This window comes from Bactrocera latifrons, unplaced genomic scaffold, assembly GCF_001853355.1.
Source record: "Bactrocera latifrons isolate USDA-ARS-PBARC rearing strain unplaced genomic scaffold, ASM185335v1 scaffold_188, whole genome shotgun sequence".
In the NCBI taxonomy this organism is placed as follows: Eukaryota; Metazoa; Arthropoda; class Insecta; order Diptera; family Tephritidae; genus Bactrocera; species Bactrocera latifrons.
Genome location: NW_017535385.1, coordinates 238,190 through 290,542, shown reverse-complemented (window position 1 = coordinate 290,542; position 52,353 = coordinate 238,190). Strand labels below are relative to the sequence as shown.

The 52,353-nt window shown below is 38.0% G+C and overlaps 1 protein-coding gene across 4 annotated transcripts; it reads left to right on the top strand.

Moving 5' to 3' along the window:
- The first annotated feature begins 25,578 nt into the window (after positions 1–25,578).
- Positions 25,579–51,846, top strand: LOC108967440 (protein sprouty). Of its 4 annotated transcripts, none has more exons than XM_018930845.1 (3): positions 25,579–25,794; positions 29,692–30,367; positions 47,996–51,846. In XM_018930845.1, exon 3 carries the CDS (start codon positions 48,188–48,190, stop codon positions 50,306–50,308), a length of 2,121 nt encoding a protein of 706 aa, XP_018786390.1. In that variant the 5' UTR covers positions 25,579–25,794; positions 29,692–30,367; positions 47,996–48,187; the 3' UTR covers positions 50,309–51,846. The 4 variants fall into 4 exon arrangements, with proteins under 4 accessions (XP_018786390.1, XP_018786389.1, XP_018786393.1 ...); XM_018930844.1 differs by having other exon boundaries at positions 25,579–26,030; XM_018930848.1 differs by having other exon boundaries at positions 25,602–25,654.
- Positions 51,847–52,353: the final 507 nt, after the last annotated feature.

The window sequence follows — 52,353 nt, the reverse complement described above, 5'->3', positions numbered from 1 at the left end:
ATCGAACGGCTCGGAGAGGTCCTTCCCGATTCTGACGGAGCTTTTGGTGTTGTTCAACGTCAGCTTACACAGCCGTATAAGTTTTGCAGGGATAAACTTATTTACATTGTATTAAATTTACTTGAACAATTTGTGTATTACAATTTGAAGCCGTCATAGTTTAAGTTGCCAAATAATAAGCGGGAAAATTGTGACGATTCGACTTCTAGAATAAGACGACAGACCGATTTACACAATATGCTAAGTGATTTGAAAACGGAAAATTTGAAAATATTGTCCGAAAACGATTTGCAGGACATGGCTGACAGGAGCGTTTCTTATCTTTCTCCAAGTCAAGATATAAGCCTTTGTACCACCTTTACTACTAAAAATATATATGTTTGTAAGATACATACTTTATATTTGTCCTTTCTATTAAACAATTAAAATAAGAATGTTCTGTAAAATGCCAATTGAAGCCAAAAAATTGGCATTTCAGTGTAACCTGCCGAGCATCTTCATATTCAGCAATCAAAATTTTTTCATAGAAGTGTTGAAATGCGTATTATTGACATTCATTTATTTAATCCTTTAAAGCACGTCATTTCATTAAGCATTTATCATCCGTGGAGTGCTTATGAAACGCGTTGACGTCATAAGTGTCCTAGTTATTTGTAGCGACTTGTGGCGCAATGTTTAACATAACAGTTTCATTGTGTTCTAAATATTGCGTATATCACATAATAGCTGGTTCATACATATGTATACTCCCAAACATTTACATACATCCATGCGTGTATAGGTGTATCAAAGTGTGGAGATAAACGTGAAAGTCGCTGCTTTATTTCTGCATTCATTTCGCGTCGGCATTGCGTCAATTCGGAAGGAGTTTTTGAAATTAAACTTAAAATGTTTCTACACTTCCATTTAATTACATTTTTCCAGCGATTTTCTGGGAGTACCCAAATTTTGAGTTTGGTTTAGGTTTGAATAGAAAATAGTATCCCACATTTGATGTGATTTTTTTTTTGAAAAGATTTTAAAGCAAATAAGGCTGACATATTTGTATCGTAGTCTATCAGCCTTCTATTGCAGTGTCTTCAGGACGAGGTTGCAGTCATTTAGATAGCAGTAGATTTACTGTTTCGGAGTGCAGCCTCCTTCAGAGAAGTGTACATCGACTCAGATAGCAGAGCGGCGATACCAGACTTGACTACTAAAACTGTGGACTTCGCGGAAGCTTGGTCGCTCTGTCGCAAAAGCCTTGTGGTCCAAGATCGTTGGCCAGAGATCTAGTGATCTCTTTGCCCTCAGTAAGGCTAGTCTCTCTCTAGTTGTGGGGCTTTTAACGGGCCATTGTTCTATTAGCGTCCACGCAGTCAGGCTGGGGAACCTACCAGACACCATCTACAGAAACTGTATGGAAAAAGACGAGGTGAAAACGAGTGAACACTTCCTTCTTGACTGTCCCGCATTTGGGAGATCATGACTTAAACACTTGGAAGCGCATACTTTCAGATGTCCCTCCGAACTGGCGGGATATGAAATTAAACGCCTATGCAATTTGTATTGGCTACTAAGCGTTTTGCTAATTTATAGTTCGAACAGAGGAGTTCTTATTTTCTATGCCTACAGACATATAATAATATACACAATAGCGATCTTTGATCAGCCATCGAACCTAACGTATCTTAACCAGCGTTCTAGATAACTGGGTCTTCCTACCTCATTGCAACTACAGTGGGGTTTAAATAAAAGGAAATTAACGATATTTACATATGTATACAGGCCCGGGAGAGACCTGTGGGCTGATACCATCAACACTGACCAAAACATAGAGCGACTAGCAAGAATTTCAATAAACTAGTAAATAATAATATTTATATTTATGTTTGTGGTGGCGAACAGTTAATTGATTTATCTAAAATATATCCCTATCGATATTTCTTCTGAAGACAGCATTAAAGATATGATATTTCTTTTATTTTTTGTTTTTTGTTTTGAGGCGTTATATGTACACCTTCTGGTACATTTCTGAATGACTTAAATTATTTCCAAATGTAAGTGAAATACACAACCACATTCCTCTTAAGTATGTATGTACATTTAATTTATTTCAAAGCCAGTCATATTATTCCTTTGGAGAGGCTTATCGTCACAAAGCTTTCGCAACTGACCGTTTGCAGTGAATTCTAAACAAGAGGTTTTATGTGTAGTGATTTTATATATATTTAAAGGGTGATAAATTTCGAGGTTCCCTACTTTTTTAAAGAAAAACCACGGACATTTCAAATTTAGTGGGGAGTACTTATTATCATTCCTTTGTCATTTCTTCTTTGAAGATTATCTCTTTCAAATAATGGGCGCGGTTACGTCTCAGATGTTTCATCCGTTGAGTTAAATTCTCAACCAAATCTCACCGAGATCACGAGCTTCAATTTCAAAAATATGGTCCGATGATTAAACCGGCATCCAAACCGTTGGTTTTTCTGGATGAAATGACAGCTCTTGAATGTCTTCAGGCTGCTCTTCGTCCCAAATGTGGCAAGAAATGAGCCTCATCTGGCTCGAAAACGTTGGATCTTATTGAAACTTTTCAAGAGTTCATAGAGCGAAGCAATGTCGCTATGGAAGGTCGAGCGGCTTCGGTTCTTGCGCAAGCTGTATTTTATACGCTTTAATTTAAGATCTTGACGTAAAATGCGCCAAGTCGTTCCGTACGTCAGTCCGCGTTGCTGCGAAAGGCGCCGAATCGACTCTTGATGGTCTACGTGCACACTCTCAGTTACGGCTGCAATATTTTCTTTACTGCGTGCTTTACGTGGTCCAATCGGTCGAATATTATCCGTTTGAAGTCTGATCTCCATACATTTGTTGCCTTTTTTACAAAAAAAAAAAAAAAAAAAAAAAAAAATTGAACAACGCGTTTGCTTGTTTGTGTTTCGAATGAATTCACGGCTATGGAATGGTTGAAAATGTTGGATAAGTATTTCGGGGGATCTGCTTTATCGCGACGGTATTTGAGAGTAAAAAGTATTCAGTGAAGGTCATGAAGTCATCAAGATTTTAACTCATGGGAGTCGTCTTTCTATCTCTGTTAATAACAATTGCAACAAAATAGTTAAGGAATCGCCTTGTTGGCATCAGAGAGCTAGCGGTTAATGTTTTGGGTATGAACGGTGTCAAAGTTTTTATAAAAATGAAGTTGAAACCGTTGTATATTCTAATGAGTGGCGCTTCAAAAATGAGCCGCAACGGAAAGTCGCTACAACCCATCCCAGCCGAGGCTCAAGTGTTTTGTTACCTCTGTATGCATTTCACTTTGCACTATAATTTGGCTAGTAAAGGACCCCTGCGTCTTGCAATTAGTTTATATAGCAGTAATTTCAATCGGTTTCGAGAGGACTCTTCATGACAGAAATATCGTTCACATAACAGTCGGGTCCACGTAACCGGAACGGATTCGGATTTTTATCCGACCTCATTCGACTATCAGCTTGGTACAATTCTGCTGCTTATGTGTGCTTATTGCGTTTTATCTTTTAGGGGTTGCCATTTAGAACAAAGATAAAATAAAACATTGTTTTTCGAATATTTCTGCAAATTGGTTTTCCTTTTATCTGGCATCTTTATATAGCAATCAAGAATCATTGCCATTGGCTAAGAACTTGACATTGCCATTGCATTTTAGTTGCAACAATACTTCCAAAGCTCAACCCCTCAACATGGGCGTGCATGCAACAAAAACTACAACAATTGATCCCAGCGAGCAAAGTAGTGACTTTAACTTGGGCTTTTGTATAGTCCAAACCTTGCTCCAACTAATACTCAAAACGTGTACTTGAATGTTTTATGACAATTACTTAGACTCCCAAAAGTGGCATTTTTAGGCAATCTCCAGTCGGAGGTTCTCAATTAGCACTACCAACACAATGGCTTATAAATCATAACATTACTGTTATCAAAATTTTAAATGAAGTTGTATGAATATTTGTCAGACTGTCTGAAGTTACGATGAAAATGTGCCAAAATTAAAGAACTAAAAAAATTTGTGGACTTTTTATTGTTTGCTGCTGGGTTTAATTGTGAAGGTTACGCCCACTGGGGGGCAACATGACATCACTGTAGTACCTCGATTATTATGCTTCTTAATTAGTTCTTTTATTATTTTACTTTAGTAAAAACAATTTATTGATAGTTGATCGGTTATTCTGGAAAAGCTACTGACTGCTTTCAGGATAGTCAATTAAAAGAGATAAGGTTTTGTAGGTGGCCTGCTGGACACCACAACTCCTCACCTCAGCCATTGAGAACAACATTGTGCGAAATGTCTAGAATTTGTGCGTTCCACGATTCCCGGTTGAATTGATTATATCTAGGTAGCACCGTATTTTGGAGCATTTTTCACAAATGAAGAACCAATGCATTTCGGGTCAATATTTGTGATGCTAGTAGGCTGATAAAAATGGCTGCTCAACCTATACGCTATTGGATGTTGGTCGGCAAGGATGAGGGTGTGCATTTAACGGGCTTTGCCGTTGTCATTGCCATTGCCAATGCCTGACCGTGACCTTGAGGAGCTCTATGCGATTGGTGCATACTCATGTCCATGACTTTGGCAGTCGGCTAAACTATATGTATGTGCACATATACATACTTATGCTGCCCACATACATTGCCAAGGCAAGCAACAGCCGTTGCAATTTTGTTTTTCTCCCTTACCGTTTGAATGGGGGCCTATTTACATACATACATACTAAAGCTCGATTGCAGATTTCTCGTTGCAGTTGAGGGCTCAAAATGGTTTTTGAATCGGTGAGGGATTGGATACTTATAATATATTTCCGAATGTATGCAGCGGTGTCCAAGGACTAGTGTTGGTCAGCGTCGGCGGCAACGGCAGAAGACCTCGTATGCACCACTTCTGCATCTTCCTTGCTCCTGAATGCATGCAAAATATCAGTGTGTGCGTACGAACCATATACACTACTCATACATACATATTGTACGTACCGAAATGCATCAACGAGCTTTCACGATTTGTTCCACTTCCGCATCGTTCGAAGTCATCGGCTGCGCAACGCGCACTTCACAGATATAGTCGCTACGCGGTTGGTCGAAGCTCGGAGCCAACACATTCGTGCTAAATTGCGCCAAAAAGGATACATCATCGCAACACCAACGTGTTTCGGCGAGCACACACGACTGAAGCTTCGCGAATGCACGACGCGCAGCGAACTGCAAGGACCGACCAAATCCAGCACGGGCACAAGCAGCCACCCGCCCTCGCAACCCATTCGATAGTAACACGAACAAACTGCGACATTTTTTGGACTACGAACAAGGAGCTGCTACAAAATTGAGTTGCAGTTTGCATTCAAACGTGAAGCGAAATTCTGTGTCAGTGGAAATTGCACGGAGCATCCGTTGGAGACAAATACATAAACACAAATAAGACAAATAAGACAAAGCTAAAAGCCAACAGTGCTTGCAATTCATTTCAGTCGATAAATGTCATAAATAATTGGACAAATGTGTAATCATTATTGTAAAAAGTGATAATTAATCAAAACAAGTGCTGAAACAGAGTTTTCCTCTGGCATTTCGGACTCCAAATTAGTTAATTAGTGGTCATCGAGCTATACATACATATATGTATATATATATATACAAGTTTATATAGTTAAACTATCACTAAGTGCAAAAGGGATTCTAAATAAAATTGCAATATCGAGATTATATCAGTGGAACTGCGCAACTGAAATTATAATACCGACTAACACCACCTAAATGTATGTGTATGTATGTAAGTCTCTAATATAAATAACATCCAAAAAATATTCCATTCAAATAGCGTATAGGGTGCATGTTTCCAGACAATCCATAATTAGTAGTGCTACTATATATATATTCCGTTGGCCGCAGCCGACAAGAAAACTTACTTGATATATTTGCTTAATATATCTTATATCTACATATGCACATATAAGTAAGATAAGGCAAACAAATTTTTTCCAAGATTTACAGTTCCAAAGTCACTATTGAAGTTGGGATGAATTCCTATACATGTCCTGATATCTCCTTTTATGGGGAAGAGATCTGCGGGAATAAATGTGAGCATCCTTATGTGGTGCAAGGAGGAATGATTGCTAAATTGGCAGTTGCACTTTCGCTAGATTTATTTGTGGAGTCCTTCTTATCTTTACCCTATAAATAAATAGTTATACAAATTTTAAATTACCTTCAAACGGCTAATGGGTTATGAGAAAAATTGAAAAGATCGTTAAACGATCATTTATAATGAGCAAGAAAAACAGATACGCCTTTAGACAGAACCCCCGAGAGAAAAACCGGCCGAGGGGTAAAAAGTTGGGGTCCCCTCCTTACTGGAATATTTCTAATACTTTTTAAACTTTATTGACCGCTTTCCACTTACTACTTCAGTGTTTTTGTGGTATAAGTCAAATACGATGAAGTGTTTTATGCTCTCATCACATATGTGTTAAAATTGTTTCATTGTTGTTGTTAGGTAGAAACAAATGCGTTTTGTACGATTTCGAAAGTCTATAATGTAAAAATGAGTTCACACTTAGACTTTGATGCAAAAATATTTTACCGGAATGTGTGAATATAACGAGGGGAAGGCTTGAGTTAATAAGATACAGAAACATTTCATTGAAACATTTATTTTATTTAATGAAAAAAAAAACGGTTCTTTTGCAATCTTTTCATAAATTCCCCAACTCTCAATTATTTGTAACATAGAGCATAAGTGATGGAAATTGTTGATCCTTGCTAAAGTGTCTGAGGTGAATAGCTTCATTGGATAACTCATAAGATACATCAACGCAATACTTTTTACTCTTTTACCGCTGTGTTGTTGTCATCTTCTTTCATATCATGAAACTGCTCTAGAGATGAGAACGATTCCTTTTTAATTAAATTTCTTTTTTACTGCAATTTACACACACTTTGACTGATGGTAAAATCATCGTCATATCAAGCTCTAAATTCTCTGCAGCATTTTCAATCATTATAAATTACCTTCCACTGCTCGCGCAGAAATTCCAAATCCACAAGAAACTTTCTATAACTCTAACTTCTGGGTCGTTCATGTCATTGATCTCTTGAAGAACCACGTTTTTTCCAATGACGCACTCAAATAAAGTTGAGTTTTTTAAATTCTTCCAAAGCGTTTATCATTACGGGGAGATTTTCTCAAATGGTTTGACAATATCGATTCTGACAGACTATCATGTATTAGAAGACAGTGCTTTTGTATTGGATGTTTTGAATTTCAGAATTTCTCAACGTTGGATGCTGCTACTGAAAAAATTTTATTGTTCCAGGACAACATTTCTTTGATTCGACTCCAACCACTTTGAGCGTGTGGCCACCACAGAGCGAAAGAACTGCACACTTATTTTTACGTTAGATGTAATTTATATTTATCGTATTGCTATTATTATCGCATGGCTACGAAAATCTTCTAAAGCAATTTAAAGCGGCAATAGCTTTGCAGGTTATTTCGTAACAATCAACAAATGCAAGAAAACGTTCTATCGGCAAACACAAGGTTTAAATAAATGTTCGAATTAATCACCATCAAAACCACTCTAATTTTTGAATATTCATTTAATTTTTTGGAGAATACGGGCTTCTGCAGGAACACCGGTCTCGGGGCATAGAAAATGATCAGTTTGAAAGCATCTTCGAATGAGATGGCTCATGCATCTTAAAAACCATCACGACGCACCGCACAAAGTACAAACGATCTTTCAGTAAGAGCCTTGAAACTTCATTAAATGTTAAAATGATTACGATGCTTTATATGCCCTTTAATGTTGCTACCAACGACTAAGTTGCGTAGTTCCAAATATATTTGCTTTCTGTACAAAATTCTATAAAATATGTGACGAAGGCATTCTAAATAAGATAATAATATTTTTCAAGCTTTCGTCTAATTTGAACTATTTTAGAAACAAGGATACAATGCTTTAAGTAAAACACGTTCATTTTCATTGAGAATGGTATGAAGTCACCCGGAAGTTCGAAAATCTTTACATAATGTATATGCTGGCCCGATTCAGCCCATTTATGGAAAAGATTCGCTCTGAAATTCAATTGTACTTATATTCCAAACATTGACCGATATTTTCGGTCAAAAGTCAACTGTGCTGTGGGTACACAGATCATATTAACCGAGTTACTTACTGAGACTATTGTTACGGCTTGCTTGAAGAACTATAGTAATAAGCGGTAACTCGGTTAATGTGATCTGTGTACCCAGTTATAGAAGGAAAGGAGAAGCCCCCTCAAACCATTCAACTCCTTTAAAAGTTGTTTGACGCAATAGACAAACAACAACCAAGTGAACAAACGAAAAAGATACTATTTCTAGGAAAAAGAGAACATTGTAATATTTTAGGGCCACACTTTCACAAAATTTAAAAAGTTGGTTCATCGGATTGCCGAGCATGTGCGAAGATAATGAGACGCTGCAACATTATCTATGCGAATGCCCAGTCTTCTGCTGTATATGTTCCACTGTTTCCAATGCTCCAACTTAGAAGATCTTGGACAGCAGGTTTGGAAAAAAGTAGGGATTTTACCAAATCCACTGAGTTGCCGGATAAGAATTAATACGGTTACCACGCGGGAGCACAGTGGGCCTAATGATGGCCTAAATGCGATCGCAAGCGGTCTGCTCGAACCAATATACTATATTGATCAGTTTCTTAGGGAGAAAAGTATGCGTCAAGTTTTTCAAATCGATATTTCAAAAACTGAGACGGACATGGCTAATCGGCTCATTTCGTCACTTTTATCATTCATTTAAGTAATATGTACATAAGTTCTTTACAGAGTCTCAGATAGTTTCTTCTGAGTATTGCAAATTACGCGGTAAAGTTAATCTACTAAGTACCTATTGTTATTATTTATGTCCATAATATAATATATTATGACAAAAAAACGACCCACAAATTGTAAATAAAATGCAAAATATTTGATTATTCATCAATATTTATTTTGTCGCTTTCAAAGTAATCCCCACTGGAGGCCCATTTATGCCAAGTCTAGTGCCAGTCCTCGAAATACTTTTCATAAGCGAGGTTTGGGATGACCTTCAGCTCCTTTGGCGAATTTCGTTTTATCTCTTCGAGCGGCTAGAAACGGGTTTCACGGAGCGACATTTTCAGATTGGGGAACAGGACAAAATCACACGGAGCCAAATCTGGTGAATACGGTAGTTGATCGATAGTATTCATTGCATTTGTGGCTTTAAATACGGTTCCAATCGTGACTCGATACGATGGTGCCTTATCATCTTGTAAAATTCATGAATTGTTCTTCCACAATTTCCGCCGTTTCCGACGGATATTCTCCCGTATACGCCTCAATACGGTCAAATAGAACTTCTTATTGACTATCTGTCTCTCCGGAATAAATTCATAATGCACCAAACCATGAATAACGAAAAGAAGATGAGCATGGCTTTTCGGAATTTTTTGTTTTTTGGTCTCGACTTGGTATTTTGCCCTCCGTTCCGATGACTGTTGACTTGCTCATACGTCCATGTCTCATCGGCAGTTATAATGCTAATGCATGTCCAAAGGGACTGTACTTTTTTTGGAAAAAATCAACTTTATCGGGACGAGTCGAGCAAGAACACGCTTCATACCCAAAATATCCACCAAAATCGTTCGAACGCTCTCGCGAGAGATATCGAGCTCTCTTGCTACGATTTTCAGTTGAAGAGGTCGAAGGTCGTCTATAACGAGGCATGTCTTCAACGATCTCTCGACCGTCTTTGAAGACTTTGTATCAAATGTAAAATTTGAGACAAATTCTTTGTTCCATATTTTTATCTATTGTAAAAATCGCAAGGGACTACTGAGGTACACCGACTTAAGCAGCTGCTGAAAATGAACTGGTTAACAGATCGCGCTCATATTAGACATAGTAATGAAGGACAGCCCTACCAACTTAGCAAAATATTTTTTTTAATTTTTAAATGTCATTTACCGGAGAATTTAATTTTAATTTCCGTGTGCGCTATTGTCACAATGTATATACATACATATACATATATGTATATATATTAGGGACTAGACAGTTTGGATTAATATTTAAAAGTTTGGTTCAGATAAATATGCTGTCATCGAGTTTACACTCACGCTTAAATACACATGCACGTGCATGTTTTCTTGTAAATATGTCACATATTAATTACGAAAATAGGAAACGAGTTAACCCCACTGAATTCACTAAGTCAACAATTTGCGCTGATTATTTTCAAAAATATACGCGCATACATACATATGCGCATGTGTGTATACCAACGTATCGTATGTCGTAGAATTTACACTTAATATATATGTACTTCTATACGTATATATATGTATTATATACACATACATATATATATATGTGTATTTACATAGATAATGCACTCACCGATAGTAGTGGGCTAACGTAAACAGAGGAAGTAGACAGTCGAACGGCATTCATGACAGCAGTCAGAATTCTACCGTTACAACAACAACAACAACAGCAGCGGTGAAAAGTGGACCGCGAAACGGAAACGGCGACAACAAAAACACAACAATTACAGTACAGCGCGAGAAAAGTGCAAAACAATCACTTCCATTGCATTACTTCATATTTTATTATTGTTTCGCAGTTCGCATAAAATGTGATAAGCTTTTGAAGTGAGTAATTCAACACCAAGTATACGGCTCTTACAACTCAATATTTTTCGATAATATTTGGCTCTGTGGAAGTACGCACTAAAAAATCCGTAAATTTTTTATTTACGTTTGCTCGTCGGCAGCCAATGCAAACCTCCGAACTCATATGTGCAGTGAAAATTCCAGCAGTACTGCCGGAAAGCTGTTATACAAACGCCTATACTTGTATATGTTTTTCAAAGACCCGTCTATACATTTTTATCAATATTTTATCAACAAAAGTTTCTAGCATCGTGAGATAAGCCAAAAATAGGTTTTTAATGATGGTGAGGATGGTATATTATGTTATTATGTTAATTCTTGAAAAGGCACGTTTATAAGTTTATCTATCAAGGTGATACTCTTCCGAAATTTTTACTTAACTTAGAGCGAATCAATATTTCGATTAGAAAAAAGTCAAACGTCTAAATTAGTCCAAATTCGTATGCTGAAAATTCAAGAAAGGTGAACAATATATGTTGGAGTAGTGAGGAAATTAATATACAATAGTCGACACTTTTTCGTACTTCCTTATTCGAGTTTCCAAAATTTGCAAACCACACCTTAAATATTGTAGTTTTGAGAAACATCTTTCTAAAGTGTAGCCACTCAGTATCTTTTTCTTTTTTGGCGTAGACACTGCTGACGCGATTATAGCCAAGCAACAGAGCGCTCCGATCGACTCCAGTCGAGTTATTCTGCGTTCGATTTCGATGCTGACGTTGTTGTTGATGTTTTTAGTGGGAGGAAAGTTCTGAGGAAAGTTCTCTGAACGCCATTCACTTGGTAATAGCTAAAACGATTTTTTTACATATGGCTTAAGCAGCTCACGACTGCCGGTCCTAGACCAAGTATCCTCTGGGTAGCCAAAAAAGACATCCCCATTGAAAGAGAATAAATATGGACGGCTATAAACGACCAAACTTTTGATTTAAATTGAACGTTTTTAAACTCTGTCGATTTGTCAACTTTTGTTATTTTTTTAACCGTAGGTCATTGTATAGGCTATATCTTCTAGAAGAGAATTGTTTTAGGTTTTACTCACGGAAAAGTGTTATATCATATAATGTTGCAAAGGTGAGAATTTAAGCTTTATTTAACCAGACAAAAAAATTAATTCTGGGAGTTGAAAAAAATTTACAGCTTTCGATTTACACTGATTACATACATGAATTACAAAAAGTGGTCGTCCAAAATGGTACATATTTGTTTATTTATTTATTATTATAAAAAAAACAAAAGTTGAAGTGTGATTAGAAATACAAAAAGACTTATTCGACTACCCAATACATATAAAATTAAGAAATATATACTATTAAATATTATAATTAATAATTAATTCATTCGCGAAAAGCTAATATGCAAAATGTAAAACCTTAGTACATACCTAAATGAAATACGTATTTTGAATGTCTGCTGTGTCATATTTAAAGTAAAATAAGAAAAAACTTTAACTTCGGCTGCACCGAAGCTAAATACCCTTCACAGGTGCATTTGCGTTAATAACTATGTGGAAGCTATATGCTATAGGAATTCGATCTGAACAATTTTTTCGGAGATTACATTGTTACCTTAAGCAGTAATCCATGCCAAAATTCGTGAAGATAACAAGTCAAATGAGGAAGTTTCCCATCCAAACCTTTGATTCCGATTATTTAGTTTGTATGGCAGCTATATGTTATAGTGGTCCGATATCGGCAGTTCCGACAATGAGCAGCTTCTTAAAGAGAAAGTGACGTTTGCATAATTTCAAAACGATATCTTAAAAACTGAGGGACTAGTTCGTATATATACAGACAGACGGACGGACCGACGGACATAGCTAAATCAACTCGACATACTGATCATTTATACAAATCCTTTTACTTCTGAGTGTTACAAACTTCGTGACGTATTTAATTACACTGTTCAGGGTATAAAGAGCTCCTTCACTTTGATATAAAGCATATTTCTGGACAAAGTTGATATCACATTCGTCACAGTCGTTGGAGGTTAAATTAGACGAGTATTTACACATACTATATGTAAACATGTATGTACATATAAAGACTCTGTGCCCAAAAAATAAGGTGACATATGAATTTAAACTGCGCGCGTCGAAGGATTTGGAGAATTCTTTTTTTTTTTAGGTTGGTAGTACTGTCAGTCACATTTATGTGAAATTTCACATGTCAAAGTATTCATTAGTGTTTGAGATACGTGTCGTTTTGTGAGCTGCTAAAAGTGARTTYTTCGTTTTTTGCGATGTCGAAATTTGTTGAGCAAAGAATTTGCATTATATGATCATGTCGCCAAAAACTCAACCCATATCGTCTGGCGCCGTGCGACTTCTAGCTGTTCACCAAGCTCAAAAGACCGCTCCGAGGACACCGTTTTTATACGATATTCAAGCCGCAGCCAAGACGTAACTAAAATCCCATTCCGGAAAGTGACTACAACCAGTGTTTCGAAGATTGGAAAATCCGTTGGTATAATGTACTACATCTATTGGGGATTACTTTGAAGAGGATGAAATTGATTTGGAAGAATAAATAAAAAATAAATAAAAACAATGCCCCCTTATTTTTTGGGCACATATATCATCTGATCAAAACATGAAAAGTTCAACCATCCAATTCGCCAGATCTTGTTCGATGAGCGCTTTTATTATTGTTTCCTCAATTTTTTATTATATGATATATACATATGAATGTATGTATGTGTACGTAAGTACGTTGGTATACGCAGTTATAGACTCCAATAAGAACAGCAACGAGATGTTAAATTGAAATAAAAAACTTGGTGAAAATTAATTCTTTTTTTTTTTTTTTTGTCGGCCAAATGGTCACCACGACCCTAATTTCAAAAGAAATTATCCACGATGATGCCGCTATGCCACAATTCGCACTAAACGGTCTATTTTTGGTGATGTAATTGCATTTCATTTATTTGAGAAGATTTTCGGATTTTCCGGAGAAAGTGAAAATGCAAAATTTTTGACCCTACGGGCATATAAATCAGCAATAAGGGCCCACTGCTATTCCAAAATTCGGGTCGCTAATGTATCATTTTGCAGCTTCTTCGTACTAGACTGCAAATTGTCAATGTGAAACTAGTCTTTTTAAGCGACCAACCCATTTTGCACCGTCGGCTTTCTACTTCCAAACTCTGTTCATAATGTCACATGCGATATAAGTAAGTTTTTTTTATTTATACACATAGATTTTCGTTGGTATGCATGTATGTATGTATGTATGTATGTATGTATGTATGTATGTGTTTTCTCTATTCGCCTCGATTCCCCTTGCACATTATTAAGCAGCGACGTCAGAGTCAGCGGCCTCCATTCATTACAATGGCAGGGACTATGGCTGTCATTATTGCCGTTGTATTTATCATCTCTGCTCGCAGATCGCTGTTTGTTGTTCTTCGTTGTTTCCGCCTTTCACAGCCCCCCTACGTGTGTGTTCGCTGGCGGCCAACACTTCAATTCGCTTCACCGCACCACCACGCACGTATCACAACTTGCCTACAACAACTAACCCCTTGCAATTCGGGTTTTCGATATTCGAAGTCGTCATCGTTGTATCTTTGTGTATTTGCTTGCTGCTGTTGCCGTCCGTTGTTGGTTTCATTCATAAAAAGCAACCATTGCCATCCATTGCCGTGCTGCTACCTCAATTCGTTTATTCATTCGCTCCATCGTTCGTTAGCACCACCGTTCGTATTCGACTTAGCAGTTCGGCGACGTTTCACCTTCTTCACTGTTATTGCCACCCCACGATGCCGTCTCATCCCAACAAATACGGCACAGCGAATATAATGCATATTTTTCTACAGACACCCATACAGCGGCAATTGCGAGAGTCGTGCGGCAATTGCGGCGAGAATGTGCTCTAACGAACACACATATCCACAGGCATGGAAACCTCATTGGCACATTGAGGTTTTTGTGCCTTGCTGTTGCTGAAATCGTTAAATGTATATTCGCCTCACTCATCACTCATCACACGGCTATAGCGGCACACTGCGAGTCTCTGAGACCATGTTTGGATCTCTTGGGCATTTCGACATCTCAACACATTTGAGCAAACACCAATTAACCAGTGTGTGTAAGTTTTAGAGAGAGTGGTTTTGAGCGGAATCTGCGCCGAATTGTCGAAAGTGCTCAGCTGCTGGGAAATGTGCTCATTGCGGCGAAAAAGTAGTCTCAATATTTCATTAAGTGGCATTTCGATATTCTCATCTAATACTCACAAGTTTCGCAGCGCACTCGGAAATATTTGACAGCACATCTATGCAAGGCGTCTCTACTCGCCAAGTGTGCACCGTTGCAGCGTTATGCTGCAGCAACGGCTGCTAGAAACGCATATGCAGCACTGCATTTTCCACGCCACCTCCTCGCTCCCCATTCATATTTCGTTTACCTTCATTTTTACATGTCTTCGCTATATTAGTTTTTCGCTGCTTTTTCATCTAATGGCTTTTTGTTTTTGGATTTCACAAGGCATTCGCTTTTAAAGGCGGTTGCACCCACGCACAGCCGCAAGTACTCGCATGCACATTCAAGTGGATGAATGAGAAAAGTAGACTATTCCGTTGGTGGGTGTATGCTTATACGAGCTCACGTGTGTGTATGGATGTGTGCAAGTACGATTAAGCATTTCAGTAGTCAAATTTTCTACATAAGCTTAGCGTTTCAAATTTACTATGCAAAGCAGCTACAACTATGACATCGAATGGAATATAGAGGTGGTTGCCATGGATTAACTAAATATGGAACACCGACTGTGGCTTTCCAAATTATACTGAACTTGTGTGAAACAATTATAATATGCGGATCCTGTCATGGGATCTTGATAAGTCGATGAGATAACCTATTATTGAGTAGTCGAAAAAGACTTTTTGTATTTTGTCCATAGATGTCGTTGGAGTCGTATGTCTGCATTGCTACAAATTACATTGTGTCATACCATATAGTGTTGGAGAAGTGAGATTATAAGCTTCATCTATCAAAAAAAGAATTAAATCGGAGAAGCTGAAAAAAGTTACAGCTGTTCAAAAATGAGTGATAATAATGAAGACATTCGCCATATTTTGAAAATTTTGTATAAAAAGGAAAGAATACCACGCAAGCCACCAATGAAATTTGTCAAGTTTACGGAGACGATGCTGTTTCAGTGCGTGTAGCCCAGCAATGGTCCCCTAGCTTCCGTTCTGGAAATTTCGGTTTACACTGATGTAATAACGTATCTAGCGGAAAAATGGCGAAAAGTGGTTGATCAAAATGGTACATATGTATATATTTATTTTTTTGTATAAATATAAAAAATTAGTTGAAGTTTGATTAGAAATACGAAAAGACTTTCTCGAATACCCAATATTTTAAATAGGCATTGTAATAACTTGAATATTGATATATATTTGTGAGACATTTAGAGAGGTTAGAAGTTTGATTTCTAAATTTATAAGAATGAGAATTGAAAATACCCACCGACAACCTTCATATGCCCAACTTTTCAGCTTCTTAATTCAAAGTCTATGTTATATTGTATACCTTACTGCTAAATCTTTGAAACGGATCCGCTCTTTCTTAGCAAGAACCAGTGAACCAACGTTGGCTCGCACAGAAGTGAGGCACCGGATCCAAGTGCCCACAACTCCATGCGAATATCGCTTGACCGCCCCACAACTGCCCATGTTTGTGAGTATTTCGATTATTTTATGGCATTTCCTCTTTGATAACAATAACAACATGATTATTTCCATAAAAGATAAAATAACTCAAATAAATAATACATACACGTATGTATGTATGTACATACGCAAGTCGCAAGCATATCATTCAGAACAGCGTCACGTAGATCCGTTCGAATCGGGCAGCCGCTAAACCAAATGCGAAATGAAATGGAATTAAATGAAGAAAAAACGTTTGTGCGCGTAAAATGAGTGCAGCGAATGTGGTGCTAGGTGTACAAGCACTCGTCCGATCAGCCGCCAGAGTACGAGCGGAGTGCGGACGCGCGCATATTACAAATTCAACGCTCGTGCCCACCGCCGCTTCAGCACCGGCAGTGGATAGCGGTGGCAGCCGCCTTTTCAACGATGCCCCTCTTCCGGCGCGGCCGCAGTCGCGTCAGAAATTTTTGTACGCAGGCGATCACCAGCACGCCTCTCACACTTCCCACTCACATCCGCATACGTGCTTTAATAAATAGACACACACATATTCCAATCTGAATGCGGCTCGGTGTAGTGTGTGCTGTGTAGAGCTGAAACGAATATGTGTGTTTGGACGTGTGTGTGCGTGAGTGTTTATATTACGCTGTTTCCCCACGAATTTACGATTTTTTACTATTGGATAGTTATAACAACAAAATGCGCGCGCGCCCCACTAAAGCACACAACAACGCCCCAACGGCGACACAGCATAGGCAATGGCAAACGGCAACGGCAACGGCAACGATCGCGACCATATGGCCACCACGCTAAGTAACAGCCAGACAGACAGACAGACAAACAGACAGTGGCACATACCAAAGTACGCGACGGAACATACGGTAAAGGCGTATATTATACATGTCTGTATGTATACACACACAAACACATGTCCATATAGTATATGTTCAAGTATGGTTGTAGTGCGAAGACAAATGAACGGATGGACTGACAAACAAGCACACAAAGCTTTGGAAATATACATATGTACATGCATATCCACGTACATACTGCAAAACAAATAAACATCAAATTGTGGGCTTAAAGACCCTGCCGGAATGCATTCACCTTGCCTTTCCAGTAAAACGATAATTTTTGAGGTCTTATGTTTACTTGAAGACTTGGCTCCAAAGCTTGTAGTAGTTCAGCACAGCTTTCGTTGGTTCCTTTGCTGTTCATGTCTTCATCACTTCGACGCACCAGCTAGAAATCGATCTACTTTGCCTGCTCTTCCATCTTTACTATTACAATCTAAATAGGAGGATGGAGTCATGTATAGAAGTTCACGCCAGTGAGGAAAGTCTCTGATTGCCATTCACTTGGGAGTGGCCAGAAACGATTCTTTTACATATGGCTCAAGAAGCTCACGACTTCCGGTCTTTTACCAAGTATCCTCTGGGTAGCCAGAAAACATCCGTATCACGGCGAGCTAAAGTGAGAAGGCGAAACATTCTCTCCAAAAGGTTGAGAACGGGGTTTGAGACTCGCTACGCTTCGGATGAGAGTTTTTTGATGACGACCATGGCAAACGAAATAAGGATTACGATTTGAGGGCATGCACGTGGAATTTCCGCCGCTGCCCAGCTGGTTGATGTCCTCGTGAAAATAAAGGCTGACATCACCGCTGTCGAAGAAATGCGATGGACCGGACATGGGCTGAGGCGGTGGGACTCGTGGTGGGAGAGAGACTCCGTCGCCGAGTACTGTCACAATCCGCATCAAAGCGAGGTTCTTCAACATATCGCTGATTTGCGTGTGTGCTTGGAGCGCACCTATGAGAGCTGCCCCCGTCATGGCGTCAAAATCGTGCTTCCTACTCCCTGCAGGGAATGCATAGATCGGCACATGTTCACCGCTACACATACAGTTAAGCGCTTTTAGGACAGGTTTATAGGTAGGCAAATAGATTTATAAGTGTGTATGCATAAAACAACTTCCTCTCAGGGATATAATAATGTTTTTTGTTTTCTTCTTTTGTTTTCCCATTTTTTTTTTTTTGTGTGTTATTTTGCATAGGCAAAATTTTATTTTATTTTTGCTGTTCGTTTTTGGTTTGTAATTTTATTTGGTTAATCCAAACTGGAAATGCACACAAAAAATCATTCATTAGTGGGCACCGCTTGGTTTAAACTGCTGACAGTCGTCAGCGCTGACGACCACCCGCCGCCGTTCTCTGCGCCTTCGTCTTCACTATTCGCTGCTCACTGTTCACTGTTTTATTATGCCGCACAATGCCCACCGTTTGCTGCGCTCAGTGTGCTGTGCGCTGTTTTTGTCGATCGCGCGCTGATCGCCGTCGACAACGCTGCCGGTGGAGAACCTTAGCTTTCGTTTACCTTACTTATTCCAACATACAATTCTTTAAAATAAATATTATTCTTCTTCTTTCGTAGTTGTGGTCTTTTTTCTTCTTTTTTTGTGTTTCCTTTTTAGTTTTTATAATATTGTTTGTTTTCGTTAGTGTATGTGCGTGTGTGTGTGCGTAGTTGCTTGTTTGGCTTATTAGGTGTCGGTTGGCTCGTTTTGGTTGCTGTCTTTTCCATTTGTTGGTGTGTTTGTAGCTTTTATAACCACCTCCCTATGGCCTGGTTCACCCAACTTAGGTATAAGCCACTTTCCTGCCTCGCTACTGTGATCTTGGCGATACGAGCGCTCGCGCAGATGTCTCTATGACTATTATACGCTCGACGTACGCTCGTACGAATCTACTCGAGTGCGATTGCATTTGACTACCGTTCAGCGTTGTTAGCATCAATGATGATCATCGTCGTCATTGCCCTCGGTCGACGCGGCTGATGTTGTAGCGCGCTTTTGGTGTTGAGCGAGCCAGAGAAATTGCTACTGGTTTTGAATTTTTCTTTCATACTTAGGTTGGTGTGGATAAGCAGATATATATAGTATATCTACATACATACATATGTATATACAGATAAACGTGTAGGGCTGCCTTGTTGAAAGTTACTGTTAAGTGATGTGATAATTTTAAATGAAACTATGTATTTGGAAATCACACTGTTGCTCAAATAAAATGTTCCAATTATTCAGCTTACTTGTTTAACCTTCGAGAAACAAGAGGAGTATTCTTTTCAAACAATTAGTATGAGCAAATATTCACTATATAATTCCTCGATTGCCAACTATGTAACTGTGATATGCTTATGTTAATCTCTCTTTACTTTGAATACTTTGTTTCTTCTCTCTTGGAGGCATATCTCCAAGATATTGGTTATTGGTCAGATCAACCGAAATCGACAGTAACAGCTTAACGCTTGGTTTTAAAACGCAATTTCTCAAAATAACCTTGAAAGCTTTGTGCTTTTATTTTTATGGCCTTACATGGGTTTACGGGTTTCAGCAATGGAGTTTTTTATTGTCTAATTAAATTCTACAACACCTCTAGAATATTGTCCTACATTTTTAAGTTTATCTGAGTAATAGTTTCGGAGATACAGCCTTGAGAGCTTAAAAAAAGTTCTCGAAACTGGTTTTTGAAGGCGGTTGGCAAGATTTTCCGAGAACTACGCAACCGATCTTCAAGAAATTTTACACAGGTCTTTGAGATAAGATTTGAAACGAAGAAGTTTTTGTCGATTGCAACTATTTGGAAAAAGGATGTGAATTTTTTACTAAAATTTTAATTTTTTTATAAAAACGTATACCACAAATCCAATTTTCCTTCGTCCAACTTTTATGTTAAGCATTTAACAAAAACACGTATAATTATCACTTTAGATCTTGTAAGGAGTTATCCTGCCTACGAGGGCGCATCTTTTTCCGAGGTGAAACCGCAAATGGCGTTGCAATGGCCGAGTTTAAAATATTTTTTCCAAAAATTTCGGAATTTTTTTGTTAATGATGTATGTTCGTAATAATCAAAAATTGTAATAAAATATTAAACTTTCTTAAATCTTTTTAATTTTTTAAAAATTAATTAATTWAAAAAAAAATTTTTTTTAAGCTGCTTTTCACCCGAGGGTACCCATGTAGCCCCTTAAGATGTTAATTTAGATACTTCTTTTATTCGTTCGATGTTTTCCGAAATATCGTACTTGCTACTAGTTTACTATTTTAAGAAGAAGCGTCCTTATGTAGGTGCTCATATAAACATTCATACATATGTATATGTATGTATGAACTTGCCTATTTGATTGTAGAAAGTCAAGTGTTAAGGCAAAAAATAAGTTAACACGAATCAGCTAAGGTGTATTGCTTATACTGCAAAAGTCCATAAAGAACAGCTGCGCTAGTGAAAATAATTACAACAACTCAAATAAAATCAACATTTATTCATTACATTCAATAACTAAGTCAATGGGTGCTACAAACGCTTACAACTGCAAGTTCGCGTCAACAGCCGACTGTGATACGGCAATCTGCTCCGCTCAGCACTCCACCGAAAGCAACCTAATTCAGTCGGCAGTTGAAAGCGGGCAGAGATCGTCTTCATTTGAGCGGCTAGTACGGCGTGACAGCATCAAAACCACATTGATAACTGCTGCCGCATCGACAACGATGACTGAGACAACAACAAGAACAAATTATCGGAAAAGTAATGTGCATAAAAACAACAAAAGCTGAAAGACAGCAGAATTCATACACACAACCTCGGCCACTACAATTCATGAATATATGATATATGTATCTACCACATGCTTACATACATACACATCTAGGTAATAGCTTGTACAAGCTTGCATAGATGTCAATGTATAGGTAAATGCATTTATATGTAAAAAGTTGTCTGACTAGTGTATGCTAGTATTTAAGTTCTGTAAATACCCAACAAGCAATAGTTCAGTCTGCTTTCATGTGGGTACAATGATCAATGATCAGCGTTGCCACCCCAAATCAAATGTTTACAAATAATTTTTCTACACGCACTTTAAGCGCCGATGTCTGTTTAGAGCCGCAAAACCACGGTTCGGAAAGACAACAATGGAGCAAAATAGGTAAAATTTCGTGGCAGTTGAAGTCACAAATCCATTGCGATAAACTTATGTTGGTTTGTTAAACAGTTTGGATTTTTTTTAAAGGATCGTCTCAGTGAAAAATCCAAAAAACCACTGATTATCGCGGTTTTTTTAATTTTTTTATAATCGGTCCGATTTTTTGACAAAATGGCGGCGGTTTGAACAAAAATTATCGCTTTTTACACTTTTTTCGACAGTTTTTCGTCGAAAAAATTTTCAAAAATTTCACATTGAGACGATCCCTTAAGTTAAGAGTACTATAGTCAGAATTCAAAATCGTTATCAGAAAAGTCCTAATACTCGCCGCACTTATCGTGGTACACCCGAATTTAGTGTTTCTAATGGCAAGCAAGCATTCTATGGCGCGATTCCGTTTACTTTTGATAAGTGGGTACAAATGAGAGTATCTATATCTGTGCGCGTGTGGTTATGTAGGTGCTTGTGGCAACATATTAATGTGGCTGCTTCTCCTCAGCAAACACACACATATCTACACATGTACAATAAATATATCCGTTCGTGGAAAACTCGTTCGACATCCGCTGCAGTGACAACACTAACAACAATAACGGCAATAGTATTCCGATCAGCAGTCAACAGCAGCAACAAAGAAGAAAGTTGCAACACCACTTCTAGCCACGCGAATACTCAACATACATATATACATACGCACACACATAGACGCATTCATATAAAAATATGAATTGTCTAAAAGACTGCAATTGTCACTGGTGCATTGACGAGCCACTGTGGCCGCACTGAATTCGCTGCCCGTAAAATCTCGTTGGAAAAAAATACAACTTCTTGTTTGGCCGACAACTCGCCTTGGCTATTGTCTAGTAGTGGCTATGGTCTAGGCCGCTATAAGACACGACTCTGCGAATCATTCATGGCAGCGAGTTGTCGCGCAAACATACATACATGCATACAGATGAAGTGAAATATAAGCGCTGATTACACGAGTAAACGCTCGTGGAGCACGTAGTGGGCGGCGCACAGCGAGACCTGAACGCACAAACCGCGTACTATGAACATGTGTCTATGTGTTGGGCTGTTATGTGGTTTTTCTCCAAACTTTTCCGACTTGTAATTCCACTTACGCTCCGCGCATAATACCGCAACTTATTACAAATTACACACAAGTGTATCTTATGCATGCGCAGCCAAATGGATGCATGTACATATATATGTATGTTTGTATGTATGAAGGTATGCCATGTAAGCGATATGCATTTGTAGCGTGCGTGTGTGTGTGAATGTTGGTGTGTGCTTCATTTACCGCCTCGCTGTGCTTATTTGTCAACGTCGTTGGCGTCTTACGTACTAAATACTCCTATAACTGAAAATACATACAAACACACGCATGCACATGCGAGTTCATACGAAAATATTTAGGTGCATGCCACTGCACGCTCCACACTACTCCACAATTTCCAAGTCTGCTCAATACGACTCGATTTCAATCGCTGTGCATCGTGCCCGCTGACTTGTGCCGCGACAGCTTTGCCGACTGCCGACTGGTGATGCCGTCGCCGTTGCCGTCGGCGCGTAGTTGCTACTGCTGCGCCGCCACTCGAGACTGTTTGATTTAAATTTAAATGAATGGACGGCATAAATAAATTTTCGCCGCTGCGCACCATAAATGTTGCTATTGGATATTTGTATGCATGTTTGTGTTTGTGTGTGCATGTAGGTGCATGCAAGGAGGCACATTAGTACAAACACGCGTCGCAAGCTGCAAACGACCATATTTTCGTATGCGATTGCTGTTCTTGCGGGCCGCGCTCCACCGCCGACCGTCGAATGCTCCACACGCTCGAGTGTACGCGAGTGAGCGCCCACAAGTTGGCATATTTTCAATTTCCGTTTTCAACACATAAACGCACACACTCGCATATGTGTGTAGATATGTATATGTAGATAAAACGTATATGGTCATGTGTTCAAATATTGTTGCAATTGTCTACACATGTACGCTTGTATGTATGTACATATGTATGTAAATGTGTGCAAACAAACGTAAGGCAAACGCGCGCACGAAACCGAATTACTGCTTGGCGGCGTGACGTGGGCAGTGCGGTTGGGGGCTGCACGGCACGGTGTTGCCAGGTGTGTCAGCGGGGAAGCTTAATCAAACTGCCTCTATCCTTCGCTTCCTGTAAAATTGCCACTAATTGTGTACTCCTTCGTAGTGTTTTGAGTGCAAACGTTTGCTTTTATTTGAGGAAACCGTTGATCTCATCTGTTTATCGTGCTTCTTTCGTTTCTGATCAGAATTGGCATAATATATGTACGCAGGTGTGTGTATTTTACTGCCTTGACTATTCTAATAGTAATAATAGTAAGTACCTAAATATTTGAAGAAAGTTTTCATAAAGCATTTCAAAACATTAGTCGTTCGATTTACCTCCAGCACGAACCCGCTTGGTCGGCGTTTGTATATAGATATGTCTACGCATTTGGCTTACCGGAAATGGAAGCTACCCTAAATATACAATAAACACTTTTTTTTTGCTTTTTCTCAAACGCATATGGTAACTGTAGTCGCTGTTGGGCATATGTATGTAGCTCGGCCCCTTGTTGCTACATTCGCACCGCACTACTGCTTAGAACCGTTTGGGGCTATTATGGCAATCTGTATTTATTAACTCATTCGGTTGCTATAGGGGTAATCACACATATCCGGTGTGTTATAGTCATTGAAACGTCACTGTAACATATGTGTATCTACAAAAGCGTCAACATATAAGCTAACCTAGTGTGTATGTTGGGGTGTGTATTATGATTTTTTACCGTTTCATTAATTATTGCTTTTGGGGGCCTTGTTATTAGAAACTGAAATCTCTTTCATGTATATTCTTTATTTTTTCAGCACTTGTTTTACAAAATGCAGTGAAGTTTTTTCATCAACCAGTTTCGAATCTTACTCATGCACATAGGAAGCCAGCTAAATTTGGTTTAAGATTTATAATATGCGATAACTTTCATTCTGGTGACACAAATGCTGCGTGCGCTTGAGTGTTTGAGCCGGGTTAAACTAATTAAGATGAATTTCAATAAAATATAATTTTTTCTATTCGGTTATGTACAATCATTTTTTATTATCTTTAAAATTTAGTATTTTCCATTTACATACCAAGAAATTGGATGCGTTTTTCCCAATTTTATGATCTCTACAAAAGGAAAGATCGATTTGCTGAGTAATACTTTTTCTAAGCTTTACTCATTACATTTCAAAATTATTTTAAACTTTCTTCGAAATTTGATGATAACTGAGGCCAGGCCCTTGCTGCGTCGGAAACTGTCAGGGCTGGAGTATTTTTATGCATCCGGAGGACATGATATAGCCAGTTTGTCTCCTACTAGAGAGTTCACCTATTTTGTTGCTTATTGTTATTCGAACTCTTTTTTTTAATTTTTTTTAGATACTGCAGTTTGTGACACACTGAATTTTGAAGGTAAACTGTTCGAGAGAGCACTCTGAGATGTGCTGCAAAAGTGTAAAATGTGTGAATAAACTTCCTTAAATAACAGTAAACGAAACAACAAGTAAATAAAAAAGTAAATCAATTCGAATTATGCAAAACTGTGTTAAAACTCTCGACCGGTCTATGTTTAGCATTTACCAAGTATGTAGCTTGTGTTGCTTGGAGCCGAATGTATTTGTTAGTAACAAATAATAAAACATTGTAGGTAGGTGGAAATAAATTAAATTGAGCTCGATTGATTTGGTAGCCGTTAGTGCTGAATTCGCTGCAAAAAAAAAAATGCAATGAAAATTATTATAAATGAAATGAAGGAAAACACGCCTAAAGTTGAATGAATGAATGAATAATATCCGATGCACAACATGAGGGCCCACTCTCGACAACACATCGGCAAAAACGAACCCGCCGCGTAGCAGAGAGCGCACCATTCGCGGTGGCTGAATTCACCGCTCCAACCAACACATGCTCAAGGCAGCGCGAGACACTCTTCCGTTTAGTAATTTATATGTATTTATTTAAGTCAGTAGCATGAATTTCGGTTTGTACGCGCATCAGTGTGAGGGTGTCTGAGCAAGAGTGCATGTCAGTCTCACTGCACATGTGTTGGTGTGCTCTCTCCACGTTAGACTCACTCAAATTGAGTGCAGCGCATGTGTTGGCGTTTCGGTTGGGCAGCTGGCGAACACATTAGTTGCTTGAGATATTTTCGGCGAAGTGGACGGTTTGGTTAACGTCGTTCCGAGCGTGTGTGTGTGTGGATATGGAGATTCTTACGCGACACTAACAAAAAGTGAAGTCAAAAGCAATAATGTACAATATATTCATTTGTTTTGTGTTAAATAAAATTAATTTTCGTTGAAAATATCGAATTTTGCTGAAACGATACACTCTAGTGCTTGTGTTTGCTATTGTAGTGGTTTCCGCTGAAAAGTGAGTTATAAAAAATGTGCTTATTGAAGAATTCATCTTGTGTAAAATTTTGAAATTCAAAGTGAAATTAACTGGAAGAAGAACAACTACACGGCGAAGACTGCCAGTCTTTTATAATACTACCAAAAGATTCATAAACACCCCATGAACCCAATAGAAATCAAACATCGGCAAGCGTGAACGAAAATTCGAACGCTCGACGTTTTGGCAGCGGCAAGGCGCAAAGTTTGTTAGAGGTGCCTAAACGATCCGTTTTTCCTAGAAACATAAAATTCCATCTAAAATTTTTGTATCCATATATAACTCCCTCACTGTGTTACCTTCTATATCGACACCTACATACGTTTACAACTAGTTGTTAATGAAACATCTTCCCCCACAAAAACTTACCAGCTCACTCTCCGACGCTTCAGTGTCGTCCGCTCACTTGCTTTCCTTCTTCACCGCCCACCGAAACTTCGCTCGTTTTCGCCATCGCCATCACCATGGCACAAGTGCAAATTCATTCATTTCATTGACAAATGAAAGCAGCACAAACAACAACACTCACGTAAAAGAGCTAAATTATATTCAGCAACATTTTAAGCAAATATGCGGTGTACATGAGTGGAGCAACAACAATGCAAAAACAAAAAAGTTCAAAGCAATAAAACGATTAAATAAGAAACATGGGAATAAAAATAAAATAAAACTAAAGAGACAACAAAATGTATAATAATAACGCGACGATCGAGAAAGCGTAACAAAAATAGCTGAGAAAAAATCAAAATTGCGAAAGCAAAAACACTACAAAGGCATGCGAGAAAGCGAACATGCATGTGTATATATTATACTCATATTTATATAGGAATTAGTTAATGATACACACACATACATACAAGTATACATATTATTTCTCTACATAATACTCTATATAATAAAGAAAACTAATTGAAAATTGCGCGGGAGCAATGAAAACGGTTTTACCGACAAGGGTGCCACATAGTGGTAATGAAAAACGGAAATAGTCGATCTAGAGGCTGCAGCAAAGCGCACATAAGATAGCGACAAAAATTTTACATGTAGTTGCCCACTTGCGCCACAAACCTCACATTTACAGCCAACAGGGGGACTATGACAGTAAGGCTAGGAGGCTAGGACCGCTAGAGTTCCCCAACAACGACCCCCAACACTAACACACTCACATGTGAATTTATGCTTTAATAGTTAGAACATTTTTACAACAATAGTCGTCATTAATTTGTACGTCCGCCATGTGCCCTGTTTGAGTGTGGACCACGCTTGGTTAACAAGTCACCACAGCTGTCACTGCGGACGCGATCCGGTTCGCAATCCCTCAGCACACTGATTACGATGCGCCGCGCTGATCAACATAGAGATGGCGGTTCAGTCAGCCTCAACCCGACTTAACCACATAAACTAGAGTGCATGCGGTCACATAAGTCTACATATTTATATGCTTTTCTGCATACGTACATATGTAGAAACAATACTCGTATATAAAATATTCAGAGTTGTGCGATTTAAGCGATTTAGCGATTCACTGTTGATCCTATGCTGAATAGTTAACTGATCGTGTAGATCGTAAAAGCAAACATGAAATTATACACGTCCAAATCTATGTATGCATGTATGTATGCGTATATTAGAGTGTGTGTATATTCATAGCGAAATTGAAAGCGCAAAAATTGCCCATTCAGTTCATTCAGCATTCAACTGCCGCGAATACAGAGAGCGCGACAGCGGATGAGGACGATCAACACAATTAACAACACGATCATCAGTTTGCAAACCCAACTACGCGCTCATACATACACACACACACATAGCCAAAATGTACGAGTGTGTGTGCGTAGTCAGCATGCGGCATACACATGCTCACATTAAGATCACTCAAGCACATACACACTCACGCATAAAAATCCAAATATATAATCTTTTTTCAACATATGCATACATACATATAAACATACAGACATACAAACGTACATAAATTCATGGATAGATAGAACTGATGGTGTGCTGGTCCAACTATCGACCCGATATGTCGACTTTTATTGCTGTCAGTTGGTAAGTTCGACTACACATACGCCCCATACACACACGCCATACTTACATACATATGTACGGCTGTTTAGACGCTCATCCGGCCCCATCCGTTCGCCTAATTACATATGTACATGTGCACCATGAATGTAGGCTTGTGTGTGCATATGCCATATACAACACACATGTATGTACATACATATACTCGAATCCGAGCACCAGCCGATCGACCGTATAATGGCTTGTCGGTTGATCATTCGGTTCTTGCTGCCACAGCAAAAATTTGAGAATGAAAAATTTGTTCAACTAACAAAAACGAAAAAATAAAAACTAAAATGAAAATCAAAAAAGATACTCGAAAAATGAAGAAAAACGTAGAACTGAAGAAGAGGCAGAAACAAAAGGTATTGAGCAGCAGCAGCGGAAAAATGAATAGAAGCAAAACTTCTCAGATATTTGCATTTATTTATGATTGTATGATTGTATGTATGGACGGAGGCGAATTGGATATGTACTTCCAGCGAATTGGTCATGGTTGTTTACATATAACCACGCATTGAAATCTACATCCTATGGATTTCAATGTAAACAGGTATAGCGTACAGAGGTACCTCGTCTCGGCCCGATCAACACTACACGAAGTACTTTCATTTCATTTTCATAAAATGGTAAAGTTTTTGCTGCTGACTATCGGCGTGATCGTTCGATGGCACCGGCATTCATTAAATTTCATTCATTTTGAAATGAATTCGCCGCAAGTGGGCGAACGCCAACATACCGACGTAAGCAGCAGTCACACTAACAAAAAAGACCGGTAGTAGGCAAAGAGCGACAATCACAATTGGATTTAACGCTGAACGAGTCAGTAACTGAAAGTGAGAAGTCGCTCACTCATATGCACTATATATGGTCAATGGAGGCTATTACTCAAGATTTTTACTCATGATCCGCGAGCTGACTCAGATTTGCTCGAACTAAAAGTCTTGCCAATTCGCTGAAAAAAACATCAAAGAGAATCGGTTTTTGAGTTCATTCACTCAAACTACGCAATTGACTCAAAGCAATACTCACCGCTCTCAGTCTTGTTATGCTCCAGCTCCTATATGTATGCATTATCGCTCTTCGCCCACTGTGTCCGTATACGCGGTTTAATATGTGGTGTTCGTACGTGTCGGACTGCTTTGTTGGTGATGGATAGATGGCATGTGAGCATTAGCAGCGAGAAGGCAAAAATTTTGTCGGTTGGCGGCTCGTCGCGCACATTAGCGTAGTTCATTTCGCTTAAAAAAGTTTGTGAGTTAAAAACTCGTCAAACGTAGCGCTCGTCGTGCGATCAGACTATAAGCGTGTGGAACGGATCAAACGGTGCGGATATTTTCAATACCAATTCTTTCCTATATATTTTTCGAGTACGTTCCGAACGTTAATAAGGCATTACTCATTTAAAACAAAATCGAAACAGATTTCCAAAAAAAAAAAATAAAAATTAACAAGTTGCGTTACGAAAATATTTAAAATATTCAAACGGACTGTGTGATGTGTTGACGAAGGTGCAGTGCAAATATACGAAAATCACAAAATCTGCGAGCGGTTACTTAAGTAACAGTAAAGTGCGTTCAAAAATCGCAGAAAATTTGTTTTTATATTCTATATACATATATATTATGCAGTCAAGTGTGCGCTTTTTAACAAAATAAAAGTTTCCTGAAAAATACGCTCGAATTCGTTGGGCAGTGGGTTGGAAAGCATGTGAGAGTTCTAATATTGCGGAATACCAAATATTCTCTTGATTCACCAATAATCATGTGAAAAACGAAAAATCCACGATTTTTCTAATCTGTGTTTCTGTAGGTATATTTTTAGATACTTCCTCAGCTGGCAAAAGCCAAAGTTGAAGTAATTATCGAAGCTTAATGGCTGCGGAGTGGATGAAAAGTGAAAACAAAACACACAAATTCACGCAAAAGAGAAACATAAAGAATTAAAAAAAAATTTTGCCGATTTAAACGAAATTTTCATAATGTTACATACGTACATACATGCACATCCGAAAAACGTACGTCGCGAGTTTTTATGTGAAATTGCAAATATAAATAAAATTGAGCACGTACATATTTCAAAAATCCGTTATCAGCAATAAGTTTTTGCACAACAAATAATTTATGAAAACAGTGTCAAAGCATTATTGACACCAGAAATCAAAAAATAAAAAATGCGTATGTGCCTGAAAGAATATTAAGTACATGCATAAATACATCGTTTTCCAATTTTACTTTTTGATACAATTTTCATCGGCTGCGAAGAAAAAGTGCAAAATATTTTCATAGAAAAGTCCCACTGATTCGAAAAAGTTCATAAAATAGGGATAGTGGTGGAATATTTTCCTCCAGAAGTTCGAAAAGTGTTTTCGTTTCTACAATTTATCGCAAGAATTTTTTTGATTGTCTCACACACCAACTACAACAACTATAACAACTTGTGAATGTGCATTTGCAGAACAACGCCTGGATTGCTTTTAACATTTAATGTAAGTTTGCAATCGAAAATTCGTAAATAACAATAATATTAACCAATGAAGGAGCCAGAAATTTAAGTATTCTTAGGCATAACCGTCGCATCGCTTCAAACGAGATAGATAGTATATATAGTCTGTTACAATCAAAACTAATTTTACAATTAAAATCCTCTTTTCATTTTTTCATTATTTTTAATCTATTTTAGAAAATATTCAAAGCATAATCAACGAGATACAGAAAAACCTAAGTTTTTACGAATATTTGCTATGAACGGCGGAGGCCAATCAAAAATTATAATTCCATAATATACTATTATTAGCGTTTTGTGATCGGAAACTCTTCAGTACTCACAAATTAGAAGCATTACTTGTGTAAAACAAAACTTTGTATTTAGATTTTTGTATCTGAAACAAATTTTCTTTGCAGACACATTGTGATCCCACCGGTACTAAAGTCCTTGACTCTACTGGTCCCACTCTGCACCAACCCTGTCCTTCTCATAAAGTTTATGAGCGAGAAAAGTTTTATTTGAGCAACCTTTAAGACATCGTCTTACAAGTCGAAATTTTCCATTTAATTCTAAACGCTTTTACACTCAAGCATTGTTTCACTCCAAATCATAAACATTTATTCGAACAAAATCAGTAAATTGTATGCCATTCATTTGTAACGCCCGGCTCACATCCGGTGTTGCCATGCGCAGCTAACTAATAATTTGTTGCCTACATGCTCTTATGTTTGTTTGTTTGTATGAGACAAGCCTATGCATACTTGTTTGTGCGACGATCGCCATAATCGTTTGTGCTCCTCTCCACAAAGCACACACGACACGATCCACTAATCTTTTGACCTCGACTACGGCCGCGTCGCGCCTCCTCTCACATCTCACAACATCTCTCAACACTTCAACGCGCTCCAAAGTGCATATGTAGGGTATGCGTAGGTATGTATGTCAGCGTATTTGTTTGTGATCGCTGATTATATGTGTGCTTCATTACTGCCACGATCACATTGAACCGTCGCCCGTTGCTGATCGAGTTAACGATGGCGAGCAGGCGTAGAAGCTGGGGGGCGGAAGTGGTCGTTTATAAAAATTCATTCATTCATTCGTAAAAACACAGGCGTACACGATAATACACACACGCACATATGTATGTATATAGACATATATATATGTGTATAACATATCAAAATACATATGTATGTATATACGTATGGCATGACAAATATTTCTACATTCATTCATTTTATGCGCGTCTATATGCGAGTTCATACACATGATATATACATACGTACGTTTATTGGCTGTTAACTCGTATCGCAATCGTATTGATTTGTCGCGAACGTTTTGGCATTCGCTTGGCGATATTGAATAAATATTTCGCGTATTTTGAACGCAATCTTAAATAACTGAGTAGTACAGTAAGTTGAAGAAATTTTTTGGATTTTTATAAAGGCTTTCAAATCGTTGTTTGAGTTCTTTGTCTTCTATTTAAAAAAGTGTTTTACAGTTAATGCAGAAAAGCTTCCTTAAAATATTTTCTTTTGGAAAACTTTATAGTATATGTTGGAGAACTCAACTTGCTTATCGCCAATCGCTTTCAAAATTTCAATTTGTCACATTGCTTAAACAATCCCAAAATATAATCTAGTGTCATAACGAAGACATTTCCTATAACAATTGAAGGATTGAGTTGGATATCTAAATTCATGTCTAGAATTTAATGAATCTATATAAGAAAAGCGATTTCGGTTATGTTTGGATGATAAATTCTAGACACTTATTGGTTGGAGGAAAACGAAGAATAATTGTGCTAATGGTCAATTCTGTACAACAAGCCTTAAACAAAATCGAAATCGCTCTTTTTATATAGATACATTAAAAATAAAAAAGACTCCTGGAGAAATAGGCAACTCACGCCTGGAAAACAGCACTCCGATTACCGAATCGCCGATAAATACCCCACATTTTTAGCTGGACATCGCCTTCGGTGTTAAAACAGAAAGCCTAAAATCTGCAATACTTCTAAGAAATAAATAAGGAAGAAGAATATAATAAGTTGAAGTTTGATTAGAAATACGAAAAGACTTTTTCGATTATCATAAATCAATTAAGACATTTTACAGTAACAATATACAAAATTATGCAAAATCCCATTGAAATTTGCTAAGGAATTTTCAAAAATGTCATCCGCAGAACCTTGCCTTTGCATAAATAAGTGTGCACAAACCCGCAAATTCACTGAAATCTTAAGATCATTCTTCGTTCATTGACGTCTTTTCAACGAAAGAGACGAGAATTTGTTAATAAAAATAAGTAAGAAGTAAACAAAAATTATTTTCAACTGTTACAACAAAAACAAGTACGACACAACAACAATAACAACAACAAGTGCACGCACATGCCGTGACAAAAACGAAAATACCAACAATAATAAGAAGCAGCAATAAACTTGTGCCGGCTGGGAGGCTAACTGCGGCCGCTGCAGCTTTGGCTGTGTCAGCGCGTCATACAAATTAACAATAACAACAACAACAATGGCACAAACCAAAATATGTATTACTCACTTGCGTAAATGCACGCGCATAAATAGCTGAGGAGCCACCAGCACAGCACAGCCCAGCATAGTACAACACAACATGGTCGTAATTTCTTGCGATGTGCCTTCCTCCACCACCGAACCATCGAAAAGACCAAACGCTTTCGCAAAATTTTCGTAAAAATAGCACGCACACACGTACAAACGCACGCATAGCTGCCGACGTGTGCGCGTTGAGGGAAAATTATTGAAACGTTGCAGTGGCAATACATTCAGCGGCACAACGCTGTTGCAGCAAGCATCGCGATGCAAAGTTAAAAATAACCGAAAATTTTCAGTATCCGCTGGGGCCGACCGAATTGCGCCGGCTGGGGGTGGGGGCGCGCATAAGGTTGCAAGCCGGCAGCCAAACAGCCAAACAGCCAACCAGCCAGCTAACAGGCAAGCTAATAAGCGTCGCGCATAGCAAGGCGGGATGTTGTGGCGTAATTTTCTTCTTATTACCGTTGTTGCTGTTGTTGCCGGTTGCCATCGTTGTGCGCCTAATGTTGTCGATGATGCTACTACAGCAGCTCAGTTGTTATTACTGTTGCGATTTCTTGGCTGATCGCCGACTATGATGACGATCGTCACATTGCAGTGTTTTGCGCTTTGTGTTGTGGTTGTTCTTGTTGTTGCTATTGCCATGGCTGCGTCAGCATTTGTCGCACACTTATTTTCGCAAAAATGAGATTTTATGCCTCAGCGTATTGGCGGTGTTGTTGTTGCTGTTGTTGTCGTTGTTGGGCTTTCGTGTGCTACGAGTGGGACATAAATAACTTGATCTATCTTTAGGCGCTGCAGCGCTACGCTGACGCGTTGGAGGAGGCGTGGTTTGTCTTACTGCCTTGGCAAAGTGGGCAAGCATGAAAACTAAATTCGGAAAGCGAAGAAAGCGAGCAAAGTAAAAGGCGCTGGCATAAAAAACACTCTCGGGACTTGGTAGGCAGTTGCTTGTTGGTCGTGTTTTTTTTTGTTTCAACAAAACATTTCATGTTTTGATATTGTTACTCGGAGGATAGGCATAAATAGCGAGAACAGCATTTAGAATAAGATGAACTATCCGTCTGTCTGTCTGTCTGTCTGTCTGTCTGTCTGTCTGCCCGCTACTGATGCCAGCGACGCAGACTGCTCTGCTATTGTCGTAATTGCTCGAAATCTTTGCACATTATTTCGTGTGTTTCTTCTTGTTGTATTCTGTTTTCCTCGTGCTTTTTGATTTTCTTTTTTTTTTTTTTATTGCGACAGTTATTTCATTTGAATTTTTGTTGTGTTTTGGCTGCTAATATCGCCGCTGCTGTTATTTTTGTTGTCGCTATTGTTGTTGTATAGTTTTCGTCTGCCAGCGTCTGATGATAATAAACGATTGCGGCGATTCAACGTTTCAACTTCATTCAGTAAATCAGCGTTTCTCGCACTTTTTTGAGGCTACACAGACGTTTGCAATTGTTGGCATTGTTGTACGTGTAGATGTTGTTGGCTAACGCATTTTATTCGGCCAACTGTCTCGCTTTTGGTAGCTGCTTTGAATGGCTTATGGTTGGTTAAGCGCACGCTCGTGATGCCTCTTTGTGTGTTATGTGAATTTTTCATTTTTTGTTTTTGTTTGCGCTTCCTTCTCACTTTGACGTCATACCGTTATGCTGGTCAATAAATTTTTTCTTCCTATAAATATGAACCGCAACTATAAGTCTGTGAAATTCTAAATTTCAGTGCAAGTAAATGGTTGATAGATAAGGAACAATTGAAGTGTAGAGCTCAAAATAATAACGGGAAACACTCCACTTTTTCTGTTGCCGAGTATTATGCCCATTATATTTGTTTTGAATAGCGGAAATAACTTCGTAAGAGACTTTTTGTTAACGAAACACGTGTACATGTATTAGAAATGTATGTATATGATCTGCTTGGGACAAATGAAGCCGGCTTGATAAGATCGTTAAAAAATTTACGATTTACAATCCGAACTAAACCCGTTTTCAGCAAGTAATCTAACATATAATCACAGTGCAGTCATAACACAGTGAAGAAGATAAGACATATCTACAATTCCATTTTTGAGCATTATATACCAACGGCAGTGCGATATCTTTCTTTAAGCAATGTTAAAATTGGGAATTCCACTTCATGGATTTCCTAGCAAAACATTTGCCTACTCAAGGAATTAACCAATAAACCACTCATGGACATTGTTTTATATTTTTTTGTAGATTAAGTCTACAATGAGCTATAACGCTTGAAAAAAAGCCAACAAATAAAAAATATAAAAAAAGTAGGAGGTACTCGGCAATATTTTCAATAAAGTGAAAAATTGCGACACATTGTTTTATAAACAAAAAACTGGGACAAATTTGTATTTGCCTAATCTCGAGCCCGCTGGCATACAAGAATCATGATGATGGGAGCAAAGGAAGAATTTCCTTTTAGAAAAGTCTTTTCGTATTTCTAATAAAAGTTTAACTCATTTTTTTTTTTTTTATATTTATATTTATGTATGCACCATTTCGGCCGACCACTTTTGCCATTTTTCCGCTAGAGAGCAAAAATTACAAAATATAGCGAACCTTTTTTCAACTCCCCCGATTTTAATTTTTTGGTTAAATGCAGCTATATAAAATGCAACACTATATGATATGACACAATGTGATTGGTAGCACTGGAGATATACGACTGCAACGACATCTATTGACAAAATACGAAAAGACTTTTTCGACTAACCAATATATTCCAAATATTCACAAATCACTCTCAAACTTTTTACCATAGCGCTACGTTGTAGGTTATGATGAACGACAAGAACAATTTACACACACTCACACGTGCACAGCCGTTAAGCGGGGCAATTGCAGCAAAAAGCATTAAGTAATAAAAACTTTGCGTAGGCAGAATTTATTGCACAATGCAAATAAATTGGACAAATAGTTTGCAAATACAAACAATAACAACAACAACAAAACGGTTGCAGTGAATAAATAAGATGTAGATAAGTATGTGGGTACATATGTTCTTAGATGCATGACCTTAAAGTTATTATCGCACGAAATACACGAGCACACATGTGTGTGCACAACTACATGCCTACATATATGCATATAAATGTACATACACATGCTCACACATTCGAACGCAATAAGTGCTTCTGTCACAGAGGAGAAATTCAAAGAAATGCGCTTACTTGCACTGGCGGTTTTATATGGCAAAGCGCCTATGTACTATATACTATATAACATATATACATATATGTAAGTATATATAATTAATATATACGCTGTGTGGACACAGTGAATACGTTGACGCAACAAACCCCACCGCAAATGTGGCAGTGTGTGTGTGTTTGTGGGCCACAATTTAATTTGACGTGGCAAAGCCAAGATAAAATTATCAAAATTTCATGATTATTTTGGGCTCTTTTCGCTGTCTGCCCACATGCAATGCCTGACCGCCACTCACTTGCCTCACGAGCACTTTTCCGCGGTTTCCTCTCTTTTGTTTTTTATTATTGTCTTTTGCTGTGCACAAATCAGCTGTTCGACTGCTGCAAGCGTTTGTTCGAGTTGGTTTTAAAGAAAAATAAAAATATTTTATGTTATTTTGAAAAATAATTACGAAATAGTAGATTTTAGAGGGAAAATATATTATATAAGCATGTACAATATATAGGAAATTCGATTGATATATTCTACAATCTCTGATAAATAGAAAGGTTTACGTAATTGCTGCTGTCGAGGAGACAGCGATTTAGGAACCTTCCAAAAAAATAAAAAAAAAAATTAAGTCCGGGGAAGTTGAAAAAAAGTAACAGCTATTCAGAAATGAGTGAAAATAATGAAGAAATTTGCTATATTTTGAAATTTTGATTAAAAATACGAAAAGACTTTTTCGACTAACTAATATAATACAAAAACTATAAGGGTCTTCGGCCAAATACTCAGCCTCATCTGCTTTTTAAGACCTAATGTATGTATTTATCTGTGGTACTTCCGAAATTTCGTCAATCTCATTATTTATTGGTATTAGTTGGTATTTGTCCTCTTTGCCGCTATAAATTATGATGGCGAGAATTGCAGCCAACTTTATTAAATCTGAAAGTCGCAATAGCTATAGCCTTAAGTGTTACAAAAGCAAATGAAAGCGCACATATACACACCGCCCAACATATGCACATACCCCTATGGAGTTGCAGTTGGAGTTGTTGGTGTTATTTGTGTGCATTTGGTGTGTTGAAGGTTTAGAAAATAAGCCACCGCATACGCACTGTTGCTGGTGGCAAAAACTGCCCAACGATCGACACATGCACACCTCCATGCATACATACATACATATGTACATATGTACGTACATTTGGACAAACGAGCACATGGATTTCCATTTGTTTGTTTGCTTGCTTGTATGTAGCGCTGGCAAACCGACAGTCATGCACTCAACCGATCCCACAAACGATCAACAATCAGACAGCCAGTGAACTAAGCAGTCAAGAAAAATACGCTGAGGTAAAGAACACCATCAACAACAACAACAACAACACTAACAATAATATCAAAATGAAAGAAAAATATTGTACAATCCTATCAACTATAAACCGGTTTGGCCACTCCACACTTACCTACATTCACATATACCCACACACACACGCAAACATCCATTCATACATACATTCATACTTGAATACAAAGGTGTTTATGCACATACCCAGCTGGAAGTAGCAACCATAGGTCAACGGCAATTCCAACAGATCAGCTGATTCTTGTTGATCTCTTATTGACAAGCCAAACTAAAGCTTTTGCTTGGCCAAGTTAAATTATATAACCGATAACACTTCAATTGGTGTTGAGTTTTTCCGCCAAGTTTGAACAAAAGAAAGCATTGGCATTTAGTATAAAAAATTTAACTTTGAGCACTGTTAGAGATGAAATTTTAAGGCAATTGTCCTGTGAACAACATAAAATCTACTTTTGAGACCTTGCTCTCAACTCTCAATAAGTCGATTTATATCCATTATGTATCAAAATGCGAGCATATTGATTTACCTTTAATATTGGGTGGTCGAAAAGGTCTTTTCGTATTTTGGCGTTAGATGTCGTTGTAGTCGTATATCTTCAGTGCTACCAGTCACATATGTACATATGTATTTCGAAGCAGTGACCTTCGAATGGCATTTCCAACTGGGTTCATGCATTACATGGCCATATAGCTCTATACATACATATGGACAAACACTATTCCAATAGATATACAGCTGCAAGCAACCTAATTGTCCATGCAGCTTGTACGAATCTGACTACAGGCATACACACATATACATAACTACAAACATATGTACCTACTTGCATGTTGGCAGTAAGTAAGACAACGAGCATAAGAAGTTAGAACCTCGAATGTTCAAGAAGAAAAAGTAAGAATTTCGAAAATTGAAATAAAATTAAAATTAAATTTAAAAATAGTTCATAAATAAATGAAATATTTTTTTTAAGTATCGTCAGTAGCTCTATACCATGCCTAGCGTGCCATTAATAAATTAAAATAAATAAAAAAATTTATTATTATGAATTTATTTAAATATCTCTATTAACGAGGCTTGCGTTCGATTCAACTTATTATTATTTGTACATGTATTTGAAATAGCTGCCTTTGATAATATTTTCCTTTCCGATTTCTTTAATGATATAAGCTATTTGTATAGAGAAGCATGTCCTTCCTCATTTTAGTTTTCGAGCAAGACGGAAGTAGAAGTCGAACCATAGCACATAGAGGTATGCAATGTTATGCAAAAAATATTAGTATTTTAAATGTGAATTTCAAGCAATTCAATAGCGCAATACGGTTCACCCTAATGTTGGGCAGATTATATTGTGCTCGTACTATCGCGTCGCCATATAGTATTTGTAGCACAATCGATTAACAATGAGAAGGCGTCATTTCATGCATGTGACCGTATTTTGTGGTGTGTAGTCTTAGGTGATTTTAGCCGAAAAATAAAAATAAAAATGAAAATTTTACGAAACGAATAAAAATGCATACACATTTGGAAGTGTGACGTTAAGTAGCCTACAAGTTATGGGCGTGATAAAAGCTGTGTATTAAAATCAAATAAAAACTTAAATTGATTGTCGGGCATATAAAGTCATAAGGCGCATAATATAAACTATATTTGAGTTACATTATAATAAATTACATGAAATTAAAAAATATGTATAAAATTAAAAATTAAAACTTGAATAAGGAAGATATAATTATATCTGGAGTTGAGGGAACTCAAAATCCTGAAAATAGTTAAAGTTAGGCACATAAGAGGTTACAAACCTATGCAAAGGTTTCAGAAAATCGATTTTTTGTTTATTGTCTACAACAAATTCTAGAATATGTTCCTAAATTTTCTAATTGCTCTGAGTAATAAATTTGGAGCTACAGCCTTGAGAAGTTATGGGTGGGCTCGGGGCTAGCTGGGCTACTACTCAACCCATAGCACTCAACCGATCTTCACGAAATTTTTAACAGTTCTTTGAGATGCAATTCTTAAAGACTTGGATGCAGGATTTTTTTCGATTACAACTTTTTGAAAAAAAAAATATCACTGAAATTTTAATTTTTTTCAAAAAAATGTCTGCCAAATTGAATTTTCAGGTTTTTTGCCTTCGTCTAAGTTCTAAGTTAAGGTTTAAACTAAAACACGTAGCAACGATGATCATGTAAGGAGTCATCATACCAACGCCGACGCATCTTTTTTCCGAGGGGTCACCGGAAGTGGCATCGCAATGACCAAGTTTAAAATATTTTTCCAAAAATTTCAGAATTTCTTTGTTAATATGTAGTGTACATTGTAACAATAAAAAATTCGAATAAAATATTTCATTATTTTATATGAGAAAAAAATGGTTGAAAAAAAAACTGTCTTTAACCCGAGGGAACCCATGTAAATTTATTATTAATAATATCCGCATATTCGCTTTACAGAAACTTGATTTTATGCTTAAGCAGCCTTTTCTTGACTTCTTCACGTAAATTTATAAATATGTGCAAAATATATGTATACCAAGCCGACAAAATTCATGCATATGTATTTACTACCATAAATCGCCGAATGTTTGTTAATTGTGATACTGCTAATAATTTATATTTTGCAGCGAATCATTTGAATATCCATTTTTTCATACTGTGAGCAGCCACAAATAAAGTTCGATACTGCATAGCTTATACCATATATATTAAATATGTATATACTTACAGCTATCCATACCTAATCAGCTTTGCTATATAAAACTCGGAATTTTTTATTTGGTCAGTGAGCGAGCAAATTTATGGCCAACTCCATGTGTGGGTTTAAGGATTTCCGTTCCAATTTTTGGCTGCAAACTTTTTTGGAATGCAATAGGCACGTAGCTATATAAATTTGATGTGCCAAACACAAAAACCGCTTAGGACAAATAATCAAAAAGTATAATCGTACAGCACGGTGCACACCTTATTCTTTGGGGCAAAGGAAAAAATTCAACTGAAATTTGAAATCCACTTTAACAAACGATTATTTAAGACTTACGTGACCTTTGTTCGCAATGTCAAATTGATTCTTATTAATTTATGCAACGAGACGTGCGTAGGAATACACACTTATGAAGCGGTGTGTGTGTGTGTTCACATACATTTTCAAAATAACTCCTAAAAGCGGTTCAAAAGGGAATGCTATATTCTAAATTTAGGCTCTAAATTTCGTGTTATATATACATATATATATTTACATTTATATGTATATATACACACTTATAATGCCAATCAGTGTTAATAAACTCACAGAAATAGAAGCCTCACCACCGTGCCACGTTGAAAGCGGAAAATTTGCGAAGGCGGCCTAAAAAGGATGAAATAGCTTTTCACAACACACTCACCGGCACACACAGTCACATATTATGTATACGTACGTACTGTCGGTGCTGTAATGGAAATGTTTGTCTAAAAATAGCAGCAGCCAAAAGTTGAAAAGTTCAAACATAAATATCTACCATAATTTGGTATGGCTGCGCCACCGCGACCTTAAAAAGAAGAGGTAACCCAGTTCAACTGAAACTTTATCTGCGCAGTTACAGCCTGCGATAAGTATTTAAGCAGCAACTCACCGCGTTACAATGAGCCCACTTTGTTGAGGTACATATATTTATAAAGAATTTGCTGCGCGAAATTGAGTTCTGGCTCCGTTTTTCGCACACAGAAGGTTCTCTTAACAACATAATGTTGCAGACGTCGCTTGCGAATGTCAACTTACTGACACACATACATACATACAAAGTGTTTGAGGTTTATATGGCATAATCGAGAGTGTGCGTGCAACCCCTAACGTGTGAATTCGAAACAAACGCTTGATGAGACAAGATAAAAATGAAGTCTGCTCGAATATAAAGAATTCCTTAGCATACACGTAGGCGTCTGCGCGTGTTTGCGCATACAATGCGTACTTATAAACACATCCTGCGAGATACATACAAAGCTGGTGGAAACATATTTATAAACGTGTTTTCGTTTGAGTCATATTGTTGGCGGTTTTATAATGTATGTGGTTGTGGGTGTGTGTGTGCGAACGTGCGTGATTGACTAACTACTAAATCAGCAAGCGTCCACACCACCGCCACACTCATACACACCCATTAATGCAGGCATGATGGGCCTACTAATGAAGAGAGTTGGCGTTCTTGGTGCTCACAGATATTTTTCTGAGCTGTAAAAGCATAATTTTTATCCTTTATTGTAAGAACTTGTATATAGTTGTAAAGTTTTAAGCTATTTTTGGTCACTTTTTTTTTGGTTGAGTTTGAGTTTTTATATCTATAAAATTTTTTTGGAATTTTGATTTTTTTTTAAACTTTGTTTGCTCACCTTAATGCTGAAGTTCACTGTTACTTGCAGTTACTTGAATATTTTCACGCCTACACTCTTTCTTAAGTCTCTTTGACATGAAGCTATCACAAATACATGTTTATGTTTGTTGAAGATTTTTGTTGTATTTTTTTTAAGGGAAAGTCTATGAATATGTACTTGAATATTTTATACTACATATGTATATTCAGTTTTATGTATGTGTGCGTTGCAAAGTACGTGCTAAATGAGTATCCGCCAAGGAAGCGGCCGTTGAAGGGTATGTCCTTAGGCACATGTCTCTACTGAGTCGGCCACCGCACTGCATTTTTCTAAATACACATTTTTGTATTATTCTGCTTACTTTCAAGACCTCGAAATGTATGTAAATAATTTCAAAATAAATTCACAAATGTGAAATTTTGCTCAAAATCCGGTAATAAGCGGGAAATCACACATCTGAACAGAGCACAAAATCCTACTACGATTTTTTATACTTAAGACAAGCTATGTAGAAGCTTAAGGGAGCACATTTCTCTCATATCAAGGTGAAAATAAACTTTAAATGTATATTTCTATGTATGTAAGTAATAGTATGTATGCACGCGTTATCATAACTTTCAAAGTCTCAATGACCTCATAGTTGGCATAAATTTGGTCAGCGTGCAGCGCAGGAACTACAAACAGCAAAATGCCAACAACGAACAGAAAGTAATATACACACACACACAGCGATATGCGACATACAGCAGCGAGCATAATAACTCCCCAAATATGCTCTATCCACATTTTCACATACACCGACACATATAACCATTGACGTCATCAGTTTCTTCTGTATTCGCAGCTATTTATTTTATTCACCGATACACCCGCACATTCGGGCACAAAGCGGGGATTGACACGAATAAAGCCAAAAGAGAATTATGTCGTATGCTCTAGTCAATGATTTGCCCAAATACAGCTATACAGAGCAGGTCACGCACATCCTTGCACACGCACACACACACACACACGCGCGCGCGTTTATATGTCTTAATGCATGAGTGTATGTATGTATGAGTGCTGGGTTTGGCTGCGCCTTCCAAAAATAAAAGCAACCAACACTTTCACAGCGAATTCTTTCCGCTTTCGGCAAATTCGGTTCATTGGAATGTGTGTGTGGGGGTGTGTATGTAAGTATGGCGTCGCTGACGGCAAACAGCTGCTGGCAACTGCTGAATGAATGAAATTCGTGTGTCGCAGCGCTGAGCATTGTCGGCATCTGCAGCGTTTTGGGGGCGTGTTGTGCAAGGGTGGCTGTGTGCGTGGGCAGTTGTTGCTCAAAAACAAATCTGTATGCACATAGTATATACACAAAATCGATATATATATATACATAATGTGTATATACATATAAACGATTATATCTATAGAATGCCAATTTCGACTGGCATTAGCAGGTACACAGCGCACCACCGCCGTCTATCACTTTCGGCTGTAATCGTGTACGCGTCGTATCTGTATGTGTGTGTTCATAATGAATTTATGACTGCGTGTGCGTAAGAGGCTCCGAAATATCTTCATTTTCACGGCATGTGCGCTTTTTCATTGTAATATTCCCAATCCCCCAACATATATGTATGTAAATATAAACATGTAAAGCTACATACATAACATGCTCAACTAATCGTTTATATACATACATACACCATATTTATATTTATTACAATTCTTTCAACGGCATTCCATTCATTCATCTAAATAATCCAAATACGTACTGGCACATACCTCAATTCCTCAGCAATGCGGCAAGTGGCGTTGGTGTGAAAGACATGAAGCAAGCACTCTAATTAATTACAATTTTCAAAAGTTCGATCGGAAATAGATTCTACATTTTATACAATTTAAAATTAGACGCCGAATATTTGAGTAGCTGCTAGAAGCACATTTTTCAGAGCCTAAACATTTTTCTGCCATCTGAGCTGATTTTCTGGATCCACCTTTTCTTATTAATAAAAAAAAACCGTAAATGCATCAATGTCTTCACCATAACCATAAAGGTGATCATCGCCCTTTGTTAAGGTTTTCTGCTTTTTTCAGAGCTGTGGCTTTCTTTAAACTTGCAGGGAGACATGCTTATAGTAAGTAATCGTCTCCGTTTTGTCGTTGTTGGATCTTTTTCCTGTTGTTGTTTACAAAGCATTCGTAGTGATTGCGTTAAGTCGTACGATCACCACCACAAATGCCAGCGAGTGTTGCAGCTCTGATATCGCTTCGTTGATTACTACTGTTGTGATCCATAGCTTGTAAAGAGCACAGCACAGCTATTTACAAATAAAACACACCAATGTTCTTCGCCCAGTGTAGTTCTTACATACACCTTTCAATACAAAAAAAAAAAAAAAAATGAATGAGCTCCAAGCATGTCTGCGAATATACATATACATATGTACTATATGTATGTACATACATATGTGAAGGTATGTGTAAATGTTTTACATAAGGCATATGTATGTACATATGTATTTGTGTATGCGAACGTTTTGGCTTTGTCACAATCTTCGGTATATGACCAGCAGGAAACGGGTTTGTTCCATCAATTAGTCAATCGTGGCAGCCAGCAGACGCACTCTACCTTATCACGGCATGTTTGTATGTTGCTTTGCAACATACATTGCCGTATGTCGCGGCTGTGTGCTGTCATTCTTAATTTCCTCGCATCCGTAATGTTTCGAGCACATTTTGAACAAGCTGATGACACTGTGCGACTTCTAATAGCCACTTCTAACTCTTAGTCGCCTGCTGTGTTCTTTAATGTGGTGCAAGTGCAGCATCATACACTCAACCACTTAATACTAAGAAAGAAGCCTAAGTATGCAACATGCATGCGTGTGTGTATGTGTATGTAATGAAGGCAGCAGCAGCAGCACTTACGCACAATTGGCATCCGCTGGTGGCAGCTGCCGACCTTGTTTGTTGAAGTTGTTGCCTGGGAGCTGCTTCAATCACAGGTAGATGCGTGGAAGAGTCGGAGCAGCTGGCTCGCCGGAAAGGAGATGAGCACAACTTCAGTTGATGAGCGGAAGATGTTTTGTAAAAGACAAATAAATTCATAAAATCTCATAAATGCATATTTTCAGAAATTCATAGCGGTTAATTAACGTAATGTTTAATATGTAATAAAATGCAAGTACAAAGTCCACGGCAAGCGTTATCGAATACAAACCGATTACATCAATAACGCGAGTTCGGTCAGCGGTTCAACATGCATATGTCTCTATATATTTATGTATGTATGCATGTATGTACATAGGTATGCCTTTAAAAAGTCTGTTAAAAATGTTTTTTTTGTTTTTGTGAAAAGCCTTATTTCGCTTCAAATATCAAAGTCATTCATATATATAACTGTGTGTACATATGTATGCTTTTCGTTTCGTAGGCAATTACAGTTATTCGTTTTTTTTTTTTTGCTTTAAATGTCGCCTGCTGATTATATTTCCGCTCTCGTCTGATAATAGCAACGTCGAAAAAAGTTCAGTGAAATGCGAACGCATGGGTATTTTTTCCGAGCCCATAATCATTTACACCATGCACAAACATACATCTATGTGTGTATGTATGTATAGGCATATATGTATGTATATGTGTTGCCGTATTCAGGCGTGAGTTTATTGGGTTTAATGCTAAGCTAAGCCTGTGACTTTGATATGAACAACCTTAGATGCAATACATACACACATACTACTAATATATATATGTATGTATGTGTTTGCGCTGACTTAAGAGTATTTCGATTTAATTTCAATCCTTTTAGATGATCAGAACCATTGTAATTTTAAATGCATGACCAAACTAAATAAAATGACGGCATTAGTCTTCTCTATAAGGCGAATTTCAATGGTTCTCTAAATCACAATTTCATTTCTTATTGCCTTAACAACTTTTCTAATATTTCTATATTTTCACGAAATTAATTTATAATTTTATAATAAGTTTATTAAAAATTCCACTTATGCTTCGCTTGCCTTTGGATATCGCAGTGATGCCATAATACTATGCTGATTCTGAAGCAACTTGAATAAATCTCACGGTGTTATTCAAAATGAACAAGCACAGAGCAAATCTCACTATGTCAAATTTATAAAAAAAAAAAGCAAGCAAGCGGAATTTTAAGCCAAAACAAATTAATGAAGATGAAAAATTAATTGAAAACGTAACCAACGCCCCCTAATTGACGTCATATCCGGTTTTGCGCGGGAGAAATAGCAACGCAGCAGAGCACAGCAGGCGACCAACAGCATGTGGGTACTCTAATGTGTGCTGCGCTAACGATGCTCAATGGCTGAGATGTACCAAACAACACATGTATGTACGCGCCATGCAAAGTTTGGAAAAGACAGTTCTGAAAGAGATCGTACCACGTTTTCAAAACGTTAGTTTGGAGTTTTCAAAAATTGTAAGTCTTACACCTTCTCAACTATCAGCAAAAAACAGGAACCTTATTACAGTAGCGTCGAATGCTAAGGCACTGTTAAGCGTAAACGAACTTTAAAAGCGACTGTTGCCGTAACATTACAGTATGTCACTCATGTTATGTCGTTTTTAATGTAGCAGAATGTTAAACAAATAATAAGCAAATATAAATAAAAGAAAAATGTTTAAACTTTATGACTCTCCCAGAAATTTTAGGTTAAAAATAATGAAAATCATGGTTGCCTTAATGTCAAAATTTACCTCTCGCACTTATCTGATCTGGCAACTAACATGAGGGAACGACAATAACAGCGTATAATGAAGCACCATTATGATTGCCAAATCGAATGTAGTATAAATCCATATATATTTGTAGAAATACAGAATTTTCTGTACCCAACATTGGCTTTCGTATTTTTAAACATTTCACGTAATTGTGGCTATTTTTCAGTCGTCAATTTTTTAATTTCAAATTTTAAATTATCTTTTTGTGGTTATTTTTGGATACTTTAATGTTCACGAGTGGCGCGCGTGTATGTGTGTGAGTGTGTCAATGTGTTTACATGTGTTGTGCGGCCGTTCTGTTTTCATTATTTCATTAATAAGAAATACAGAAAACAATTTTCGTGTAGCACAACAATAATAATAAAAACTCACAGAAACAAGTTCCAATAGATTTTCATTGAAAGAAATGATTGCAGGCATTTAACGAAAGCTTCATATTTGCCTTCGTTGGGAAACAATTTTACATCGATTAAATTAAATATTTGTTTATGTTTTCTATCTTCGGTTTTTTTTTGTGCTATTTGGCCAAGCGCTGGCTGCCAAACGCCAAAGATTCATTCATTATGTCGACAGGCAATGTGTGGAATCAATAACTAATGCGGTGAAAATGCAAATCACCGAATAGATAAATATGCAAGCGTGCTGGTTGCTGGAATTATACGACAGATACATGCAATTATTGACGCTTCCAGTTACATACGAAATTACAGTTACATACGAAATGCAAGCTTCGACGACCTCAACCCCGAACAGCACGGATTGCAGCGGAATAATTATCTACCTTTACGAAGCAAAATATCTTACTTGGAACTCGCGTTCAAGAAAACACGTACATATATCAGATTTTCTAAATTCTGTTCCTACTTGCCGATTTCGCGCCTATCTGATCAATGCTTTGTGGATTCTGTGTTAAATAGTTTCGAAAAACAGTTTTTGTTTACAGTTAATCACCTTGAACAACGCCACTCTGTTCTTCAGTAGAACGTTGCCTGCTGCAAAGAAAGTTTGATGATGGGGTCAAAATAATATATTTCTTGTATTTTTTGAGTCGTTCAAGCATACTCTTCCTACAAGGCATTTGGGTGTTTTTTTTTTTTTAATATGCATACCTCAATTTGCGGATCTGTGTGTTGTAGTTATAAAAATGTAAACAATAAGACGGAAAAATACTCAAAATTTTTTGGATATCGTTTTGCGAATTCCTCACACCGAGTATTTATAATAATTTTGAAAACAAAGAAATTAATATCGGAATGTGTTAAAATATTTTTGCTTAATGCAAAGTGCTATACCGTAAATAAGAATCTTAATATATGTATAAATAAATTTTAGTACAAAACTAATATACATAGCCATGTAGAGCTACACTAGAGTATACATTTTGACAAGACTCGTATTTAGTATTTTCCACACTTTTATTTACTTACTTACTTACAAAAGTGCAACTAAATAATTTCCGGTTTCTTTTTCTAATTTCAGAAGGCCAATCGTTTCACATTCATCGCACTGCGATTTATAAAAATTTGCGTCGGATCGGAAACTGAGGGTTTGACACGGATAGTATACGGTGATCTGCCCGAAGAGCCGAGCAAAAGAATGAGGGAAACTGATGGTCCACGGCTAGCGTACCGAGGGCATTGAGGTTTCTCAAGCAAAAGTTTGCCACACTACATGGATCGTAGAAATGGCGGCGATATTTTGGCGCCACCTCGGCCCCCAAAGCACTTACCACGTGTACATCGTCCCCGAGCACCCGAGCCAGAGACTATGTTAAACGGATCGCAAACGCAAACGGAGTGGCAACAGCAACAGCAACAACAGCAGCAACAGCAGCGGGAACAGGAACAAAAGCAGAAACAGCGGCAAATGTCGACGACAACGTCGACAGCGACAGCAGCAACGAACACGACGAGCACCGAAGTAGCGCAATGTACAATTAGTAATAACCAGCCAGAGCAACAGCAACAGCAACAGCAACAGCCGCAGCAGCATAATTTTAATAGCAACATTTATTCAAGTCAATATAGTATTACGGGGGCAGATCGAGGTGTTGGTACAAACAGTCGAAATGAAAGTGTTGCCGTTAATGGTGTTACAACATTAATGCAACCAGAGTTCGAGGACTACGAGATTCATCATTTGACGATACTGCCGCAGCGACCGACCACACTGAATCTCAGCCGCAATAGCAGCCACGTCAGCACCACATCCTCTTCGACATCATCATCGTCCATAACTGCGGCGAATACGTTTACACGCCGCAGACAATTGCCGCCTACCCCGGGTGCCGCTGCACGACTACTTGTAAATAACAATACAAACAACAACAACAGCAACAGCAGTATCAGCAGCAATAACAACGCGCGTAGCCAATCGAACAATAACGGTGGCTTAAGTGGTGGTCTCACTGGTTTACTCAGTCATTTCCATAGCACCGAACCAGCTGCTGCTTCCTCAGTCACGCTGGCTCAACCGCGACCCGAGTCCCAGAGGCTCACCAACGAGTACGTCGATACTCCGTTCCGAAACGCTGCACCCAATGCTGGCTTACCGAATCAACTGCAGCTGCAACATGCTTCGCGCGCGCAACATCCGGCGGGACAGCATGATGGTGGCCAAACGACAACGCATCATCTATTGTTGCTGCCACAGCGAGAATTCCGTCAACAACAGCAGCAACAACAACACCTGCAGCACCAGCATCAGCACCAGGTACATTCGAACCGCTTGGCGGCGGGAACAGTGGCTTCGACGACCGTCACGGCGGGCATCGACGGCACAGACGGCTTCTTACATTCGCATCATAATCACAAAACGCCTACGCCCACTCCAGCGACAACAACCTGTCCACATACTGGCAAGGTGATTCCAGTCGCGCCGAATGGGCACGGTAGTAGTAGCAGCGGTTTGGGCAGCTTTACCAGCTCACTGAACGCGCAACAGTCATTTACTCCGGCAATCACCAAACAACCCGCCTCAACGACCAGCCAAACGTCGCACATCGGCAGCAATAATTGCAAATTTGCTAAAAATCTACCCGCATTCGATGACTTGTTAACCATGCACAACATAGCGACGGGCATTTCCACGCCACAGGGTATGATATCCGCTGTACACGGCGCCAGTCCGCTAGGTACACCCATCATACTGGGCAGCAGCGGTGATACATCCTCATTGAATCAGCTGCTTTGCCCACGATGCGGTCATTGCCGTTGTGAACAGTGCCAAAGTCCACCTCATCTGCCGCAAACGTGGCTCTGCAATAAGACCTGCCTGTGCAGTGCCGAATCGGTCATCGATTATGTGTCGTGTCTGTGTTGCGCCAAGGCGTTATTCTACCATTGCGCACGCGACAACGACATGGACTGCGATGATGGCTCCGGCACACCATGCGTTGACAATCCCTGCTCATGCGGACCCTACAAACGTACGCAGCGTTGGGGTTGGCTGGGCGCACTATCGCTCGTACTACCCTGCCTTTGGTTGTATTGGCCGATGCGCGGCTGCGTATCCTTCTGTGAGAAATGTTACGGACGGATTGTGGGCCGTGGTTGCCGCTGTCAACAAACGGACTCGCCAACCAACATTATACCGATATCACAGTTGGGCCTTAACGGAAATGGAAGCAGCGGTACGGCAAGCATTTTAAGCGGTAACAATGGTGGTAGTGATTCATTGAAATCAGCCAATGGACATCATCATCATAACCATCATCACCATCACAATCATCATATGCGAAAAGGCGATCTAACGCCTAAGAAACGACTGCTCGATTCAAATGGCGAATACTAAAACTATAAAGGCTATATATCTACAGCCAAACTGGTATAGAAATTTGTATGCGGAAACGCCATTTAACTAGGGTACTACATGTGTATGAAGTACAGAAGTTGGATCAGAGAAGATTTATAACTGAAGAAGAACCACTGCTGGCGGTGGGTTGTGGCGTGAGGCAGTCATAGAGAATAGAGACTATGTGACCGGGGTAAAAGGGTGGTGGTAGTAGTCTAGTTTATCGAGCAAAAAATCGCCTGATTGTAGAGAAGTGTTAATTGACTGACAATCAAGCAACAGTATTTTAATGTAAAAGAACTTGCATTTATTGTGCGCAATGAGTTCCAATCTCTATCTTTCTGTATTTCTAACTCCTTCTCCCAAATTTAAGCTGACCGCCGGACAGGGTGTAAACCAATCACTGCTGCCACATAGCGCCGAGCCCGCCGCGGCAGTGCCTTAGTGCTAGAAACAGAAGAGTAGAGAAGACAGTAAACAGAAGGGGGAAAAAGCTGCTTACAACAAAAAATGCAGAACGAAATTAACTAAATGAACTATAACGGTCAAAGAAAAAGAAGTTGAAAATAACATTATAGATGGGTAAGAAAGTAAAGAAAATGGGAAATTCATGAATAAACTATATATTTAGAGTAAAAAAAATAATAACCAAAGACTGCAAACAGATAATTATTAATTATTAGAAATGTTAATTAAAAGGGAGTTAAAAAGCGTGCTTTCTAATTTTAACCATTTAATATTTCATTGTGCAAACGCAATTTTAATTTCAGTTTGAATTTTTCAATTTTTTTACCCAACACAGTCGATCGTAAATGTGCCGTGTTTTATCGTAATTTGGTTTCAACGTTTTTCAGTAGAGAAAATGTAATAAATTTCCACTAAAATTCACAAACTATTCACTTGTAAAACTAAACACTTTTAATAAATTATTTTTGTTATAACTTTTTTATTAATTACTTTTACTTTCTTTAACGGTTTATTTGTTCACCATCTAAGTCAGGTCGAGGTGTCAAACATTGACACACTTAATTGAATACTTTATAACATAATTCCATTGTAAAAAGAAAACTAAAAAAGTAAACAAAAATAAAACAATTGTATATAAGAAATCGTAAACCAGGCGCTGGTATTCGTACGGAGTAGCAAAGTGTAAAACTAAGTGAAATAATCGGAAAACGAGAGTATGTGTATGGAAAAGCTTAAAGCTCGAGATAATTTAGAGGATAGGTAAACGAATAGCTAAGGCAAATTAGGGTGCGCTTTTGAAGACGCTGGTCACTGAAACGGTACACAGAGGGCTTAGCTTATGCGACATGCTAAACAAAACTATTTTAATTATTTTTCATTTTTCTTTTCGAAATCGTAGAAGTCTGTTTATAGCAATGTGAGCAATAATATGCAAACCTACCAAACAAATGTTAGTCTGTGTTAGTTAAAACCTTTAGTACTGGATGCGCTCCAAAAGTCCGACAGAATACACTCATATTTCACAATTTAACACTCCTTTTTGTGCAAAAAGATATAAATAAAATTGAAAAGCAGCGAAAGCAATGTAGTCAATATTGAAAATATCCGCAAATGTGCGTTTCGGCCGCTTGCCTTTAGCGTTCTATATAGTATCCACGCTCGCATTATTCCTTTGATTCCTACAGTCGAAATTACAGAAACATGAAACAAAAAGTAAAGTAAAACATTTATGTATAAAATATATATGTACGTACACTAGCAGGCATTTGGTTGTGTGTGTACAGATAAAAAATTGAAAAAAAAATCGTAAAATGTATTTTATATGGCAAACTTTTTGTAGCGTATAAAAAGAAAATCTGAAAAAAATTTTAGCATAAATGTAAAACTATGCTCCTCACAACGAAAAAAGGAAAGCAGCTAAAAAGTAAAGGCAGACATTACAACTGTCATCAAATCAACTAGTTTAGGGCTTGCAGTAACTTGCAAAGGTCAGAGGTGCTGAAAAAGCTTACCAAAATGAGCTGAGTGGTAATCAGCGACTCTGCTTTGCTTTTGTAAGAGTTGCAGTTGAGATCTGG

What these genes read in the sequence shown, in the direction of transcription:
- LOC108967440 (XM_018930845.1), top strand. Translation starts at nt 48,188, where the DNA reads ATGGATCGTAGAAATGGCGGCGATATTTTGGCGCCACCTCGGCCCCCA.